The sequence below is a fragment of the Chenopodium album genome, chromosome 6 (genome assembly GCF_948465745.1).
Source record: "Chenopodium album chromosome 6, dcCheAlbu1.1, whole genome shotgun sequence".
NCBI classification, from domain to species: domain Eukaryota; kingdom Viridiplantae; phylum Streptophyta; class Magnoliopsida; order Caryophyllales; family Amaranthaceae; genus Chenopodium; species Chenopodium album.
In genome coordinates, this window is record NC_137839.1 from 15,744,008 (window position 1) to 15,816,096 (window position 72,089).

General features: G+C 38.0%; 1 protein-coding gene and 1 long non-coding RNA gene across 4 annotated transcripts in view; both read left to right on the forward strand.

The window, feature by feature from the left end:
* The first annotated feature begins 35,372 nt into the window (after window positions 1-35,372).
* On the forward strand, window positions 35,373-36,519 carry LOC145634653 (uncharacterized). The gene is made up of 3 exons (XR_014113465.1): window positions 35,373-35,761; window positions 35,888-35,994; window positions 36,328-36,519. It is a non-coding gene; the product is annotated as an uncharacterized LOC145634653 (long non-coding RNA).
* Window positions 36,520-48,345: 11,826 nt separating this feature from the next.
* The window catches only part of LOC145635910 (calcium-transporting ATPase 10, plasma membrane-type-like), a 23,935-nt gene continuing 191 nt past the window's right edge, over window positions 48,346-72,089 (forward strand). Inside the window, exons 1-35 of one of the 3 annotated variants that reach the window (XM_081687285.1) lie at window positions 48,346-48,484; window positions 48,760-49,032; window positions 53,502-53,618; window positions 53,701-53,740; window positions 53,978-54,087; window positions 54,872-55,003; window positions 55,101-55,190; window positions 58,104-58,173; window positions 59,261-59,331; window positions 59,515-59,598; window positions 59,680-59,757; window positions 59,843-59,914; window positions 61,056-61,139; window positions 61,260-61,342; window positions 61,428-61,536; window positions 61,631-61,686; window positions 62,775-62,817; window positions 62,941-63,024; window positions 63,183-63,320; window positions 63,868-63,933; window positions 64,008-64,106; window positions 64,740-64,850; window positions 65,389-65,559; window positions 66,185-66,244; window positions 68,360-68,524; window positions 68,685-68,801; window positions 68,963-69,061; window positions 69,343-69,480; window positions 69,602-69,702; window positions 70,401-70,446; window positions 70,587-70,721; window positions 71,062-71,169; window positions 71,271-71,362; window positions 71,611-71,714; window positions 71,903-72,089. The exon at window positions 71,903-72,089 is cut by the window's right edge and continues 191 nt beyond it. In XM_081687285.1, coding sequence (XP_081543411.1) covers window positions 48,874-49,032; window positions 53,502-53,618; window positions 53,701-53,740; window positions 53,978-54,087; window positions 54,872-55,003; window positions 55,101-55,190; window positions 58,104-58,173; window positions 59,261-59,331; window positions 59,515-59,598; window positions 59,680-59,757; window positions 59,843-59,914; window positions 61,056-61,139; window positions 61,260-61,342; window positions 61,428-61,536; window positions 61,631-61,686; window positions 62,775-62,817; window positions 62,941-63,024; window positions 63,183-63,320; window positions 63,868-63,933; window positions 64,008-64,106; window positions 64,740-64,850; window positions 65,389-65,559; window positions 66,185-66,244; window positions 68,360-68,524; window positions 68,685-68,801; window positions 68,963-69,061; window positions 69,343-69,480; window positions 69,602-69,702; window positions 70,401-70,446; window positions 70,587-70,721; window positions 71,062-71,169; window positions 71,271-71,362; window positions 71,611-71,710 — 3,228 coding nt within the window. In that variant the 5' untranslated portion in view covers window positions 48,346-48,484; window positions 48,760-48,873 and the 3' untranslated portion in view covers window positions 71,711-71,714; window positions 71,903-72,089. The remainder of the gene's footprint in view (window positions 48,485-48,759; window positions 49,033-53,501; window positions 53,619-53,700; window positions 53,741-53,977; window positions 54,088-54,871; window positions 55,004-55,100; window positions 55,191-58,103; window positions 58,174-59,260; window positions 59,332-59,514; window positions 59,599-59,679; window positions 59,758-59,842; window positions 59,915-61,055; window positions 61,140-61,259; window positions 61,343-61,427; window positions 61,537-61,630; window positions 61,687-62,774; window positions 62,818-62,940; window positions 63,025-63,182; window positions 63,321-63,867; window positions 63,934-64,007; window positions 64,107-64,739; window positions 64,851-65,388; window positions 65,560-66,184; window positions 66,245-68,359; window positions 68,525-68,684; window positions 68,802-68,962; window positions 69,062-69,342; window positions 69,481-69,601; window positions 69,703-70,400; window positions 70,447-70,586; window positions 70,722-71,061; window positions 71,170-71,270; window positions 71,363-71,610; window positions 71,715-71,902) is intronic. The other 2 variants (XM_081687287.1, XM_081687286.1) reach the window with 2 other exon arrangements.

The following is a 72,089-nucleotide window of genomic DNA, read 5'->3' on the forward strand; positions in this document are numbered from 1 at the left end:
CAAACAAAGCTCATTATTTTTTTCTTATAATTTTTTTAAAATTTAAAATAGCAAAATTAACTCAATATTTTGTCAAAAGGTATCAACTTTAAATCTTTAATACTTTAACAAAGTCAAGATAAATTATCTTTTTGTTTTTATTGAAGCAAGATAAATTATCTATAATCACTCTGTTTGGGGTCCAATTAAGCCTAAATTGGGCCCAGTCATAAAATGATTTAGTCCAAGGTCAAGGCCCAAGCCTCCAAATTGCCAAGTCAATATCAAGCCAATGGCCCAAGTCACCACGGTCAGCCCATGTGAGGTCCAGCCCGTCTATTTTCCTTGTCATGCTAAGGTATAAAAGCCTTCAATTGCATCATTTGTCATTCATTCACATACAAGCCTCAAGCATTAACTCTCTTGCATAGCTTTCTCTCTCTAAACACTATTTGACTTCGGCATCGGAGGGGTCTTCCTCGGATCCACCCCCGAGGCCAGTTTTACGTGTGTTTGCTGTGCAGGAAACCTTCGGCCCAGCATCATTTGGACCGGACTAGTCTTCATCCACTTCATTGGACTTTCGGCAAGGTCCCATTGTTTTCACCAGAAACAATTTGGCGCCGTCTGTGGGGAAGACTTTCAAAAAATCTTTAAGCTAATCAAATTCGTTCTACAAAAATCTTAGTATCAATGGCTAAGAACCGCAAGAACAAGCGAGTGAGTCAAGGAGCATGCGAAAGGCCCTCGGACCCTCCTACTCCTACTCCTACTCCATCACCTTCTCCGGACCGGAACTCTTCTAAGGGTGCCAGCTCGGGAGAAGCATACCGAGAGGATTCCCTTTCTCCCGTAATTCATCAATCTCATCATAGGCCGAGTCCACCTTGGTCTAACAACAAAAGTCGGTCCGATCGTAGGACTCAATCCGTGCCTCAAAGCAGACCTTTGAGCAACCACTCTCGCTCTCACACTCAGCCGAGGACCCCTTTAACGGGACCCAGCTCAGAGGAGGTAGCGAGAGCGCTGGCGGTGCTCATGGAAGCAATGAAGGCACAAAACATGCCTCCTCCTCGTGACCGAACTCCTCCGCATACCAGGCATCAGCGGAGGAAGCTCGACCAGGATGGGGAGAAACCTCCCTCCTTCAGGGAGCTGGAAGAGTGAGAAGAGGACACCTGGAGAACTAAAAGAGAGAGGAAAAAGAACCCCCACTTTTTCAAAGGATCCTCTACTTCTCGGCCAGAAACTCATAAAAGCAACAACTCTGCCTCTCGGCCAGAGACTATTAGCCGAGGGCGGCCAGAGACTGTTCGCCGGAGCGCCCTCGACCGGCTCGGCAGTAGGGAGCCGAGTGTGCATAGCCGCATCTCATTCCATGTAGCCGAGGCCCGAACTCCAGGGACGAAAACCACTCTTACCTCTCTAAGAGGGCAGAGCGCGGTCCCTTCGGCCAGGAACAAGGGCAAGGCCGTGATGCTTCCTACCAGTTCTCCATTCGAGCAATGGATTCTGGAAGAGCATGTGCCGACAGTTAAAATCCCGTCGCACATTACATACGATGGGACTTCGGATCCGAAGGACCACATTGCCTCTTACGAGGGGCACATGCATCTTTGCCCCAGGTCCGAAGCGACCTGGTGCAAATATTTTCCCACTACTCTCAAGGGGGTCGCGCAAGCGTGGACCTCCAAGAGAGTGAAGGAAGGCTCTATAACGGGGTGGGACGACCTGTCCACCAAGTTCAAGAGCAAATTCTCCACGGCAAATCGCCGAGAGAAGACCACTACAGAGCTCATGGGCCTGCAGCAAGGGGAGACCGAGAGTCTCCGGGAATACCTGACTCGTTTCAGCAACGAGTCATCCAGCGTTTCCCAGCGGGACCAAGGGCTGGCCGTCTTTGCAATGCAGAACGGACTTCAGCCAGGAAAGTTCCTTGACTTCATGGTCATGCATTCTCCGCAGACCTTGGAGGAAGCTTTGAACGCTTCGGATAAATTCATCCGAGCTGAAGAGTGGAACAAAACAAAATCCCAACCCCAATCTGGGGGTGGGAAGCAAAAACAATTGTCTGAAGGCCAAGGCTAGAAGACGAAGGGTAAGGCGAAAGCCTCGGAACAATCTGCGGCCAACGAGCCGAAGAAAGAAAAATCTGCTCCTTTCACGGGTAGATACGAATCCTACACTCCGCTGGCCCTTCCGCGCGCTAAATTTTACAGCGTAACGAAGGAAGAGCAGAGTTACAGGAAGCCGAGACCGCTCCCGGAGTGGTATCAGCGCAAAAATAAAAATCAGTGGTGTGAGTTCCACGAATCACCGGGACACAACACTGAAGAATGTATCCAGCTGAAGGACCAAATCGAGGATATGGTCCGGAAGGGATACTTGAAAAAATACATCACGGATCACCGCGAGAAAAAAGAGGCCAAAAAGTCTAAGAGGGACTCTCGGCAAGAGCTCGATTTCCCCACGAAAGAACAGCAAAAATGCGGAGGGAAAATTTCCTCCAATCAACGTTATCTCGGGAGGAATATGATCTCGGAGGGAGCACAAACGTCACCTCAGGGCTCTGACCCATCAGATGAACAATGCTAGTATTCAGCCGCCCTAGTCGCCGGTGCCGAACATGACGTTATCATCCGCCGACTGTCGGGGGGTGACGTAACCTCATGAGGATCCGTTGGTGATTATCGCCACGGTGGCCAACCACGACGTCAGCAAGGTTCTTGTTGATGGTGGCAGCGGAGCAAACATTTTGTTCCGTAAGGCCTACAACAAAATCAAGCTGAAGCCCAAGCACCTCACGCCGGTACCCTACCTGGTATCCAGATTTAACGGGGCTTCAACTTATCCAGATGGGAAGGTAACACTTCCTGTCACCATCGGCTGTGACGAAGCAGCCAGGAACGTCATGACCGAATTTCTGGTCATTGATGCTCCTTCAGTGTACAACGTGATCATGGGGAGACCCATAATTCACGAGATCCAAGGGGTAGTCTCGACATACCACCAGCTGATGATCTATGTCTCGGATGCTGGCTACCCCGAAAGGATCGAGGGCCGCCAAAAGGAGGCCCGAAGGTGCAACTACCTCAAGCCATCCACCAGTCGTACAAAAGATGACGACGAGGATGAGGAGGAAAAAGATAGGCAGCCGAGCGCGAAGAAGCCGAAAGGCCTAAGTGCTTCGGCTCATGGAGAACTGGCCAAAGAAAAAGGGCCAGGAAAAGAAAGGGCTAGCTCATCATCTGAGCCGAAAGACTCAGAGAGCCAGCCGAAAAAGAAAAAATCTGGAACCCCTGCTGACATAGACAGCAGGCCAGAAAGCGAAGAGTCCGGCCCCACGGCAATGGAGCTGGACCAGCAGACCGAAACGGTCGAGTTGACTGAAGGAGACATCGAAAAATGCGTTACAATCGAGCTGGATCTTGATCCGAAAGTCCGCGTTGAGCTCATCCAACTCCTTCGGGACAACCGAGATGTGTTTGCTTTCTTGGCAGCTGACATGCCCAGGATAAGTCCAGACCTCATCCCTCATAATCTTAACGTCGACCCAACGTGTCAGCCAGTTAAGCAAAAGAAGCGAAATTACTCCGTAAATAAGAACCGAGACATCGCAGCCGAGGTCAAAAAGTTGCTGGATGCAGGCTTCATCGAACCCTGTCAGTATCCAGAATGGCTAGCCAATGTGGTGATGGTTCAGAAGGCAAATGGCACTTGGAGAATGTGCGTTGACTTCACGGACCTAAATAAAGCATGTCCGAAGGATTTCTATCCCTTGCCGAGGATCGATCAGCTAGTCGATTCGACAAGCGGTCATGCTTTGCTTAGTTTCATGGACGCATTTTCAGGGTATCATCAGATCTTCATGCACCCCGACGACCGAGCAAAGACGGCATTCGTCACGAACGCTGGGGTGTACAATTACAAAATGATGCCCTTCAGATTGAAAAATGCGGGGGCAACATATCAAAGGCTGGTGGACCAAGTTTTCGCCGATCAAAAAGGCCGAAACATGGAAGTCTATGTCAACGATTCCATCGTCAAAAGCAAAAAAGACGAAGACCATGTTAAGGACCTGGCGGAAACTTTCGCCACTTTAAGAAATCACCAAATGAAGCTGAATCCGAAGAAGTGTGTCTTCGGCGTGAAGTCAGGGAAATTCCTTGGGTTCATGGTCAGCAAAAGAGGGATTGATGCCAATCCCGCCAAGGTGCAGGCAGCACTCGACCTTCCCGAGCCGAAAACAAAAAGGGACGTTCAGCGGCTCACCGGAAGAATGGCATCCCTCTCGAGGTTCATTTCCTGGGCCTCGGATAAGGGGTTACCTTTCTTCAAAGCCCTGAAACTCCCGAAAACAAAAGAGCTCGTTTGGGAGGACGAGCAGAGGGAAGCCTTCAAGCAGCTTCGGGAGCATCTGGCTCAACTTCCAACACTGGCTAGACCAGTAGAGGGAGAGTCCCTGTACTTATACATGGCTGTCAGCCCAGCCACCATCAGTGCAGTGCTGCTGAGGGAAGAAAATAAAATTCAGCAACCGATCTACTTCGTCAGCAACACTCTGACGGATGCCAAGACCCGCTACCCCTTACTCGAAAAAGTTGCTTATGTAGTGGTGGTAGCCGCTCGGAAGTTGAGACCCTATTTTGATTGTCATCAGATAGTGGTCTTGACTGATTAGCCGCTGGAAAAGGTTCTCGGCAAAGTTGAAAAATCTGGTAGGCTGGCCAAATAGGCTTTCGAGCTCACAAAATTCAGCATCAGCTACCAGCCGAGAGCGGCCATAAAGGCTCAAGCTCTGGCGGACTTCCTGGTCGAATGCTCGTACCAGAAGACGCTAAACGATGAGAAGAAAACCTGGATCGTTTTCACGGATGGATCCTCCACCGTAAATGGTTTGGGGGCAGGGGTGGTTATAACCTCTCCTGAAGGCAAGTCCTTTGAATATGCACTAAAATTTTCATTCAAAGCTTCGAACAACAAGGCCGAATATGAGGCGGCAATCGCCGGCCTAGAATTGTGCATCTCGTTGGAAGCTGAACATGTTTGTCTGAAGACAGACTCCCAGCTAGTTGCATATCAGATTGGTGGCAGTTACGAGGCCAAAGAGCCCTCGATGATATCCTATCTTGCCAAGATCAAGTCAGTTATTGCAAAGCTGATCCCAAGGGGTCAGAATGCACAAGCCGACGCACTCTCCAAACTTGCTAGTTCAACTCTTACTAAGCTGAACCGATCTGTTTATGTGGAGGTGCGCCTAGAAAGAAGTGTCGACGAAGCACCTGAAGTGTGTTGCGTCGACCAAGAGCCAAGCTGGATGGATCCCATCTTAGCTTTCAAGCTTCGGGGAGAAATTCCCGAAGACAAAATTTTGGCCTCCAAGTTGAAGCGAACCGGACCAAGGTTCATTGTCTTCAAGGGGGAACTGCTGAAAAAATCCTTCTCGGCCCCGTTGCTGAAATGCGTGGGTCCAACAGACGCAGACTATATCCTTCGGGAAATCCACCTCGACATCTGCGGGAACCACATTGGGGGAAGGACCCTAGCCCACAAAGAATTAAGGGCGGGGTACTATTGGCCCACCATGATCTCAGACGCTAAGGAGCTGGTCAGAAAGTGCGAAAAATGTCAAAAATTTGCACCAGTCATCCATCAGCCAGCCCAGGAGCTTCAGCCCGTGATGAGCCCGCTTCTATTTGCCCAATGGGGGTTAGATATCCTGGGCCTATTTCCGGATGCCGCATACCAGAAAAAGTGGCTGGTAGTCGGTGTCGACTATTTCAGTAAATGGGTTGAGGACGAAGCAGCCTTGAACATTACAGAGCAAACTGTCAGGAAATTTATCTGGCAGAATATCATCACTCGTTTCGGCATCCCGAAAGTATTTGTCTTTGATCATGGAAGGCAATTTGATAATCTGCCGCTGAAGTGGTATACAGATCAGTTCGGCATTAAACTGGCATATTCAGCGGTATGCCACCCGCAAATTAATGGACAAGCCGAAGCTGCAAATAAGCAGATTCTGAATGCCCTCAAAAAGAGGGTGGAGGATCAAAAGTCCAAATGGCCAGAGGAGCTCCCAGGAACTCTCTGGTCCCTTCGGACAACTGAAAAAGAAGCAACGGACCATTCACCCTTTGAATTGGTGTATGGCGCCGAAGCCGTTCTCCCAGTGGAAATTGGCTCTGAAAGCCTGCGAGTGCAACACTTCTCGGCCGAGAATGAGCAACTTCTGAAGGAATCTCTCGATTTCCTCGATGAAGTAAGAGACTCGGCCCGAGTCAGAATGGCTGCGTACAAGCAGAGAATCAGCAAATTTTATAACCGAAGAGTTCAGGCAAGGCCTCTCAAAATTGGAGACCTCGTCCTTCGGAATGCTGCTGCGGTCCAGAAAAGCCGAATTCATGGGAAGCTCTCAGCTGCTTGGGAGGGACCCTATGAAATCTATGATGAGCTTCAGTCGGGAACATACCGACTTCGGCAGTTGGATGGAACTGAGCTGAAAAATCATTGGAATGCGGATGTACTTAAGAAATATCATGTGTAAACCCTTCGGGGCAGAACAATCCTTGTAAGTACATTTTGAATTATTAATGAAAGGCCTCCGAGCCACTATTTTCTACAAACATTTGCAACCTTTACTCTTTCATTTTTTTTCTCTTTATTCTATCTACTCTTCAAAGGTTTCCTTCGGCCCTGTCCGAAACCTTCGCCCTCAGAGCATCAGGTTTCGGATTGCCGATAAACTCGCCTTTTTAAAGAACACCGGTCTTTCAGCTGAGGCAAAAACCTCAGTAAGACTTGTTCTGTAAGGCAGTGAGTCCATGGACAAATCTGGGATATTGCCTTAACTGAGCCCTGTATCCCAGAAAGCCATTATTTGAAACACTGCCTTCAGCTGGCCTTGTGTTTGAAATATCACTTTTTCAGATAGATAGAAAATCAAGAGCAATAGCATAACTGATAAAAAATAAACAAGGAAAAGAAAAATGATCTCAGAAATCTGAAGATCAAGCCTTCAAATCTCTGGGGGGGCAAGAGGCACCACAAGTGCAGACTGCCTCAGCTGAGACCTCGAAGCCAAAGCTTTGTACTTAGCAATTTACAAATAAATGGATTCTCGTTCAAAGCAATTCAAATATGCAAGTTCAAAGCAAGGCAATAGGAGGAAAATGTCAGATTCATAAATGGAAATTATGCTCGGACAACGAGCTACAAGCATAAGTGGTTTAATAACGAGAAAGAAAATATCGGCAGCCGCCCACAAGTGGAAAATAACAGCTGCCGAAATACGTACAAAAACAAAAAGTAAACTGTTTGTACATCAAGGCAAGCTGAAGCAAAAAATAAGGCAAAAAGAGATATTCAGAAAGCGGCAAGTTTAAAGTTAAGCACATGTCGATCCGCAAGATTCTGAAGACGACTGCTCGATTTCCTATGCTTCAGCCGGAGGGTCAGGTTGGTCAGCAGTGCCTGGTCCCTGGGCAGTCTCAGTTCCTGCAGCAGAAGAGGCAGGTTGGGCTCTCGTCTGGGCATCAGCGGCTCTCTGTTCAGCCTCCAGCTCCCTTCGTTCGGCTTCCTCCTCGGCTACTTCAGCCTTTAGAATCTCGAACTCAACGGGAGTAGGGTACTTCATGTGTGGATCTTCGGGATCCTGAACCCCAAGTGCGCACTTAGCCCAATACAGCGATGGCTCAGCATGGAGAGCCAACCTCCGGGCCACCTTAAACCCATTCGTGTAGCCCATCTCATACTCTTCTTGGGTGTAGAGATGAACCCGGAGCTGGGCTTCAGCATCAGCCAGCTTCTTTTGACTCTCCTCCAAATCTTTTTTAGATTTTTCTAACTCTTCGGAGAGTTTGGAGGTGGAAATTTTCTGCTCATCAAGCTCTGATTGGACCTTTGAAGTTTCGGCCTTGGCTCGGGTCAGATCATCTTCCTTAGCCTTCAGCTGATCCTCCAGACCTTTCAGCTTCTGGTCCTGGTCCTCAGCAACGCTTGAACAACAAACAGTTGAGTGTCCCTGGCCTAATGAGCCTCTTCAGCAGCCATCCTGCTAGACTCAAGGGCTTCCAGCCTCTGCTCCACCTCCTGGACCTGCTCAGCCGCTTCGGCAGCCACTCAGCGTGAAATGGCTGCCCTGAAGCTAGGAATGTCGAAGGCCCCAAGCTCGTTGATGACTTTCTCCCCTGCCATTAGAGTGGGGAAAACTTCAGTCTCCATGGCGTGGAAGAAGGTCTGAAGGGCTTGGGCAGCCTACCTCTCATACTCTTCGGCAACGGCTTGTTTCTCTTCAGCAGCCTGCTGCTTCAGCGCCGCCAACTTTGTCTCTTCCTGGGCGATCTTGATGTCTTCCCAGGCATGCTCCAGCTTGTCCTGGAGGATGTCTATCAGCTCTACAGTGAGAGTCTGATTTTGCACAACCTGATGAGCACGTCAGTAAAAAACACACACAAACAGAAACAACTCTGAACTGAAGAGCTAAATTAAGGGAGGAGGAAAATTAATGGCTAAGTACCTATATCAGCAGTCGCTGGTTGTCTCTTGCAGGGTCAGGGACCCTTTGGCTGGACTCACCCATTCCAGCAGTGGCCTTCAGTGACCACACCCTAGCTCGATCTACCTCGGACATACCAATAAGGTCGCCGAAGTAGCCCGCAACTCCTTCTCGGTTCTGGCCCCAAATGCGTTCCCAAACTGATTCGGGGATTATGATGCGGGGGGCCGAGAAACCCATGTCTCCAGAATTCAGCGTCTGGAATGAAGGAAAGGAAGACGAGGGAACCTCTTGAGCCTTATCCAGCTCAGCATCCTTTCCCCCTTCGGTGGAACCCATCTGGCCTCTACCCAGGTCAACGACGGTGACCTCCTCCTCCTCCCCTAGCTCGGGTTGACGGATCAAGGCGTCAACCTCCCTCTCTATATCGCCTGAGAAACCTTCAGCAGTGGGTTTCTCAGCGGCTTCAGCAGAGTGCCCTACAGCACTCCCTTGATTTGGATCTTCTCCTTGAACCCCTGTAACACCCTAGAAATTCCTTTCTTTCAAAATACATGTTTTTCCCTGTTTAAAAATTTAAATAGGAATATCTAAGATATTACCGCCACCGTGAAAACGGCTAAGGCAACCATCAAAGACACACAGCGAAAGACTAACTTCAAAACCGTTCAAAACAAGTCAACTTGAAAAGTCAACCAACGAAAGTAAAGTCAAAACCAAAGTCAAACGAAGTAAAATAAAACCATCCGACAACTTGGAACCATTGTAGGCCCTTATTAAACCAAACCGACTTTAAAACTTTTGCGTTAGTCATGCATGATAATAATATCATAAATAATTAAAGCGTTAAACCCATCATATACTTATAGAAACTAGCATGATTCGCTCTTCACCCATGCCCATTCATGAATATGCTTCATCACCTGAAAACCTCCTCTCTACTTGTCCCCACTACTCGCCATTAGAAAATGGGTCGTCGTAGGGCCAAAGTAAAGACATGGCCAAACACACAAACACACACAATCAGCAAGGCTGAGTACGTAAGCGTAATTAAACACACTAACATGCTTTCACTTATCAACACACACTTACCTCATTGCACCTGTTCACAAGCACACACACACCAATCAACAAGACACAATGACTAGACACTAATTAATTCATTTAGCGTTGATTACGCATCAAACGGGTTTCCTCCTCCTAACCTCCCCCAAATAAATTGAGGTTAACTGACACGGGAGCTAACCGTGCCAGCGACAAAACCACTCAAAGGTGGCGGAATTCCTGCGCATAATAATAAATAAAAAGGAATGTACAACGTCCTTTACTCCATTAGAAGTTATGGTTAAATATAAAACCCCATAACTCCCCCCATTGTTCATACTCAAGGTATATACGTTCCAAGAGTTTTGGTGCGTAATCTCTTTCACTTTACGTTATTTACATTTTATTGGACTTGGTGACGACTCTCAAAGCATCATAAAACAATCAACAATAATTATTCAATCAACCAAACATACCAAATTAATTCTTGAATAATTAGTGACCACATATTATTTAATGTTGAACCCTTTTTAATTCTACCTCAGTGTCAAAGACACCTTAAACGCATAATGCGCCAAAAATCCTATCCCTCGGTGTTAAAAACACCTTAAGTGCACAAAAGCACCAACATACAATTTATTCCTTGTGTACATAGACACTTATATAGCTCCTTCCTCATGCTTAAAGCATCAATAAAAATTATTTGAACCATAATAAAATTCCTTTTCAATATTCCAAACATAATTAAACATGTAGTTTAATTAATCATGCCTTCTAACATGCCATAAATAAAAATGTGGTTCAAACACAACATGCCCAAAATATAAAAATCCTATCCATAACCATCACAAATAATTCATGCTTCACAATTCAATCACAAACACCATAAATTCACAATTCCACACATAAACCTTAGCATGATACTGCTTGTAATTGATTGAAATCAAACCTAGCATGATTCTACATCATCAAAATATGCTAAGTACGCGTACGTACCTCAAATAAGCTCTTAAAATAACCGAGTACTCTACAACAATTCTCGAACCAAGTCTCCTACATAAAGGGACAATAATACTATATTAATTACCCTTGTATACACAATTTCCAGCAACTTAAACTCACTTTAAATAACTTATAATAATCTGAAAATTATTTTAAAACCCCTAATTAAACTTCTTTTTAATGGATAATCACACCCTTTTATTAAAAATCACAATTATACTACTTTAAATAAAATTCCAACATTTTAAACTAATAAAAAATCCTTTAAAACATCATCAAAATACATCTTTATACTTAAATTATCCATAGAAACATTAAATTATCTCTTACCCCTTTTAAACTCAAAGATAAAATTTAAAGCATAAAAAAAAACTTCGTTAAAAATCAAAAACTGCTCGAAAATCATATTTAGAGTCTTTCTTAAAACGTTGTTTCCACTCGAAAAACACTACTTTTTTATCAAAATCGGAGGAGTTTAGAACCTGATCGGGATTAAAACGGGATTAATATTAACGAACGGAAATCTAATAATTAAAACATGAATTTACGTGTTCAAAATAATCTGGAATTAAGTTAAACTAATAAGTAGTTATAATCACCAAAATTTCAAAACATCATTACTATAAAAGCCCTAAATCAATTATTCATTAAAACCCTAAAATCATGATTTTCAATAATTAAAAACCCTAGGTTATAAAATTTACAAAATCTGAAATTATAAAGTTTAATCATCAAAATACAATTTGATACTAATTAAATTAATTTCAAACAATAAAATTAAAACCCATAAATCGATAATTATAATTACACAAATTATTAAAACAAAGGAGAGAGAAAATAAGACTAACCTTTTTTTGTGTGGGAAATTTTTGGGGATTCATGGGGTATTTATAGAGTAGAGAGTGTAGGGTTAAACTTGGGCTTATAAAAATGTGGGTTTGAGTTATGGGGTAGGGCTTAAGTTATGGGTTTTGGAATGGGTTATTCCAATAAGAGTATGTAGGAATAATTTACATTGCCCAATAATTAATAAACGTTTGGCCCAAACATATTTTACTTTTATAAAACTTTATATTTAAAATACTTTAACCCTTTAAAATATTTAATTAAAATACTTGAGCCCTTGACAATACATTTTATTAATACTTAAATATTTTATAAAAATACATAAAAATACGGGGTATTACAACCCCCCCCCCCTTTCGGATCAGGAGTTCTCTAGTCCACCTCCATTTCTCGAGTTTCAGGAGGTGGAGGAGGGGTTCGAGGAGGCGGGTTTTCTGGCGGAGGGGGAGCCCTCGGCGAGCCTCTGCCTTCATCAAGCTCCCTTATATGTATGCCTCCGGTAGGCATCAACCCCGTCTGAAACTGACGAGGACCCAGCACTGCTATCCTTCTCCTCTTATTGGCTAAGGGTTGTTCGTCCATTTCTTCAGATTCAGACGAAGGTGAATCTTCAGGACAAGCAGGAGCTTTCCCTTCTCTCCTTCCGCTTCCTTCCTTAGACTGCAGAAATGGGGGGCAGTAAAGGCTTGAGTAAAAAAAAAAAAAAAAAAAACAACAACAACAACAACAAAACAAAGGCTAAGGAGCTCACCGAAACCCTCGGCTGAGCTTCGGCTGCAGAAGTACCCTGCTCGGCAGCACCAGACGTTCCTTCACCTCCTTCCAAGGAGTTAATCGCCCTGGTCACGTCTTCGGCTGTCTGAGCAGCCTGTGCTTCTTCGGGTAATAGGGGCCTCAAAGGATCCCGCTTCTCCCACCAAGGCTTCTGCTTCAGATAATCTGCAGCAGCCTCGATCTGAAGGCCCGTTGAGTGTAAATGCAACGGACGGTCCTTCGGAGCAGTTATCGCCGGAGCTCGGTCTAAGATGACCCTTTCAGCGTTCACCCCCAACCGATTGTAGTCGATACCCGAGGTGGCCTCGCTCAGCTCTAAAAGGACGAAACGAAGGTTAGACTGAGGGAATGAACATCAAAAGTAAGCAATAAGAAAATAAATAATACAAGTCCTCGGCCCCAGCCGAAGGTACTTACCGCCTCTGTGCTTTCGACTGAGGCCGACAACCGCCAACATCTTCTCTTGGAAGACGTAATGGTTATCCGGAATCCATCTCGTTGGGATGAACTTCATTCGGCCGGTTCCCCCAGGATTTTCCTGCTTCCCGAAGAAACTCATCTGCTCGTAGCTGGGATGACGAGCGGCATCAGGGTCTTCAGGACCCAAATCCTGCATGTTCGGATCGGGCCTAGAGAGATAACGGGGAGCCCCGAAAAAATGGGGGTGCTCCGGATCGGCGGGAACCCTTACCCAGATCCACTGGCCTCTCCAATCCTTATCCGAAGAATCGTTCGGCCACATAGTCAAATATTGTGGATGGCTCTCAATTCGCCACCAGCCGGGCCCATGATGACCATATATGCTCTGGGTGTTCTGCACCAGCTTGTGCATCTTTCGGAAACAGTGCAAGTTTGGTTCAACGGCGAAAAACCGACATACCCAGGGATAGGTCATCACTCGCCGAATGCTGACAGGCGTTAACTGACACATGGAAATCCTGTACTTAATCAGAATATCCCTGACGAAGGGATCTAGAGGGAACCGAAGCCCGTACTGCAGGTGCCGAGTGTACACCCCCACATACCCAGGGGGTGGACGATGAATTCTGTCGGTTGGTGTGGGCTTTCGGCACCAGTACCCGTCCTCCTAAAAAATGTCGTAATGCAATTCTATCTGTTCGGCAAACCGATAGGCCTCGGCATGCCGAACCCACCGGGAGTAAGGGGCATTTTTTATCATAGCTCGCTGGGCTTCGGCATTTCGCCACTCAGCATGCCCAGGGAGCAAGTTCCAGAGCACAACGGGCAAATCCTCTACCTGCTCTGCGTCATCAGCCCCGGCATCTTGCAGGGGTGCCGCGGCGTTCAGAGGAACGGTCGGAATACCCCTTTCCGGGTCTTCCTCGACTCGTTCCCCATTCCAAACATCGGCGCGGTCCCTGGGGTCCCTAGCCTGACCCCGCCGTCCAGGTTGACGCCCTCTTCCTCGAGCCATAGTTTAATTCGAAGGGAAGAAGTTGGGAAAAGGGGAATTCTTTCAAAAAATTAAGAAAATCAAGGGAAATTCGAAGAAATTTACCTTTAAATGGGTCGAAATGTGCCAATTAAGTTAGTCGGAGCAACGGATTCGAGTGCCAACCTTTGGTTCTGGGGTATTGAGCGAAGTTTTCAAAGCGAAATATGGCGTTTCTGTGGAAATTCGAGTGTGAATTGGTGAAGAAATGAGGAGAGGAAGAACAAATCCGGCCTTATATTTCCAGAAAGAGGAAGTTTGACGGTCGAAATGTTTAATCCCTCTTAAATGCCTCCTTAAGTAACCGTTAAACACACTTCTTTCCAGTTAACCGCCCATTATCCGTTCAACTTCCCACTAATTATCCTAATTACAGTTATTTCGTTAATGACTGTTTAAAATTTAAATCTTTTGATTTAATTAAATCATTTACTTCCCTCCATTTTTATTAAATTCAAACCCGACCCGTCATCCTTCCAAACCGGGTCTGAGGGCAAGTTGTTTGGGGTCTAATTAAGCCTAAATTGGGCCCAGTCATAAAATGATTTAGTCCAAGGGCTAGGCCCAAGCCTCCAAATTACCAAGTCAATATCAAGCCAATGGCCCAAGTCACCACGGTCAGCCCATGTGAGGTCCAGCCCGTCCATTTTCCTTGTCATGCTAAGGTATAAAAGACTTCAATTGCATCATTTGTCATTCATTCACATACAAGCCTCAAGCATTAACTCTCTTGCATAGCTTTCTCTCTCTAAACACTGTTTGACTTCGGCATCGGAGGGGTCTTCCTCGGATCCACCCCCGAGGCCAGTTTTACGTGTGTTTGCTGTGTAGGAAACCTTCGGCCCATCATCATTTGGACCGGACTAGTCTTCATCCACTTTATTGGACCTTCGGCAAGGTCCCATTGTTTTCACCCGAAACACACTCTATTTTACTGTTACTACTAGATTCTCAAGTAATAACTTTACAAAAATTAGACAAAATAAATTGTTGCTCCTAATTATTAGGCCCTCATTTGGACATTACTATTTTTGCTTTTAGGAAATGTAGACCTTTTGTCTTACTTTGTTTGTACTTCACTACTTCTAAAGTTTCTAACAACTACTTTTGTGTGTGTCACAAAAAAAAATAATAATAAAAAAAAATGAAAATGAAAATGAAAATTGTCATGTGACTCATGACTCTTTGAATGGGGCCTTGTTGTTGGGCTCCTTTGGTCTTCTCCACAGTACAATAGAGATGCTTACTTTCATTCTTAATTGTACTTAGCAATCTTACATTAACTCCCTAAAATCCCATAGTGATTGCTAAGTACACTTAATCAACATATAGAAGAATGTAAGCAATAGAGTTACCATGGCGAAAAATGAACAGGGAATTATCCGATTTGCTATGAAAAACCCCAATAGTAGCCACAAAATCTGCAAAACGCTGATACCAAGCCCGGGGTGCCTGTTTCAAACCATATAAGGACTTTCGGAGAAGACACACATGATCAGGACGAGCCGGATCTTTGAACCCCAAAGGTTGATACATGTAAACAGTTTCATTCAAGTTACCATGTAAGAAAGCATTCTTCACATCCAGTTGATGTATAGGCCAAGACTTAGATAAGGCAATGCTAAGAACCACCCGATAAAGCCAGTTTAACAACCGGAATAAATGTCTCATCACAATCGATGCCTTCTGTAGGGAATATTTCAAGCATTACCCCAAACTTGAACCCCACTGTGATCATACACTTAAGCATGGTGGCGTCAAAAAGGAATGAAGATAGAGCAAAAGAGTCACCAACAAGTTTTAGGAACTTGTAAACCGTTCACAGGGTGAAGGTTACACCCCTTAACGATCTAGGAGATCGTCAACTCCAATAGGTCTGGAACCAAGACTGGAAGTTCGAGGATGAAGATACAAATCCGATCTAAAAGAGAAAGAACTCGCCCTAATAATAGGCCTCTACTTTATTCTTCTCGTATTCATGTGTGCTTTCTGACTAACATGCAATCATTAGGTTAACCCTAAACCTGTTTAATCTATGTTGGTTGAATATTAATGCACAAATAAAACTATTATTGGCGATCACTTGAATTATAATCATATTAACCCTAAACAAGATTATTAATTATCTTATCAAGCGTGATTACAAGTACAAATTCCCTTTAACACATGCGTAAAAGGTGTGATCAAGCAATAACAATAAATATAATCAAGCAACATAACAATAATCATAATAATCATAACAATTAAAATCATAATTAAAATAATCATGTTAAAGCATAATAATAGCAAGATCCTAGGCATGATACTAACAAGATTAATAATAAACCCTAGCATGTTACTAAGCAATAAAAATCAAAGCTTTAACCCTAACATGATACTAACATGCTATTAAGAAAGAAAATAAGAAGCATCATAGATATCATAATTGATATTAGAAATATATTCATTACCCTAAACATGATACTAGGAAGCAATAAAACATCCTAACATGATACTAAGAATCAAAATAACAATCTAAACATGATTTCTATATCAATAGATCAATAAAACAATCAAAACACTTACTTGGATGCCTCGTACCTCTTTCTAATAATAAAATACACGCGGTAGTAGCTTGAAGGAAAATAATAAAATTAAATAATTGAAATATAGATTTGGGACCAAACCCTTAGAAATATCAAACCTTTCACATCTAGGGCGAAGGCAATTTCGAACTTGGCTAGGTGTGTCTAGTGCTAACGCATAAGGAATTGTGTTTGTAAAAGGCTAGGCTAGAAAGAGGGAGAGAGAGAATAAGCTTTAGCTTTGAGAGAGAGAAGAATTAGAGAATTCAGGTTATTGAAAAACGGAGGTCTAGGGACCCTATTTATAAGAAAATAGTCCGGAATCAATAAAAACGAATTAGAGTTTGAAAAGGAATAAAACTACCTTCTGTCGTTTGGCGATGCAGAAGGTTTTCCACGCGTTTTCAACGCGGAATCTACTTTTTGATAAAATCAAGTCGTAAAATCCGTAGGAAGGGTAAAATCGTAATTTTATATAAAACACTTCTTTTATTCCAAATAAAACTCATAAAACATAATTATCAATCCTAATCCCATTAGGATTTAAAAGAACCTTCTAAAAAACTATAATCAATCCTAATTTCATTAGGAATGATAATTCATAATAGGCCCTCCTCTAGATCATTGGGCCGCATATAAGAACCAAACCAGGCCCAGTTTAGTGTTTTGGCCATAACTTCCTCATTATTTATCGGAATCGGGCTTATAATATATCGTTGGAAAGCTCTTTTCGAGACCAATCCAACTACACCATTATTGTAGCCTTGTCATGGACCAAACTAAACTGGATTGGATACTTTCATAAAATAGAGTAGGTTTTCAAAAAACAGAAAGAAAGATTTTTAATAAAAACTAACCGCACCATTAAACTTTCCACACTTTCACTTCATTCGATTATGATTCGACGCGAAAGGTATTCATCACCGGGTTTGGTTTTGGGGAGACACAAATGGGTGTCTACACCTTCCCTTTGAGTTTTACCATCACCAACCAAACGAGCTTTATGTCGCTCAAAGGGGCCATCAAATTTCGTTTTATGCCGAAAAATCCACAAAGAACGAATAATATTCACACTATTCGGTCGCGGTACCAAATCCCAAGTACCATTATCAATTAGAGCATCATACTCTTCCTGCATTGCAATTTTCCAATTATGGTCACGTAAGGCATGAACCGGGTTCTTTCGAATAGGCGAGATAGAAGTGGAAGTGTAGTGTGCTTGATTTTGATACTTAGGAGATTTGGCTTAATTATTCCTTGTTGACAACGTGTAGTCATGGAATGAGAAGGCTACTAAGGTGGGGTTGGTATATGGGAGGGACAAGAGACATGAGAAGGCGAGTGGATGCCTTGCTTGGCCACGCCTGCACCAGCACCGCTGGAAAGCGAGTGGGCTGGGCAAAAAGTTCAGTGGGCGAGACACCCCTCGCACCAGCGCCCACTAGTGACCTGGCGGGGGTGGCAGTTAGTGGTGCGAAACCGCGCTGCGGGACACTGCTGGGAGAGGCATCAACAGCTGAAATGTGTGTGGGAAGATGGGAGTATGCGGTTGGTGCAGAGGAGATGTGGGGGGAGGCAGAGTATGCCGCAACATATCTGTGGCTGGGGGGAGATCACCGCAGCTAGGCTACGGATCATGTTGCTCAATGAAGGGAGTAAGAGGTGGAGGCTGACCCGTAGCTCTAGGAAGAGTGGGATACCGTAAAATATGTTGCCTCACTATGGGATTTTCAAGAGGTGTTGAAATATCACCTAAAAATCGTATGTGTGAGGACTAGGGGTGTGTACCTTAGAAAAATGGAAAATCGACTCATCGAACTACACATTGCATGTTTAGCAACAACAATTTTCCGACTAGACATATCAAAGAATTTATAGCCCCTATGGTTGGAAGGATACCCAAGAAACACACAAGGAGTGGACCGAGAGTTCAATTGGTGTATTGTAGAAGAAAGGAAAAGAGGGTAACACAAACAACCGAACACACGAAGGTGAGAATAATCAGGATGCTTTTGATATAGAATTTGAGTAGGAGATTGATTGCTAAGAATTTTTGTTGGTAAGATGTTGTGAAGGTAAGTTGCCATTTCTAAGGCATGATGCCAAAAAGATGGTGTCATAGAAGCATGACAAAGGAGCGTTCGAACAATGTTATTGGTTGTTTTAATTTTACGTTCCGCTTTTCCATTTTGGGGAGAAGAGTATGGACAAGAGAAGCGAAAAGTCATTCCATTGGCAACACAAATTTTTTTAAATGGATCATTATCAAATTCGCGACCATTGTCACATTGGAAAGCTTTAACTTCATGTTCAAATTGAGTCTTAATATATGTTCTAACACGAACGAATAACTCATAAACTTGAGATTTGGATGACATAGGAAAGGTCCACAGAAAATTCATGTAATTATCATAATATTTATGACCAAGAGAACTAAGAACAGGAGAAATCCATAAATCACTGTGAATTATATCGGAAGGCATAGTAGTATGAGACATAGAATCGTAAAAAGGTGTCTTTATTAATTTTCCCAAAGGACATGAATGACAAATATGTTTTGAAACCTTATTACAATTAACGAGTTTGCTACTACATAGAGAACTAAGAATCGTATTTCCTAGATGGCCTAGTCGGGAATGCCACACACTAGGAGAAACAACTGAAAAAGCGGACGGAATGGATGACTCATAGACTTGACGATCCGTGAAGAAGGGATATAGATCGCCACTGCTACTACATCTCACTAGCTTGCTCCCCGTCTGCAAGTCCTTCACCGAAAACCTAAAAGGATCAAACTCAATTGACACAAATTATCAATAGTGAACTTTTGAACAGAAATGAGATTTTTGATTAATTTTGAAACATGAAGAACTTTTTTGAGTTGGAGTGTGGTTTGGGGAAAAGATGTGTGACCATAACCAGAAATTGGAATTTTGCTACCATCACCAACAACAATTGCATTATGACTATTCTTGCGTAATTGACAGTATGAAGATAAATTACCTTGGGAAGTAGTCATATGTGAAGTAGCACTGGTGTCCATGCAGTAGTTAGGGTCGGGCAAAGACATAGTGTCCATTGCTTGGTTGATGTTGGTGGGTACATATCCCGAAGTAGGAGGAGCATTAAACATAAAAAAACGCTTGTTGAGGACGCGACCCAAGAACACCGGCCTGAGGAGCTGAGTGTTGTGGCCTAGGAGACCACCAATTTGGTCCAGGGCCTTGACTTGGGTACGGACAAGGAGGGGTTGCCCAAGGGGGCTGATTCCATTAACCCCAATTAGCCGCCGGAAACATCCAGCCCTGAAAATGCCTCGTGAGGGTACTATTGCTGTTGTGCCGCACCACCCTACTGTTGCTGCTGGTTGGTTCAGCCACCACTCCCGGCGACGAATTTGTTCTTTTTGCCACTGCCCTTGTTCTTGCGACCACCAGAACGTGAATTTGCACCACGAGAATGAGCAGAATTGGGTGCAGTCTCCCCGGTTTGATTTTGAATAGCGGAAGAAATGTGAGCCTCCGCAAGAGACTCGGCAAAGCATCGGCTGCGTTGCCCTGCTCTTTTAGTTCGAGCATCGATCACAACGTATCAAACAAAGGCAGAGGGGTTAAATGCCGTAAGAAGTCTAAAAGGGTTTATAATCCTCCGTAAGCCCTTTTAATAATTGACACTACTACAAAATCTGGAAAAAGGATTGTTTTGGGTGTTTTTGTCCCTCGGGAGAGTTACAGCACGAAGACTGATCCGGCGGGAGCTGTATCTGCAAGACAAACGGAGACACCGGTTGGTTGGTGCTCCGCCTCCGACGAACAAGTTAGTAACTTGAAGGGAGAGAAAAAGGTGAGGAAATTTAGGTGGGTATCTGCTCGGATTCCAAGCTCAGATGTCTCTATCACAGGGACTCTATGTAATCAAATGGTAAAAACGTGCCCTCAAAAAGAGGGACATCTCCCTATTTACAGGGTCTTTGGGATTTGTGCCCCTGATTAGGTCACTGAACCCTAATCATTGGTGGGTTGCGCCGCTTTGCGGCTTTCTCGGGATTTGGGCGTGAAGGCCGCCTTTTTCCCTTAATTTCTGGAGTGACACGTGTCAGGCAGAGATTGGTCCACTGTGGGCCAACCTGAAGCTGACACGTGTCGTCCTCTGGTTGGACCACGTGGTGGGGTAAAATTACGCTAAACATTTGTCCCTCACAGATGTGACGTGGCACGCCACGTGGCATCTGTGACATGTGTCACGCTCCGATTGGTGGTAATTTTACCATAAAGAAGTAATTGTTCACCTTCCGAGTAAATTACGGGAATGCCCCCGTATTTACCCTCTATAAATAGTCGTTCACCCTCATCATTTTGTACGTTTACAAAAAAATTTCTAGAGGAAGAACTTTGAGAGAGCAGAAGTCGTCCGTTTGAGTCAGGCGCAAGCAAGGAAGCTCGTACTCCATCAACCCAGCCGGACCCGTCCGTTTTCAGATATCAAATCCAAAGGTACCGTCTCTGCCTCTCTCAGCTCTTTTTCTTGTTTCACCGCTTGTACATATTTCTTCCAATAAATGGATGCATCACCAACACACACGGCACAGCCTAGGTTAGAGTCCAGCCGGTCACCTGGGACGGCTGAGTCTAGGACTGGGAGTGACGTCTCGGGGTGTTGGGACCACCCTTTGCCTTGGATTCTGACCATTTATGTGTCTGTGCAGGACACAATGGCTCGGACTATGCAGACGGCCACCGATCCGAACTACAAAAGCGAAGGCTCAGGCTGCCAAACGCCTAAGGGAGAAACGTCTGGTCAGGGAGGCCAGACGGCTCTGGAGAGATCCCCTCCGCGCGCCCCTTCAACTCCCGCAAATTCCTTTCTGGAAGAGTGCGACCAAGGCGGCGATGAGGCCGCCTCAACCCCTTTGACCCAAAATGAGGAGGAGACGGAGAGCGACAGCTCCGTCTCCACCTCCTAGAGCAGCGACGATTTAACCCCGCTTGAGGATAGCGAGGAAGAGGAGAGGAAGAAGTGGAATGAGAAGGACGATCCCTTCAACATCCACGTCTCCGCCAAGGACCGGATCCAAATGGAGGAGAGCTTAAAAAACTTTACACAGATGCACCCGTTAGGAGACGGGTATAGAATAAGAGTGCCGCCTGAGAACAGCACCATCGCCTGGGAGGATGATCAGGAGAACGCCAACATCTACTTTGGCTGTTATAAGGCGGCGTTCAAGGCTGGTCTTCGCTTTCCCCTTCACCAGGCGGTGAAGGCAATATTGAGAGGCTACGGCCTCGGAGTCTGGCAACTTACCCCCAACTCTTGGACAAACATTTTGGGGTATGTTGCCGCCTGCGAGTTCCAGGGGCTCAACCCCGGCTGGGAGGCTTTTGCTAGTATGCACTATCTTAGCCGAAGCCCAGGCGGCTGGAGGGCGTGGTACACTCTAACCACGCATCCCCAATACATGATGACCTTGGACAAGGTCTCCAAATTCGACGGCTGGAAGCACAGGTTCTTCCTGATGTCCACTCCCAGCAGGCGGGAGAATTATGAATTCCGCCAGTACAATAAGAAGCCCGACTTGATGGGCCGGAAGTGCGCTCTTCCCCGGATCCTAGAGGAGGATTTTGACAAGATCATTGAGGCAGACTTTTTTGGCCTCACAGACGCGACCTTGTCAACCGGAGAAACAATAAAAGTCCCCAAGAACTGGATCCCCAAGAGCGCCTGGTTCAGGGACGAGTGTTTCCTAGCCGCCTGCGGGCTAGGACACATGTTTACCAAATGTATGCACCTGAGTTTATATCCGTCTGTAGTGTTTTTGTATCAGAATTGATTTATGATATTAATCAATCTCTTTCTTTTTGCAGAAGAAGCTTTAGACATGCTTCAGACGGAAAAGACTCCCAAGTGGTCCTCTACAGTCATCCGCAAGGAGCTTGCAGAAAAAGCGGCGGCCGCACTCAAGGCCAAGGTAAAAAACGCCTGACCCTTTCTTAGATTGTCCACAAAGATTATTTTCTCCGGATGCTAACTTTAACTTGGTTATTTTCACAAGGAGGAGAGGTAGGGAAGACGTTTAAGAAAAATCTCAAACGGGCTAGGGAGGAAACCCCCACCGTTCTCAACAAAACCAAAAAATCCACCTCCGCCTCAACTCCTAGCGCCTCAGCCGGGAATCAACATATGCGGATAGCGGGGCGAAACGAGAGGATAGGCGGCAGCCTATGCCTTGATATCGTCAACCCCTTATCAGCAACCGGGGGGTTCACCACGCCTGCAAGCGGTTCCCGCTTGGCCGGCTCTGAAGGTAAGAACCCTTTTGAATCCCCTCTTGAGCTGGGATGGCCTTTGCGGGTGAAATCCCACTCCCAAAAGACGTCATCCTCAGACGGTCGGCAACAGATAGGTGCTGCCTTAGTTTCGCACTCATCCTGTATTGATTATGGTGCAGATCAATCTCCCCGCTGGCCAGACGTCCAGAAGCATGCCAAGGCCATGCTTGACGCCGTCCGCAAGAGGGATAAAGACAACATCCCTGGGATAAAGACGTTCAATCTGGAACGCATTCTATCCCTTCTGGCTGAGGTAAGAGACTTGACAATTTTATTTTTTCCAAGTGTTTTACCCCGCCTGCAATACTCATACCGCTTGCTTTTTTGCAGGCTATGCTGCGGGTAGACGGGCTCAAGCGTCCTTATTCCCGCAAACAGGAAGAGGTAAAAAGGGCCAAGAAGTCCGCCACAGACGCTGATAATGTTGCTTTATACTCAACTATCGCAAATGAACTTGAAACTAAAGCAATCATAATGACACAGGCGTCAAAAATCCAGCAGCTGGAGGCAGATCTGAAGACGGCCAACCAACGGGCGGGCGATGCTGAGACGGCCTAGAAGAAGGCGGAGGAGGCCCAGAAAAAGGCCGATGAGAGCCTCAAGAAGGCTAATGAGGAGCTCAAGAAGGCCCAGGCGGACCTTGGCACACTTCAAGGTGTTTCTGAAGAGAATACCAAAATGAAGACCAAGGTTGAGAGGCTGGAGAAGGAGGCTGCTCAGGCTCAGACAAACTTTGCAGCAACCCTGGAGGCGGAGCAAAACCGCCTGGTTGCTGAGAGTGACGCTGACAATGACACCCGTATGAAGATCGCCTGGGCTGCCTTGTACCCAGACGCGGATTAAAGCATCCAGGCAATGGCTCACAGTTATGCCGAGTACGTGGTGTACTTGAGAGACAGAGGTGAGCCAGAGCCTGAGTCCTTTGATGCCTGGGTCAACTCCAACAATGAGCTCCCCGCGCCTGAGCAACCTGGTCCAGGTGTAGCACAAGAGATTCCCTCAGATGGTGAGGAAGAGGACCAGGAGGCACCGCCTGCAGGCCAGAAGTGATCTTTCAGCGGTAGTATGCCAATCTCTGTTTTTATTTTTTCTTTTCTGCGGCAGTATGCAAAAACATACTTTTCCGGCCTGCGTGCCGAGTATCTTTGTATTTATCGGCTATGGAGCCGGGTTAATTAACAATTTCTCTTTTCTCCCGGATGGGGTCCGGTTAACATTTGATCCACTACAACCGTTTGGTTGGGTGGACTTTTATGGAATGCACCAACTGAGTCGGTTTTGATCATTTTGCGTTTGCGTTTGAATTTCAATTTTTGCGAATTTCAATTTTTGCATTTTTGCCTAACTTATCAAAAGCGTGCGGCGATTCTTTGCCAAACTTATCAAAAGTCTGGCTGTCCTTGCCCCTGGACGGCTGTGTGGTTGGTTTCAAATGGAGTTGGTTGATTGACTTAGGAACGTCTGATGCTGCAAAGAGCATGATACGTTCGTAAGTCAATCAATCACAATAGTGATTGCCCCAAACCAAGTGCACAGCCGTACACCAACAGGCGTTCCAGTCACTAACCAGACGGAGTTTGTTCGTCTTGGTGGAGATTTCATAGCCACTGCACAATTCTTTTGCCTAATTGGGATAGCAAGTGCAACTTTGGAATAAATAACCTAAGTGAGAACTTCAGCCGGTGACCGACTGATGCCCCAGGGCATCCGGTATTCGGTAACTTGATCGTACTTCACAGATCATTCTGGTCAGACGGCTATGAGACCAATTTGTTCATGCAATCTTTGTCGTCTGCATAGATACGTAGAACCGACAGATAGTCTGTTCTCTGCGACGATTGCACCCGGAGGGGTGTCGCCGGACGCCTTTTTCCATGTTGGGACAGGCGATTTTATAAAATGAGCAACTGTAGACACCCATTTGTGTCTCCCCAAAACCAAACCCAGTGATGAATACCTTTCACGTCGAACCATAATCGAATGAGGTAAAAGTGTGAAAAGTCTAGTGTTGCGGTTAGTTTTTGTTAAAATTCTTTCTTTCTGTTTTCGAAAATCCACTCTATTTTATGAAAACGTCCATTCCAGTTTAGTTTGGTCCATGATATGGGTCCAATAATGGTGTAGTTGGATGGGGCTTGCAAAGACCTTTCCAACGATATATTATAAGCTCAATTCCGATGAATATTGAGGAAATTATGGCCAATTTACTAAACTGGGCCCAAACCGGATTTTACCTACGACCCAATGATCATGAGGAGGGTCCAAAGGTTTAATCCTATTCCTAAACTAATTAGGATTGATTAGAATCTTTTATAAGTTTTTAAAATATCTTAATTATCCTTTTTTGAAAAGATAAGATTAAGGAATTTGATTTAAATATAAACTTTCCTTTTTTATAAAACTTTCCTTTTTTAAAGTCCTAATTCTATTCGGATTTAAACATGTTCAAAGACAGTCAGATATTATTTTCTTGCCTCATATTTTTTATCCAAATTTTATATGGTTGGATAGATCTTTAAATTATCTTTCCAATGATATATTATAATATTAAATCCGAGCTATAACGAAAAAGATATGAATGAGACATGAAACTTTATCCAAAACTGACACCGTCTCACTATTTCGTTCATATCTTTTATTCTACAACATATTTTGATCTGATTCCAATTGGGTTAGAAAGTAGACTTCAAGATCTTTCCAACGACATCTTATTCATCTTATTCCGATTCCTGGATCAAAAGATATGATAAAAACAAAATCCGTAAAAACTGCTGTCTACGAGTTTTATTTCGATTCGAATTTGGATTCTTTTCTTAATTCTTCGACCCTCTTTTTTTCTTATAAATAGAGGTCATATCTCCCCTTTTTCGATAACCAACTCTCATCAAGATTTTCTTGATTATTCTCTCTCTCTCTTTTTCTAAAACTAGCCTTTTCTCAAATAAATAATTCCGCATTCATTAGATCTTGATACACCTAGCCATATTCGAAGTTGCCTTCGCCCTAGACGTGAAAGGTTTTAATTTCTGAGGGTTTGGTCCCAAATATCTCTTTCAATTATTTAATTTAATTGTTTTGTTTATTATTTTCCTTGAAGTTACTAACGTGTGTATTTTGTTATTAGAAAGAGGTACGAAGCATCAAAGTAAGTACTTTATTGGTTTTAATTGATATTATGATGTAGAAATCATGCTTAGGTTGTTATTATGATTCCTAATGTTATGTTAGGGCGTTTTGATCTTCCTAGTATCATGTCTAGGGTAACTCTAACATCAAGTATGATTAAAAGTATGATGTCTTTTATTTTCTTCCTAATATTTATTCATGTTAGTATCATGTTAGGGTTAAAGATTTGATTTTTAATGCTTAGTGACATGCTAGGGTTTGTTATTAATCTTGTTAGTATCATGCCTAGGATCTTGCTATGCTTTAACATGATTATGATTATTATGATTATGATTGATATTATTATTATTATAATTATTATTCATGATATTGATTATTTATTATGTTGCTTGATATGTATCATATTTTATATTGTTATTGCTTGATCACCTTTATTGTATGTTAAAGGGAATTGGTATTTGCAATCACGCTTAATAAGATAATTAATAATCTTGTTTAGGGTTAACTGTGATTATAATTCAAGTGATCGCCAATAATAGTTTATTTGTGCATTAAATTCAACCAACATAGATTAAACAGGTTTAGGGTTAATCCTATTGATTGCATGTTAGTCAGAAAGCGCACATGAATACGAGCAGAATAAAGTAGAGGCCTATTATTAGGGCAGGTTCAATCTCTTTTAGGTTGGATTTGTACCTTCATCCCCGAACCCTTATTTGGTTCATGACCTTATGGAGTTGACGATCTCTTGGATCGTTAAGGGGTGTAACCTTCACCTCGTGATGGTTTACAAGTTCCTTAAAAACTTGTTGGCGACTCTTTGCTCTATCTTCTTCCCTTTTGGACGCCACCGTACTTTAGTGTATGATCACAGTGGGGTTCAAGCTAGTGGGATTTTAAAGGCTTGAAATTATTCCCCACAGCAACCATCCGGCCATTTTAGCCTTTGGTCTTGTTTGAGACCGGTAGTATAGCCACTAAGCGTTTTTGTGCTTAATTTTTAAACGGAGCATGGGCCGAACGTTATTGAATTACACTAAGTGTCGAACTTAGTTGGTTAAACAAAAAATCCGTCTAGGTCATTACCCAGGCGAACAGACAATTATTAAGTCAAACTTAGTAAAATAAATAAAGAATCCATCTGAGTACTACCCAGGCGGTTAAGCAGCTGAAATCTTTACTAAGTGTCAAACTTAGTTAATTAAATAAAGAATCCGTCTGGGTATTACTCAGGCGGGAAAACAAAACCAGTTTGCAAACAAAGTACAAATTCTCATTAATTGACTCATTGTTTACAAAAAATTTACATTCTCAGAAGTAGTACTTTTTCAAATTGTCTACATTCCAAGTTCTAGGCAGGCGCCTGCCGTCTGGAGTTTCCAGGCAGTATGTGTCGTTCCTTACTTCTTCATAGATCCGGTAGGGGCCTTCCCAATTTGGAGTTAGCTTCCCCAGCTCATTGGCCCTACCGGTTGCCTCCATTTTACGTAACACTAAGTCGTCAACTTTCAAGGGACGCTTGTGTACTTTCTTGTTGTAGGCTCTAGTCATTCTCAGACGGTAAATCTCATGACGCAAGGCGGCATTGCCCCTGCGTTCTGGGAGTGAATCCAATGTCAAGCGCATTGCTTCCCAGTTTGCCTCTTCATCATATAGCATGACTCTGAGAGTCGGCTCGTAATGTTCGATGGGCAAGACGGCTTCAGCACCGTAAACCATGAGAAATGGGGTTTCACCAGTTGCCCCCTTTGCTGTTGTCCGGATGGCCCATAGGACATGGATTAACTCTTCTTCCCATAAGCCACCGGCTCTTTCTATTTTCTTCTTAATGCCGTCTGAGATGAGTTTGTTGAAGGCTTCAACTTGGCCGTTTGCTTGGGGTCGGCCGACAGATTCAAAATAGCTTGAGATCCCCTGATCTCCCAACCAAGTTTTTAGCTGAGGCGTCTCAAATTGAGGACTATTATCAAACACCATAGACATAGGTACCCCATACCGGGTGATAATGTTTTTCCAGATGAAGGAAATCACGTCTGAGGTCTTGATGTTTTTAACCGCCTCAGCCTCCACCCACTTGGTGAAATAATCCACAGCCACCAAGATGTAGCGCTTTCCGCCTGGAGCAGGCGTATAAGGACCTAGAATGTCCATGCCCCATTTTGCAAACGGGATGGGGCTGTGGATGGCCGTCAGATCAATAGTCGGACGGTGAATAAGTCTGCCAAATTTTTGGCACTTGTCACATTTCTTCACCAACTCCTTGGCGTCTGCCTCAAGAGTAGGCCAAAAATAATGTCGTCTGGCTCTGACGGCTAGGGACCTGCCGCCTATGTGGGAGGCGCAGAATCCCGAGTGCAGGTCTTCGAGAACTTCCTTCCCCTTTTCTAGGGTGACACACTTCAACAGGGGCTTAAGAAATCCCGCCTTGAAGAGTTCTCCATTTTTCAACTCGAAGCTTGCAACTCGCTTCTTCAGGACGGCTGCCTCCTGTGGCGAATCAGGAAGTGTACCGTCTGAAAGATAGGCCTGGATGCCATCCATCCAGGTAGAGCTTCGGTCTAGAATTCCAATGGGATCTTCATAGATGCTTCTCTTTTCAAGAACTTCCCAAAAGACTGACCGAGGCGTATCATGGCAGGCGGAAGACGCCAATTTTGACAATGCATCCGCCTGGTTGTTTTCCGACCTAGGCACTTGATTCAGCCGGAATTCCTCAAGTGCCCCGGCCTCTTCTTTGACTGCCTGAAGATATTTGATCATAGCCGGATGAGTAGCCTCTTAGCTTCCCTCATACTGGCTAACAACCAATTGGGAATCAGAGTAGGCGTCAATTTTCATGGCCCCTGCCGCCTTACACATGCGAATGCCGGCTAGCAGGGCTTCATATTCCGCCTCATTGTTAGAGGCCTGAAACTTGAAACGTAGTGCATACTCAAATCTGTCCCCTTCAGGAGACTCGTAGATTACGCCTGCACCACAACCACTCTTTGTAGAGCTCCCGTCTACGTACACTTTCCAAACCTGGTCAAGATTATCCGGGCCACCGGACGAGTCATTTCAATAATGAAGTCGGCAAACGCCTGACCTTTCATTATCTTTCTTGGTTCGTAAGTGATTTCAAGGCTTTGCATTTCAATAGCCCATTTCAACATTCTCCCGGATGACTCCAAGGTAGACATTGGCCGCTTGAGTGGCTGGTCGGTGTAAATCACCACCGGATTTGCCAAAAAGTAAGGCTTCAGTTTTTTGAATGCCATATACAAAGCAAGGCCAAATTTTTCAACCATGGGGTACCGGAGTTCAGCATTTTTGAGAACATGGCTAATGAAGTAGACCGGGAGCTGCACGCCGTCTCGCTCAGCAAGGAGAACGACACTCAGAGCATGATCTGAGACGGCTAAATACATGTACAACGTCTCCCTAGGCAAAGGACTGACCAACCTAGGTAGAGAATGCAAATGTTCTTTCAACTTCTGGAATGTCGCCTCAGCATCATCCCCCCATTCAAACCTGGTCTTCTTCCTGATTGCTTGGAAGAAATAAAGGCATTTGTCGCCTGACCGGCTGAGGAACCTCCCCAAGGCGGCCAGGAAACCGGTGAGTCTCTAAACTTCCTTGACAGAACGGGGTGACTTCATGTCAATCACCGCCTGTATCTTTTCGGGGTTAGCCTCTATCCCCCTTTGATCAATCAGGAATCCGAGAAACTTACCAGACTCAACACCAAAGACGCATTTCTTTGGATTCAACATGACCTTATGCCGCCTGAGGGTGGTGAATGTTTCTCGGAGATCAGCAAGGTGATCCGTCTGTAGCTTGGATTTGACTATCATATCATCAATGTACGCCTCCACATTCCTCCCAATTTGATTAATGAAGACCGTATTAATCATTCGTTGGAAAGTGGCAAGCGCGTTTTTCAAGCCAAACGGCATCACAGTATAACAGAACAACCCCTGATCAGTGACGAAGGCCGTCTTCTCTTGATCCTTTTTCCACAGGGGTATCTGATGGAAGCCGGAGTAGGAATCCATAAATCTTATCAAGGCGTGGCCGGCTATAGAGTCGACCAGACTGTTGATCTTTGGGAGCGGGTAACTGTCCTTTGGACACGCCTTGTTGAGGTCTGTGTAATCAACACACATGCGCCAGGTCCCATTCGGCTTCTTAACAAGGACCACGTTGGCCACCCAGTCGGGAAAATTACAAGGCCGAATGAACCTGGCGTCTAGCAGCTTTTTGACTTCGGCAGCTGCCGCCTGACTTCTTTCCTCGCCGTGGTTTCTTTTCTTTTGCCGGATGGGCTTCTTTTTGGGGTCCACGGCGAGTTTGTGGACAGCGAGATCCGGGCTGACGCCTGGCATCTCTTCCATTTCAAAGGCAAAGATGTCTTTGAATTCCTTCAGCAGGAGGTGCAAGCTTGCACCCAAGGTAGCATGAGCAACCGTCCCAACCTTTATAGTACGTTCTGGAAGGCTGTCATCCAGAACGAGATCAATGTTTTTACCAGTCGGTTGGGGACGGAGCTCATCTGACCGTTCACCGGTCAGTGATTGCTATTTTTTCTCTTTCTTTACCTCCACCAGCAGAGGTGCCTTTCTTTTCTTCCCGGCTGCTGGTGGGACAGGTGCTGGGTTGGCATCCTTGACATTGTCAAGGTCTATTGGTTCCTGGCCGCCTGGGGCAACAGTGTCTTTGACGGCTGAGAGATAGCACTCTCGGGCCGTCTTTTGATCCCCATTAAGGGAACCAATAGTGCCGTCATCCCTCTCATACTTGATAAGCATGAGAGACGGGATGATTACTGCCTTGGCTGCGTTGAGGGTTGGCCAGCCAAGGATAATGTTGTAGGCGGTCAACTCCTCAACGACCAAGAATCTGACAACAATATGTCGTCCTTGGCCTTTCTCTCCCAGTCGAATGGGTAAGTCAATTCTTCCGAATGGGTAGACCATCCCACCCCCAAAACCAACCAAGGGGTGGGTGACCGGATGCATGCTACTAACGTTGTATTTCAGCTTTTGCAGGCACCGGAGGCTGATGATGTCTGAGGAGCTGCCGGTGTCAATAAGGATCCGTTCAACCAGCTGGTTGGCCACCTTACACTCAATGACAATCGGTTCATCATGCGGACGGCGGACGCTGCCCGTGTCCTTCTCAGTGATCAAGACGTCTGGGAAGGAGGAGCTTGCAGACGCCTGCTCATTATCATCTTTGTCCATCTTTCGAAGATGGCTCTTGGTGCCCCGGATGGTAGGACCACCACATTAGAACCCGCCTGCTATTGTGTAGACCGGCTCCTTGTCAGTATCCGAGCTACTAGCAGGCTGGGGGGTAGTCTTGGAGGACTGACCCATGTTTTTCTTTTTTGCCCCGGCTAGGGACTTAGAAATGTAGGACTTCAACAGCCCTTTGTCAGCCAGACGGTCCAACGCCCGCTGAAGACTGAAGCAGTCGTTGGTATCATGGCCGACCTCCTCGTGGAACTGACAGAATTTATTTTTCTTCCGTGACTGAACATAACTCTTCATTGGATTCGGCTTTTCAATGGACATCCGGTCCTTTACCTCCATGAGGATGGAGTTGCAGTCTTTATTAAACTCGTACTTGGGGACGTACGGTTTAAACTCTTTATTTTTCTTTTGGGACGGCTGGTCAGAATCATTAACCGCCCAGATTTCTTTTCTTTTCTTGCTCTCTTCTTTATTTTTGGCGGCTGAGCAGGCCGGCTGTCTTTCTGTTTGTCGGACTTCTTAGAGTCTGACTGGCTACCAGGCGAGCAGAGGTCGGTAGCTTGAATGTAGCTTTCCGCCTCCCTCAGGGCCGCCTGTAGGGTGAAAGCCCATTTTCTGACTAGGTTGAACTTAAAGGTCGACCCGTCTCTCAGACCCTTGAAAAAGTCTGTAAAAGCTACCTCATCAGACAGTCCTTGAATCTGAATTCTGATCAGATTGAACCGCCTGACATATGAGCACAGCCCTTCTCTCTCTCCCTGCTTAACAGTGCTCAAGTCAAGGCTTGTTTTCTTACCAGGGATGTTCATTGAGAAGTTGGAAGCAAATAGGAAGGCGAGCTTCCTAAAATTGTCAATGGACCCGGCTAGCAAGTTGCCAAACCATTGTTGGGCAATGCCCTTCAATGTAGCCGGGAAGCATCGACACCAAGTGGCATCATCCAACCCCTGTAAATACATGAGGTTGGTGTATGCCATAAGGTGATCTTCCGGGTTGGTAGTACCATCATAGGTACCCACCAACACATTCTTAACCTTGGTCGGTTGTGCCGCCTCGGTTATCTCCCGGGTGAACGCAGAAGGTTGTTCACCCAGACGTAGCAGACGGAGCTGCCAGTCCAGTGGTTGGACATTTTGATATGCCGCCTGACCTCCGAAGAGAGCCGGCTGCATGAAGTAAGGGGGATATTGACCGTAAACCTGGGTAGGCACATACGGTACAACCCCAATCATCTGAGGGCCATAATGGACGGTTTTACCGCCTGTTTGGCTCTCATGCAGAGAGAGTGCATTCCCTGCAGAAGTTTTGTTGAAGCTGTCTAGAAAGTTCGACGTTGAAGCCGACTCAGACAGCTGTTGGTTTCTCTTCCGGTTGATAATTTCCCGGGCATCAAGAGTTGATTTCTTACTTCCCACCGGCTGCTGAGTCCGGCAAGTGTTGTTGTTGTTCCTCTTAGGGAGAAGAATTTTTTACCAATCAATGGTCCCGGCTGCCTTCTCCTTTGGATGAGGAGTGGGCTGCCGTTCTCTGACTGACTTCCCCTTCTCCAGAGGAGTCTTCCTGGCCGACTGACCTTTACTTGGGCCAGCCTGGCTTTGGGTGATCAGCTCTTTAATTTCACCCTTGAAACTTGTCATGAATCTCATGAATTCGTCTCGGGTGACAGGGGCTGATCCAGCGGCCGTATGGGTTTCCCCTTCCGGCTGCCCAAGGGGTCGGCTTGTACCCGCCTGGGAGGCACCCCGCTCCAGAGTGTCTCTGTAATACCCGAGATTTTAAAACCTAATTTTTATACGCTAATATTTATTTTATTAGGTTAATTAAAGTTTTGTCTCTGTTTTAACAAGAACGAATGTTTTAATCTTGAATTTTATTTTAATATTATATTATTTCATAAGCTAATTTTAAGGAAAGTAAATTATTATTTTACAGCTTATTTCCGGTCAGTAAAATGTTTAAAGATTTGCATCAAAATTTGTATTTTTTTTACCCGAGAGAGTGAAATGACAAAATTGCCCATGCTCACACAAAAGGACAAAACTTGCCTCTTCATTCCTATTCTTCACGGTTAAGAAAGAAGTGGCTTAATGAAATTTGCCTCTTTACCATTTATTACTAAAAATCTATGATTATCTTTAGAAAAGTTTGATCTTTATCCTTTTTTTTTAAGCTCTAGCAACCATACCACTCCATATAAATAGAAAACGTTACCACCGTTCACCATTGTCACTACATACTTTCCTCTCTTTTTTTTAACTTCCTTGTTAAACTAATGAAAATGCTCTTCTAAGACCCATCACCTTATTACTTCGTATACAACTAAGCCCGAGGTAAAAGTAGTATTGTTTATGATGTTCATAAGTGTTCTTTGAAAAGAAATCTTGTTTTATTTCTTGTGATATAAAAATAACTAATTGGTTTTGAAAGTAATTCTTGTACTTTAGTTAATAATTTAGTAGAAAAACTATGACTTCTTTGAGTCATAAAGCTACGTATGGTATTACTTGTATTTAGAAATAAATTTATTGATTTATACTAATATAATTAAAGAGTATAATTTTAATCATTTTTCCTACTAATGCAATAATTTATATTTTCAAGAAGAATCGGACCTCGGAGCTCAGTGAGAACGATAGAATAAAGGCTAACAGGAAGGTTATCAGACTGTAAATCGAGGTAACGGCTATTGCTAGTACTCGCAATTTCCTTCGAAATGTGTTTATAAAAGCATGATGTCATTTTTGAAAGTTATTTATATCTCTGGATTTAATGACTTGCGGGATGATGAACGTGTTTATTAATGTACTTTAGTTTAATGATTTATATGAGTGATTTTATTGATATACGTTGTTTTATTGATCTTTGGATCTCACGAAAGTATGTTATGAGTCTATGAATGACCTATGTAAAAGTTACACAACATGATAAATAACAGTGAAAGACCTAGTCTGTCTGGCAGTATATGTTTACAGGTTACTTTTCGGTCATGCATGTACCCATGGGGCATTAGCCCAACTATGTCGAGCATCTGCTCTATGTTATGGGCACCGGCCCATCGCGGAAGACGTTCCGCCATGTCATACTTGCCAGCGACTAGCATGTTAATATGAACGTTATATGTATCATTATATGAATTTTATTAAATGTTTTAAGATATTCCATTCTCCCTGTTTTGTGAACTAAAATGAATTGAAATGATGTTACACTACTAGAGTAGTTCGTTACTGAGTCTTCGGCTCACCCGTTTTTATGTTTTTATGTTTTAGGTACTGTTGGGGATGATGGAGACGAGTAGTAGCGAGGATTTTATTTTAAATTATCACTAAATAGTAGTTATAGTTTTAAGTTGTTTAATTTGAATAGTAAGACTAAGCTACTTAGTAAGTTTGTGATAAGATAGGATTTGCTATTATAAAAAATAAAAATAAAAAATAAAAAATTAGAATAATGTTTGTAATAAATAGATTACTATGTTTTATAAATCAAGTTTGTTAATTAAGTATGATTGTTGCTTTGTAAATCTCGTAAGGGATTTACGGCAGTGACGTCCCGACCGTGTTAGGTAAATTCCGCTGCTAAGATTCTCTTAATAACTGAATTAGAGGTCGGGGTGTTACAGTCTCTGGGTCGGATGCGCTTGGTTCTGAGAGAGCCGTCATCGGCTGTAAAAGTTTCGACCTGAGGATCTTCATCCTCATGGTCTGTAAAGACTTCTGGGTCATCACCCAGACGGTTAGGGGGTGGTACAGACTCTTGAACCATCTTCGAGGTACTCTCCCCACATACGGCGCCAAATGTTTTGGGTGTTTTTGTCCCTCGGGAGAGTTACAGCACGAAGACTGATCCGGCGGGAGCTGTACCTGCAAGACAAACGGAGACACCGGTTGGTTGGTGCTCCGCCTCCGACGAACAAGTTAGTAACTTGAAGGGAGAGAAAAAGCTGCGGAAATTTAGGTGGGTATCTGCTCGGATTCCAAGCTCAGATGTCTTTATCACAGGGACTCTATGTAATAAAATGGTAAAAACGTGCCCTCAAAAAGAGGGACATCTCCCTATTTATAGGGTCTTTGGGATTTGTGCCCCTGATTAGGTCACTGAACCCTAATCATTGGTGGGTTGCGCCGCTTTGCGGCTTTCTCGGGATTTGGGCCTGAAGGCCGCCTTTTTCCCTTAATTTCTGGAGTGACACGTGTCAGGCAGAGATTGGTCCACTGTGGGCCAACCTGAAGCTGACACGTGTCGTCCTCTGGTTGGACCACGTGGCGGGGTAAAATTACCCTAAACAAGGACCACTAACAAAAGACCTGTCATCTTAATAATAGGTCTGTTTAATGTAGGAGATCCAATATTAGTGATAACGCGTATCTTAAGTGCAACAGGTCCCACCAATTTAATTATAGGAGAGATATGAAACCCGTTGTGAAACCTAACGGGCCTCTAAAATACAGTAGGGCCCACTAATTTTGGAATGGAAAAAACAATAGAAGTCTAGGAGACCCGTTGTGAGACTTAACGGGTTTCTTACCTTCTTAATATTCTGATATCATACCTTATCACCCGTGTCTTTATTTCCTCCACTCATATTATCCTATAGGATAGTTGACCCTTTATCTCTTTCCTTCTCTTTTTGATTTTGTTCTTAGTTATCAACGCCCCTTTCATTATAAAGCCAACTTATTGATATTATCTCTTTCATTCTATCTCTTTCCTCCGCTCTTAGTTATTGCAATTAACATCAAAAAAAGATATTATCAATAAATGGTGACGGAAGAAGATCTAATTGAACAAGCAGTAATTGAGAGAAGAGAGAAATTGAGATATCTAAAACAGCTTAAGAGCCTTTCAAACCCCAGATGGGGATTCGTCACAACTTAAAACAATTCTAAAGATGGAGATGCCGGTAACAACAAAAACAGGTTTTGATTCTATTTGTACTCTCAAATTTTTCTTTAAATTGATTATAATCCTTTTGTTGGATCTATTGAAAGATTATATGATTGGGTAATTCGCATCCTAATAATTTAGATCCGAATTTTTTTTAGTAAAGGTCCGAAGATCTGTAAAAGGGACGAAAGTGAGGGCAAAAGCAGAAGTTTTGGCTTTACCAAATTACTATTCAAGATCTACTAATGTTTCAGCACTGATTCAAGTATTATTGTTTTTTTTTTTAAAAAAAAAATTAATTGGTAAATTGTTCAATTCATTGGAATTCATATCGTTTTTTTGTTGTTAATTGCAATTGTTTTGTTTGAGTAAAATTTTAAATTTGGTTTTCAATTGTTGGTGTTTTGATGTTTATCTGTTTTTTTTTTATTATTTTTTTTTAGTTCGAATGTATGTTAACTTAGATTATTGCTCTTCATTTTACTAAATCTTGACTTTTTTATTGGCTCTTAATTTAGCAAGATGTATTTTAATTGTTCCTAATATTGTTATATTATTGGGCATAATTATTCCTAATATTATTTATATCATTGGACAGATTATGATGGTAATCATGGAAGGAATACGAAGCACAAAATGGAAGGAATACGGAGTACAAGATACACTATTAATGTATGCATGGTCGTATGGAGTATATACTTGTAAATTATTCAATAAGCTACCACTTGTAAATTCTAGTAATTATTTTGTAAATTTCAATAATTAATATATGTTGGTTTGTTTAATTACATATTTAAAGTTTGCATTTTCAGTCCAATTCAATAAACCAATGAAATTCAAATTTCAAAATAGTACCTATAATAAAAATAAAAAAAATCACGAGATTTTTTTTTAAAAAAAAGAAAAAGAAGAAAGAGACCAGTTATGTAGCATATGGGGTCTGTTTAAGACCCCATTGAAAAGACATGTTATGTCAAATGACGGGCCTCTTATCCTTCTAAATAATTTCTCAAAGTACTAGTCTGACAAACCTGACTTCGTAATTAACGGGTCTGTTATTTTTTACAACACACCCCTCCAAAGAGGCGGTTTGTTTATCTGACAGACCCCTTAGCTAGAGACCCGTTGCTTGGCGGTTTGTAAAGCGTTTTTCAACGGGTCTCTTTGCTGTTTTTTGTAGTAGTGTGAAGCGCCATTCTATTGTCCGAGATAGGGTCACCTACATCCCTCAAATTATCAGCCAACGATTTGAGGTAGAACAATATGGTTTAACACCCTCGAATTGATCGAGTTTGGTGTTGGTAAATTGCGCATCAAGGTGGAGCGTTTGGCAGACTTGTTATTGAGAAAAAAAATCTTCAAACGATTCCAAGCATCAATAGCCTTGCCATCGAGATCGGTTATGGAATTGAGTAGGTCATTGGAGATAGTATTATAAATCCATTGACGAACAATGTCATCAAGTCGCTGCCAAAGATCTTTATCAGAAGTTTTAGGAGCCTTTTCCTTCTCGTTTACAACCTTTGGTATGATGTGGTCGATTACTAAATCCGTGCGGCAATGGAGTTGGAATAAAGTAGACCAAGTGTTGTATTGAGTGCCATTGTAATCAAGAACAATCGAAATGCAAGTCTTGATGTTATTGATAAGGGTGGCTGGATGAATTTTCTGATCGACCATGGAGGATAAGATAGCCGAAAGTAACAGGGAAGAGAGGAAGAAGATAAATAAGAGAAAATGAGCGGAAGAAGAGAGTTAGGGTTCGGAGCGAAAACCTAGACTCGTGATACCATGACAGAATGTGAGAATATTTGTCGTGCCTTCTCATTGATTAAACACTAGTATATATATATACAAGATTATACTAGGGTTAGGGCTAGGGATATATCAGTAAATACAACTAATAATATACAGTAGATTATTTACATAATCTAACAGATCAAAATATCATAGCAGATTGCGAAGGTCTCAACTTGAAAAGATGCAAAGACATCGAAAATCATTGCTCGCGTCAAGCTTGAAACGGTGGAGTATGAGCTATGCCAAATATACAAATTAGTTATTGATTGTAAAAGTTACGATATTTTCTCTAAATCAATGGTTTACAGATCTTTATTATTATAGATGTCGTATAGCTATTATTTAATGATATTATTACTTCCCGTTCAAAAAAAAAAAAATATATATATATATATATATATATATATATATATATATATATATATATATATATATATATATATATATATATATATATATATATATATATATATATGATATTATTATTCCATTGGTATAATACTAGAAATTAAGCAATTGTCTAATATTTCATCATTTTCATCAATTCATGTACTGAAGTTTACAGTTTTCAAAAAAAAAAAAATGTACTGAAGTTTACAGTTTTTTTTTACGTCGACAACAATAAGTCTCCGAAAAATGTACGTAGTGCAACAATAAGACTCTAATTCCAGACATTCAATTGACAAAAATTAATGATTCCCTTTGTTGCCGACATTGCTAGGAAACAAACACACAAATAATATCACTCACACAGTAGCAAGTTCACAACACATACTCACAATATCTAACTCGTAAGTCATAGGGCTCATAGATAGTATCAACTTATTGATATTATTAATCTTTTTTAGCAACAATTTGTATGGTCAAATGATTATAAATATGTATATGTCTCATTTGGTAAGCGGTTATAAATGCTAAATAGGGCATAAAGTAATTGTTTGCATTGTTTGATGGTAATTATTTTTTAAGAAAAGTTTGTGTTCATTATGTACGTGCTAACAAATAAAATTACTCCAATCCATGCAAATATGTGTTATTATTGTTCTTATATTTTCATTTTACTCAATACTAGCTACCTTAGTTAATGGATGACAACGAAAGTTAAAGAGGAACAAAGATGGACTCACAAATTCACAATACCATGGATAATACTAATATTTACAAGTAGATTTATAAACAAATTTATTATAATTCCCTTGATTAATGGCTGTTAATCAAACGGGACAATAGCAATAGCAATAATGGAAGTGAGTTAAAATTTGTAATCAAGTTAAGGTAAATTCATGCATTGTCATGTCTCCTTTACAACTGCTTTATTTATTTGGGATAACTTAAACTTTTTTGAGGGATAACTTCAATTCTGATACAATTTTAATGTAATTAGGCTACATGATATTTTGTTCATAAAAGTGAAATTTTTACACTCACATACTGATTAAGATTTGATTTATACTCATGAAAAAAAGTAACTAAATCAATAAAAATATAGGTAACTTGTATGTATATGATGGTAACTTTTAATCATTTTTAATTTAACTGTGTATGTGATATTACCAGTGACGCACAATACTATTGTACACCAGGTTTTTTTTAAAAGTTTGTATTCTACAAATATTGACGTGGGTAAGATTCCCTCGAATGGCACCATGCCATATCTTATAGTTTAAAAATAAGTAAATAAATAAAATTTCCTTACAAAATATTGTTCAGGGTCATTACCAATAAATCAATAGTCAATAATCAATCATCAATGACTATATACTAAAAGACATACCAAATTAAAGTGACATGTGTTATTTTCTGGTGTGTTCCTTAGGGCCTGTTTACATTTACTTAATTTCAGTTCAATTTAGCTCCAATCAATTTAGTTTAGTTCAGTTCAGCTCTTAATTTTCCTCTCTCATAAAATATTCATTTCAGCCCAGTTCAGTTCAGTTCAGCTCCAATCATTTCAGTTCAGTATATATGAACATGCCCTTAGTTTTTTTTTTTTTTTAATAAAAAAAAAATCATATTTTACATAAATAAAAGAATAATAAAAAAAAAGATATAATGTATCATATCACAATATATATTGATACTGTAAACTTAAGTAAAAAAAATAAAATCAAATTCTTAACATAAATTGTTACACACATATTATTATGTACAACTCTACCATTTTTACAACGAGGCCGGGGTTTTTTTTTTAAAAAAAAAAAATTGTATATAATTATGTGTGAAAAGATTGCTAGGAAATATATGAAAAAAATATTTTTATGAGCTGATTATTGAAAAAATATATTGTATGAGAGAATGAATAAGTGGATTAAAAGGAGATCTATGTATGGGTCAAATACATATTGTTAATAACAAACTTTAAAAAAAATCAGGTGTACAACAATTATTGTACATCCATTATAAAGATAACCTAAAGTGATTAAAAGTTACCCTTGAAATGAATAAAAGTTACCCCAATATGAGTTAAAGTAACCAAATTCAAACAAAAATTATCTACGCTTTATTAGTAAAGAATCAAATTTTAAATGACTAAAAATCAATTATTAGTGATTGAATGTAATTAAATTACCTTTATAAAACTTTTCTTGTTGTTGATTTATATAAAAATTGTATTATGTTAAAAGTTACCCAAAAAAAGACAAAAAGTTACCCTAACATTAGCTAAAAGTTACCCTTATACTGCTCGATGTACACTAATATTAGTGTAAACCAGATGTATACAAAAGTTTTGCATTGTTAATATATTCATTTGGTTAACAAGAAGAAAATGATATAAATGTATGGGTGAAATATATTGTATATAAATATAAATACATGCATATTTTAAAATATTTATTCAGCTAATAATAGACTATTTTATAATAAATTTATTTTAAAAGCAATAATATAAAATAGCTATTGAATATTACCGTGCATGGCACGGGACTTAACCTACTAACCTAGTATATCTTAATTACTAGCTAGACAAACTTTGACCAGCTGTAATTATTTTATTTTTTCTTAGCTTAGTTGAACTAAAAATACATTTCCCCCGTTTTTAAATAAGGATAATGCTATATGTAGCCCTAAGGGCAATATATAAGCATTAAATACGGTCTTGAAGTTGTATAAAATTTGGAATTCATGACAAAAACACGCGTAAATCAGTGTAATTAGTGTTTATATTTTTATGATTTCCTAACTTTTTACGATTTTATGGTGTAAATTTAATGCATATATGTAGCCCTAAAGGATATGTATAATATTTTCCTTTAAATAATACAGCTTTGTATCACTTTGATTGGTAAAGATTATATAATGTAAACGACCAAAGTACTCAAAATAGTTTTTACACAGTGTGGTATTCAACTCTTCTCTAATTAATCCTAGCTTAGTGTTAATATTTAAAAAAAAAAAAAAAAAAAAAAAAAAAAAAAAAAAAAAAAAAAAAAAAAAACAATCATTCTTTTACCTTCACTAAGGACCTATACACTTAAACTTAATTTCAGTTCAGTTCAATTCAACTCCTAATTTCCTTCTCTAAATATTCAATTCAGCTTCAATCAGTTCAATTCAGCTTGGTTTAGTAAATGCGAACAGACCCTAATCACCGCCTAAAACTAAATGCCTAAAGGCTGGGGGAAGTATATATTTACCCAAAATAATGCAAGTTTGGTAAATCTCTTGTTAGACAAATTAAATCTTAAATTAACCTTTGAAATTTGATTGTAAAAGTGTAATTAAGTTGTATGAAATTTGGTATCCTATATGAGCTCTTAGCTCATTTATTTCTAAAAGAGACCTAAATCCACCCAAAACGTGTTTCGAAATATACAACCACCATTTGGATACAAAAATAAAGACATTTTTAATTTAAGTGGACATTTTATATACTAGTAATAGAGATGAAATGAACTCTAATAATTTAAAAAAATGATCGGATATTATTTCCAAATATAATGCTAATTTAAATGGAAAGATAATAAAATGGAGATATAACTATATCCATAATTAGAAGTTATAGAACTTGTTTGGTTGGAAGAATAATTAGTTGAGCCGACATAGCAATTAGCAAGTCATTGTTTTTTTAAAGTTAAATTTCTGATTTTCTGCCAATTTTATAGAATAAGTTATGATAATGTCTCCTCTACCAACTCTATCTAATTGCTTTCCAAAAGAAAGATTCTTGCATAACTTTGAAGGAGTAGATCGGATTAAAGATGAGACAAACTTATATTCCAATCGTGAATTACACAATCAACAACAAATATTAAACAAGCAATGTTGTTTTTAAGCTTTTAATATAGTGAAATGGGACTAAAGGAAGACATTTTAGGGGGAAAAGCTATTTTAAAAAGTTGAGAATCAAGAAATATAAATCACAAACGAATATAGGGCATTAATGGTAAATGCTTGTTTGGTATTGCTATCTGTCAAGATACAATTCACGTGTAAGTTGAAAAGATTGTTTCCACTATAATATTATTGTTTTATGAAGCATAATAACTCTCTTTAGTTTACTTTAATTCTTCTGATTATATATAATCCGATCTGATTTGATGTCTAATTTGATTTGATTTGAATTTTAAAATTTTTAAATTAAAATAATATACGCCAAGAGACAAATCGTGACATATATACTTGTATGTGTGTCTTGCATGCCTACTTTAAAACTAAAAATATTACACCCTAAGAATCTAATCTAATCTAATATGAGTTGACATAAATTCAAAAAATAAAAAATAAAAACCCATAAGGAAACCTTCTTAACTTTGTTTTAGAAGTTTGTCATGTCCATATCATCTCCCCTAATGCCCAAGCGTAGCTCATCAAGTTTATTTGATGCCTAATTAGCCTGTCGAAACCCTAATTTAACCCATTATTAATTATACTATCGTCATTTAAGTATTAATAATAAAGACTATATGCCTTTTAAAAATTATATTATAAAAATTATACTAGTGCTACATTGAGAGTCAAATTATGACACATAGCTTAGTTTATTTTATTCTTACCAAACTTTGATTTTCAATTCAAGTTTCAAATAATGTCACACGCCAGACAGCGCAAATTCAACAATGCAGCACCTGAATCCTCATGACTTGATCCAAACAAATATTCTCCATATATACATCAACTACTAAATAATGATACTCCCTCCGTTTCACTTTGTTAGTCTCATTTGGAATCAATCACTTAAAATAAGAAAATGAGGAATCTTAGTAATTTGAAATTTGATTGCAACTTTGTAATTAATGTTTTGTCTTTTCTTGTTTTATTTATGGTTATTAGCTATAATTAATTGCCTACTATAAATTTTGATTGGAAAATTTGTCATGTCAGCAATCCAGTAGCACATACATTAACCAATCAAAATTATTTGATTCTTTAAACACCCAATTAGATTAATTTTTCATGGATTATGAAAATTATTCACCTTATAATAATGTTAGGAAATATTCAATATGGGTACATCAATTTGAAACGCCCAAAATAGCATATGGGACTAACAAAATGAAACGGAGGGAGTACTAACCTACACTAAGACACAAATATTAATACAGGCGCACAAGCCATAAGGAGTTGTCGTACCTCATCATATATAGAACTTGTTGTGCCTGAAAATAAAGGAAACTGCTAGGCTACCAGCACTGCACATGACACCAAGTTATTTACAAAAGCAGGAGCTATTGTGATATTTGAAATTAGGTTGGCATTAGACATTCTAACTAACTAAAATAAAATATTCCCTCCGCCCCTAAATTACATTCCTATTTCTAGTATTTATTCCTCACATAATGGAGGAAAGTAGGAATGTAATTTAGGGATGGAAGGAGTATTTCAAATTTAAATCGTGAGAATTCAAAACAGATTTAATTAAGGCTTAGGGTTCCTCGAAAATCGATAAATAATCCAAAAATACAATCTAGAGGCCTATAATCTAGTCCATAGACCCATGGATTAAGTCATTAATCAAGGGGCTTCAGGTGATTATGGAATCCATCCAAGCTGTAAGGGTAGTGTAAAATTCCTAGAAATGTGGGATTAAGAAAAAAAAAAAAGGATTGACACATGTGAAGAAGTCATAGGAAATCACGTTGCAAAAACCCAATGCAAATGCAACCGACCAAACCGCCATTAGTTTGACGCAATTAACATTTAATGACGGCATGTTCTTACATACTGTTGCCACCCCCGAACTCGGCGCTACTAGCCTGTTGAAGAATGTCAATGTTTCACCAGTTTACCGTTATTCACTTTTCAATTATTCTCTGTATTTAGCCAACAATATCTACATATATGACCAGCTTATTATTCTATGTTAATGTAGACTAGTACTAGTTGGTTCATAGTGCTACTGGTAAAAATAACACTTATTTATGTTCATAGGAGTTATTTTACGAGTTGGTACACTCAATTGCACAAGTGTACCGTATAACTATGGTATATGGTAAAGATCTTTCTTACAACCGGTTACTATAAGTCTATTACTCTGTATTTTTTAAATAATACGGAGTACAAGTTATTGCTCCACGAAAATTAAAATTTATTACTTTGTATGTTTTCTCTCTTTTAACATACAAAGTTCTAATTAGTTTTTGACTGAGAGATACCTCGGGTTATAGGCGATCCTAAAGAAATTTAGGTTACAAGATTTGATCCCGCAATGTCAAGCTATTACCATATTACATGTCAATCAATAAAATTTAAATATTAATAATAGTTTGTATTATGAAAATAATGCGACAACCCGAGACATTACCCTGACCTAAAACTAGTTCATAGTGAAAATTAGCTAACAATTATATAGCGAAACTAATGAATGAATGAAGAAAACTAATAAACACTTCATTCTAATCAAATTTAGATGTAGTTGAGTTGCAAATGGAAGTATAACTAAAAGATAATTAAGACGGTAAGACTTCTACTTAATTGGTCATCAAGAATATAAGACGAAATAAAGTAAATTGCATATAATTTAACCTTAATTGGGATGAGCAAAAAAAATATAAAATGAGAAAAAGATGCCTAAGGCCTTGTTCTTTTAAGTTGTTTTGCTATGCCCTGCCCTGCTTTGCTCTGCTCTATCTTGCTCTTCTCTGCACTGCTCTACCCGGCCTGTCCTGCTTTGCATTGTGTGGAGTTTTACTCTACTTTACTCTGCTGAATTCTACTATGCTCTGCTAAAATCTGCTATAATCGGCTAAACTAAAAAAAAAAAAAAAAAAAAAAAAAGGTTCCAACTCTATGTACACCGTACACGGTATGTATAAAGTGTTGTTGGCTCCTGCCTTAGGAGAGATAGCAACTACTCTATCTCAATATAATATTATTATATACTTCACCTTTCAATTCATAAAATAATGCTTCGTATCAATTATTTATAATATGAGTAGTATAAAATACAAAAATGAAATCTACCACCTACACCACGTATTGAGCAGGTGATGTAGGAGATTAGCTTTTTTAAAAGAAAAAAAAAAAAAAAAAAAAAAAAAAAAAAAAAAAAAAAAGGTCCAACAAGATTTGAATTACAACTCATAAATCGAAGATAACACGATAGCAAATCCCTCTTGTGTGTGGAAACAGGTGGCAATTGCATATAGCTTATAAATCAATGAATCATCACTTTTTTAATACTTTGTAATGTTATAAACTTATAACAGTTTTAATCTTTACAGCAAAAATATTAGATAAATATATATTCATATTATTATGTTGCACTATATTCTTTCCTTTACGTAGTCCGCACGAAATGCCTAGTATCATTCTCTACTGCTCTGGAAGAAAAGGAGAAAAAAATAATAACTCAAGAGTGTGGGGCAAAAATTTCAAGTAGAGAAATCTTTGTTGTAATTAGCAAATATAGTATCCTTTAAAAAAAAATAGCAAATATTGTAAAGTTAATATCCTTCGATATACTTATAGCATGAATTAAATAAGATTTAACATTTCTTTCAAAAAGAAAAAAAAATAAAGAGACTTCACATTAGTTTTAATAGAATAATACGAACTTAAAAAAGAAAATGGAGAGTTCAATTGATGAATAATGTTCAAGAAGGTTCCACGTTAAATAAAAACCAATTGTTGATATTAGGAGTAACTTCTCAACCTTATAAAATGAAATCATCTCTTACTCCTTTTTCTCCAATATGGACATTAACAAATGAGACTATAATAGATTTTAATTGAGTATGTATAAAGTAAGGGTTTGTTCTCTTACGTTGAAATTAAATTAAATTCAGTTCAGTTCAGCTCAGCTCAGTTTAGTTCAGTTTAGCTCAGTTCAGTTCAGCTCCTAATTTCCTTTTCTTATAAAAATATTCATTTCAGTTCAGTTCAGTTGAGTTCAGTTCAGCTCAGTTCAGTTCAGTTCAGCCAATGAGAACAGGCCCTAAATAAGGATAATAAAAAGAATGACATTTAGACTAAGGTCTGTTCTCATTAGATTATTTTCAGTTCAGTTTAGTTCTTTATACTATATATATGCATTAGTCATTTTAGTCGATAGTCATGATACATATGACTGGTTCTCTTCAACTTATTTCAGATACTTAATCAGATCATTTCAACAAGATTCGAACCCATAACCTCCAATATATATAGGTAATACTTTTACCATCTCAACCAACTATTATTAATGCTTCAAGTTTCACATAATATAATAATATTCCTTTCATTTATTAAGTAAATTAGAGGTAATATAATTCATTTATTTTTCACAAGATTAAAATATAAATATATATGATGTAAAAAAAAAAAAAGGTGACATCCAAGACAATACCCGAACCACTACACACTAACTACACAAATAGTCCAACATAATTGTTAAATTAAAGCAAGAAGTACACAAGTTAGCAACCCTGAGCATCGCTCGGAATACACACTAGTTTTACTTTTAAAGGGAGAGATTACTATATCCATGGCTTTTTTTGCCATGTTGGCTCTTAATAGTATAATGATATCAAAAAAAAAAAAAAAGGCTAAAGGTTAGAGTCTCTTGTTGTTTATATATACTTAGGATCTGTTCTCATTGACTGAATTGAACTGAACTGAACTTATTAAAGATAAATTGAACTAAAATGAATATTTTATAAGAGAAGAAAATTAAGAGCTGAACTGAAACTCAACTGAAATAAATATTTTATAAGAGAAGGAAATTAGGAGCTGAACTGAATTGAAAGGAACTGAACTGAAAATAATCGTATGAGAACAGGCCCTTATTCTATCAATCATCTTCATCAATTAGCACCCAGTGTTTCATAAAAAATGCATCGATCTTATCACTTGTAACCTTCTAAAAAATTGTCAAAACACTTTGTAATTAGAGGAGACATTGCTTTTTATTTTCATATATCATATATTCTGAAGGAAAGTAGCAAGTAATAAGGACAATTAATTAAATAACAAACAAAAAGAAACAGATTGAATGTTGTATTTATAAATAATGACATATCACTAGTTAGAAATTTGATGATTTAATCATTTGATGAACCAACTACACTATAATGTAGTGTGTTGTATGTACGGTTAGAGTCACTACTCTAATGTTTTTAAATACATGAATCATGGACTCTTGGTAACATCACCTGGCTCTAATTCTAATGCTTAAAATAAATTTCAACTAATGATCTTGTTATGTCCTTTATCTTTATATTTTACGGTTACTTATGAAGATTCATGTTAATCGATTTCAAATTATATTGGAAATAAGGCTTTGTTATTGTTGTATTGATACAATTAATACAGAGTAACAATTAAATACATCTACATTTTTTTTTTCCATATATCAATGATAAAACAAATATTTCTAAATTAAATTTTTAAATAGTGTCATAAGTAAAAGTAAAACAACTACGTAGTATGTAATATAAACAAGGAAGATATTGTTTTTATGTCCCTATTTGCTTGTACCATAAAAATGACTTGTTCACTTCTTCACCTGAAACAAGGAGGTTTGATATAATTTTAACAAGGTCTAATATGGTCTAATTGATTTAGTAATTTGACTAAATTTTGACCACATTTTAAAACTAATCTATAAATAAAAACATAATCAATATGGATTTTGTTAGATTCATCTCATTATTAAATTTTCAAATATGTAATTTTCATTATTTTTTTTAATATGTAATTAATGATTTATAATAAGTAAATGATAATTAAAATTTATGATATGATCTAAAGGCCTGTTTACATTTACTGAACTAAGCTGAACTAACTGAACTGAACTGATTGGAGATGAACTGAACTGATTTGAAATGATTGGAGCTAAACTGAACAGAACTGAAATGAATATTTTATGAGAGAGGAAAATTAAGAGCTGAACTGGTCTAAACTTATTGGAGCTGAAGTGACTGAACTGATTAGAGCTGAAGTGAACTAACTGATTGGAGCTGAAATGAACAAAACTGAAATTAAGCTGAAGTGAACCTGCCCTGCCCTAAATGTTTCTGATTTGATCTAAATTTATTAAGCAATAAGTAATAAGTATATGAAACAAGCTGAAGAGAACAAGTCCAAAATGTGTATTACTTCGTATTAAAGAATGAACCAAGATTTGCACATGTGCGCAAGGTGCACATATCTCCGATACACCCGGGTGTGTATAAAGGTGTTAGTATATTATGGGACACATTATGAATCTTATGATAAAAGAACAACATTTTACTGCATTTAAAACCTACTTCGTATATCAAACAATAAAGGACGAAGAGAGTACCATATAAGACGAGTATCCCAGTCGGTAACGGGCCTTTTTTTTTTTTTATTACTCCGTACTTAAAACAGAAAAACTGTTGAAAAAGGAAGGAAAAGGAAATCAACAACAATAAATATGAAATATTAACACTCATTTGAACTTTGAACCTTCCTCGAAACTTCTTGAGTTCTAGTCGTCACCCCACAAAGAGTGTGAACATTTGCCAGAGAAAAAGCCAGGAAGAAAAAAAAGTAAAGAAACATACAGATTTCTGGTATTCTTCTCTCCTTTGATTAATTATTTATACAATTATTTTTCCAACTTTTTTTCCCTTTTGCTTCTTGAAGTAATCAACAAGGAATTTCCCAAAAAAACAAAAATTAAAGTAATAAGGAATTTATTCCAAAGATTTTGATTTAAAATCTTCCTACCATATTAAATTAATATACCTAAACTTTATACTTCATTATTATTTCAAATCTTATATGTTTAAATTGCAAAATCTTTGCTTAAAAATTTGCTAATACAATCTCCTTCTTGTTCTGAAAGTTGGGTAGGAGAGAAAATTGAGTATAATTGTAAGAAATGCAGTAAAAAGTTGGTTCGAAATCTTAGAAAAATTGAGTGTCATCTCTCCTGCGAAGGTAAACTAAAAAGATATCAATGGAAGTTGAGTTCAAAGGTTCGCCGTATCGCCGGCAAAAGGATTTGGAGAGAGATGGAAGCAGTCGAGGTGATTTCTCTGATGATGACGGCGGTTTTAGTCCCTTTGATATTACAACTACTAAGAATGCTCCTATTGAACGCCTCAAAAGATGGAGGGTAAATTTTTAATTTTTTTTTTTTGTTATTATTTGAATTTTGTATTTTGGGTTTTTGATTATTTGTTGTAATTTTTGTATTTGTTTAGTGATTTTTTGATGTTAATTTGATGATGGGTTTAATTTTTTTTTTGGAGGTATTTTGATGGGTTTTTTGTAATTTGGGGAATGTGATTTTTTTAGGGTGTTTGATATAGATGAGATTTAGGGTGTTTGAAATCTAAATTGGGATTTAGAGTGGACTGCATTGTGATTTTTTGATTATAAAATCTGGGTAGGCTAGTAATTTGTGTTCAGATTGATTGAAAAGGGAAAATAGTGGATGAAATTTTAGGTTTTACTTGTATTTTTTTTTTTTTTAATATTTTTGTTTATTATTAATTTTTGTATTTTGGGTTCTTGTTACTTTGTTAGTGATACTTGACGATTTTAAAAAGTGGGGGATTCCTTTACCTTCCTTGTCCTCTCTAATTGAAGCTGGACACACTGACTTGTGAGAGTTGTCCGTCAATAGGGTCGTCTTTTTACCGAAATAAAAATAAAATACGAGGGTGTCTTACAACATAATTGTTACAGATGGGCAAAGGTATATCATGTGGTATTTTGATAAATTTGATGAATATATAAGGATGTTTTGGTAAGTTGGGGCTTCTCATGAAGATAAATGTTGCATTATAATAAAATCACAAGCAGTGGTATACCTAAAAATAAATATTCTGTACTAACAAAAACAACATTGTGATTTTTTACGAGTATACCACTGCTTTATTCAACTATGCTTATTTATTCCCTACAATACCAATGTCATGTGCTTAATTAATGAATGATCCTGGCACCCTGGTGCCAGGGGCGGAGCCAAGGGGGGCTGGCGGGGGCCTTGGCCTTCTGTAGCTAACAAAATATGTTTTTTTTTTTTAAGTAAATGTAATTAATTCAATAGTTGGGAAATTATAAATACGTAGGTATAATCTTGCCCCCCTCACTTAGAAATTCTGGCTCCGTCATTGTGGTGCACCCGGTTAAATAAAAAAAAAAGGCGGAAAGAACATTCAGTTATTTGAAAAAGAACATTAAAGTTTTTGAAAAAGAACATATTTACGTTTAAATAAAAAGAAAAAAAAAAAAACTTCCAAAATTTACAAGCCATGGGCACTAATTTATTACTTCAGCTAGATATGTGCTAGATATGTTATACTGAGGGCCACCTTAATTTCACTTCAGTTCATATTCAATCACTTCAGTTCAGTTCCTAATTTTCTTCTCTCATAAACAATTCATTTCAGCTCTATTTTGTTTAGTTTAGCTCCAATCAGTTAAGTTCACCTTAGTTCAGAGTAAATCAGAATATGCTCTGAGTACTTGACTACTTGTAGTTTGTAATGTTGATTTAGCTATAAGTTGTGGATTAGTGCTTAATTCCTTTAATCAAATTTGGGTTGCCCGCTGCATTCATTTTCATTACTTCATTTGATTATTGTGTCTTGGTGGCTAGAGCTTACATCTTGTAGGGAAGAGCTATCATACCAAAACAAATTTCATTGTATACTAAAAATGTTGAGTAGTGTAGCTAGCAGCATTCGGAGTTGAACAAAGTATTTTGAGGGTGGTAGGTTATTGCCATCCATTCCTTACGAACAATGGTTTTCTCTTTGTCTCTAAATGAAAACCCCATTTCATTTGAATTGCTTGTCCTCAAAATAAAAGTCCTATCCCTCAATTGGGCGGGAGTTCATCATCCTAACTTTTTATTTTTTTTACACTTATATTCAATAAAGCCTCAATAACCTTATTATATTTCCTGTAACATCCCTTAAAAACAATAAAGTATTCTCATTTTCATCATTTTTCTATTCAACGATATTCAACTCAACTATGATTAGGATAAATGGTGCTTTTATTAGGGATGGATCGAGAGTACTATAGGTGTATCATAAAGTTTGTTTATTAAACAAAATTCAAATTTTAAAAGTACACTGTTCTATTAAATCTTTAGCTGCTAAAGTTTAATTAAATTTGTTAGAGATATTGTAATGAGTGCACATTGTTTGGTGCTCCCAAAACAAGACTTCAAATGCTATATATTTTATTAAAAAAAAAACTCAATGTAGTCTCCATGCTATTCAACATTTTTAAACAATTTAATTAAAATTTCAGTAACTTCAAACTTATGCCAATGGTTTGAATAGAATTGTGCATTGAGGGATGCTTGCTATCAAAGTTAGACAATTATTCTTTATATATATATTATATATATAAAGTTAAACTTTTAGCTAGGTCACAAAATAGTGACACTTGACATTCTAACTTTTTGCCAAGTATTGCCAAGTGTCGCGCCACCTTGGATAGATTTAAATAGATTCATAAGATTAAAAAAGTTAGTTAAAAATTCTTTTTTCAATCAAATTAGGATAGAATTTTAGAATAAGATGGTTAGTTTAGAGTTTTATTTTCGATAAAATACCAAATAATCTAATATATATATATATAAAGGGGAGTTTTTTACCGAGTTTTTAGAGAGCCATGTAGGATTTAATTTTCTTAGAGCACCACGTAGGTTTATAATTTTTTGTTGTAGCCAATCAAATAAGAGATTATTAAATTCTTTTATAATTAAATAATTCAAATGCCACGTAAACAAAATTGGCGAATGAAATTTTTAAGTTTAAACTAATTAAATATTAAATATTATTTTTAGATATTAAGAATTTTATCCAGATATATAACAAATTTTAGCACATTAATACAAAAAAAAAAAATTAAAAAAAAATAAAACAAACCGTGCATCGCACGGGCTTCATCTAGTAAACTTATAATTAGGCCACAAGACAACACCGTATAACATTTTAACTTTTCGCCAAGTGTCGTACCACATTGGATAAATATAGATAGACTTTGTAGAAAAAAAAAAGTTAATTTAGAATTCTATTTTCAATCAATTAAATTGAACTATAATATAATTTTATCTTAAAATTCCATAAACAACCCGGGCATCGCACGAGGCACAAAACTAGTATATATATATATATATATATATATATATATATATCATATAACTAATATATAAAGCTAAACTTTTAGCCAGGTCACGAGGCAGTGACACTTGGCGTTCTAACTTTTCGCCAAGTGTCGCGCCACGTAGGATAGACTTTACCAGATAAAAAAGTTAGTTTAGAATTATATTTGGATATAATTTTAAGATAAAATTGTTAGTTTTGAGTTTTATTTTCGATAAAATATCAATATTTCAGATGTTCAAATTATAATTAAAATTTGTATCAATGATAAATTTTAAAATTTGATATATATGTTAAATTTTATGTTACAATTCAATAAACAATCCGGGCATTGCACAGGGCATTCCAAGTTTTCGCCAAGTATCGCACCACCTTGGATAGATTAAAATAGACTTCATTTGATAAAAAAAACCGTCAAAGTGTCGCGCCACCTTAGATAGATTTCATAAGATAAAAAAATTAGGTAAGAATTCTATTTTCAATCAGATTAGGATAGAATTTTAGAATAAGATTATTAGTTTAGAGATATATTTTCGATAAAATATCAAATAATTAATTTGTAATTAGGCCACAAGACAACATCATTCAGTGTTTTAATTTTTCGCCAAATATCGTACCACGTTGGATAAATATAGATTGACTTTGTAGCAAAAAAAGTTAATTTAGAATTCTATTTTCAATCAAATTGAATTATAATACTACCTTCGTTAAATGTTAAGTGCAATTTTGGGGTATTATTTGAGAGATATAAAATATGTCAATGTTACACATAACATTTAACGGAGGTAGTATAATTTTATCTTAAAAGTCTATAAACTACCCGGGCATCGCCGGGGCACAAAACTAGTATATATATATATTCATTCTATTTTTTACACTGTAGAAACAACTTCTATCATGAGTGGAATGTAGCATGAATATCAAATTGGCAAGTTAAATTGTTGAGCAAGATTGTTTCATGCACAATCGGGTGTGCTATGATGCTTTAGATTTTAACTTAATACTCTAAATTGGCGTAGGTACTCCACTTCAATAATGGGCAAAAAAGGATAATTAAGCAATTGCCTACATAATACGGGGCAAGTAGCTGTATATCATAGGACAATTATTTTTCTCATGTCCCTAAAACAATGTTGTATGCTCGTAACCATGTGTAGTATCTTCTAGTAAGCATTTTCCATATTTCCTTATTCTTGGGATTTGATTTATGTTCATGTGTGAGTCTTATACGTCCAAATCTATATATCATAGCTTGATTTTATCCCATTTGAACTTGCTGGGTATGTCTAGTTGAGCTGATTAGTGGAAGGTGTTTTAGAGGCTTAAGAAGGGCATGTAATAGTTACATGTGAACAGAATCTATTGGTCCCAGCTGCTACAATTATAACTGCATTTAATTTTTGACCATGGTAAATATTTTGAGCTGAATAGCTGATTAAATATTTATTTCCCTCAGCAAGCAGCACTTGTTCTAAATGCTTCCAGAAGATTCCGTTATACATTGGACTTAAAGAAGGAAGAAGAGAAAAAAGAAATAATAAGGAAGATCAGAACGCATGCTCAAGTTGTACGGGTATGTTTTTGAACTCTGGGGACTTTTCATTTCTATTATGCCATTTATAGTTGTTTATTCATTTTATTTGTTACTGTCTTAGGCTGCCAATCTGTTTAAAGAAGCTGCGGAGAGAGCAAAGGGTAATTTTTAATTTTTTACTTTCATATAATTGCATTGGCAACTATGTCAAGGTTTACTTTGCTTGTCATGTACGATGCATTTTATGTGGCTTTATATGTCTATTTTTCCTTATCATGCTGAGTTTTGCTCATCTCCTACGTAGCATTTTGGCTAATTGGCTTGTGGTGCCATTTATCATTTATGGACAGCACACTTTGTTTTGTTTATTATCTCACCCTACTTTTTGCTTTTCTCAGTAACCCAGGAGTATCCTGATGTTCCACATGGTGATTATGGAATTAAGCCAGATGAACTTGCTGCTATGTCAAAAGAACATGATTTGTCTGTTCTACAGCAGTTGGGTGGGGTAAGTTTATTAGTATTCAAATCTTATATCTGATTGATTTAAACCATTGTTAAATATCATTTATTGCAGGCTATGCTTTATATGCTGCAACCTGCAAGTGATCTATGTATATTTAATATTATGATCAGAACTCTTGACAGATTTAGAACTACCCTTTGAATTCATCTTAAAGAAACAGTGCTTGGAAAATATTCTAAAAGGAAAAGGCTTCTTTGCCACCCAATGAAACTCAACAACTAATGATGGCTTGAGGTTGGTTTCCAGTGCCAAATTGTACACCTCAGCCTAAGATTATAGCCTGTTACTCCCTCCAATCCTACATGTTTTTTCCATTTGGAATCTAAACACTATTCACTATTTAAGAGAGAATGATTTCCAATATATAAAGAAAAAACATGGTCAAGTGGGTTCTTGTTTGATTCGTCTCGATGAGTACTTTCAGAATATCAAACTTTATAAATTTGTAATTAGAGAGATATTAACAACTTAAAATTTGCATTAACATGTCAAAGGATTGTGGAAGGAATTCAAAGATCAGAGGGTGTAGTAATTATGGACGTTGAGGGCGTTTTGCATAAAGGTGCTGAGTAGGATACATGCTCATGCAGCTATAAAGAATTTTATCTTCAAATCATCAATCGGTTAATCAGTTGAAGAATTAAGCCTTTTTTTTTTTAAAAAAAATATCAATTATTTCTGTCGTCTGGTTGTGTATAAAGCTTTTAATTAATTTTCAATGCAGTAAATATTTATTTTGACATGCATTATATGTTTTAAACTTTAGGTAACTCAATTAGCTGAAAAGCTTAAAACAAATTTAGAGAAGGGGATTCCAGGGAGTGATGAAGATATTCTGCAAAGGAAAAATGTATATGGAACAAACACTTATCCTCGAAAGAAGGGGCGAAGTTTTTGGGTCAGTTTTGCTGTTTTGAGGAGCATTAATTTGATTTCTCTAATGATGGATGTATATGTAATTTGACTTATCCTCTTAAATTTCTTACTTGGTTTAGCGGTTCCTTTGGGAGGCTTGTCAAGATTTGACTTTAATAATATTGATGGTAGCTGCCGTGGCATCTTTGGCTCTCGGTATTACATCAGAGGTGAGTCTGAAGCCTTTGCATTTTGTCAGTTTATTGTTAATTAAATAGAGTTTATGAAAAGGAGTATTGATCTGTATTGTTCTGTTATTCTTAAGTAGTTAAGTGCATAAGGTATATTATATTTTTGCACTCCTTGAGCTTCTTTAAGGTAATATTGGGGTTATGAACCCTAAGAGCTATTATTTTAAATAAGCATGCCTATTGTTTTTATTTATTTATTTATTTATTTATTTTATTTTTTAAAATGAATTTTCCATTTAGGCAGCCCTGCAGTGTTTCTTTTAAGTGTTCAGGCTAAAGAGAAATGCTCTTTGGTTTTTAAAATTTTAATTGACAATCTTTTTGCTGTGGTTTCTTTGTCTTGTGGTTATAAACTTATCAATTAGAGGGAATAATGAATTTTGGGATTGATGTAAATTTCCATTTGCTCATAGCCACTATATATAGTCTCAAGATCAGGATTAAGTTTCTTTTAAAGCTTTGGTGTCTACCAAGTATTGACCAGTACCAAATGTTGTCTACAATTATCAAATTTAGTTAACGAGGCCTACTTATCTGCTAATAGGTAGTGCTATAATAACCAATAAAAACATGGTATTTCGTAGTTGATTTATAACTCAATGTATATTAGGAACTTTTCATTAAATTTTCATGCTGTCAAATAACTCTATCTCTTGAGTAAAGGGAAGGTTTGCTACGATGAATTGGTTGGTTCCGGTTCGCCTGTCCATTAGTGGATTAAGTGGTAAACTTAGAGGGTGCGTGCTTCTTATAGGTAATGAATTGAGGCCTAGGGAGGTTTTAATTTCTGTTTTATTCGTCTCTTACTATTGTTACTCAGCTTCGGATTAGAGCTTATAGTTTGGGGTAATGATTACTGATATAAACTCCCTCTTTCTTCTCTAAAGTTTGACTCACTTTCCATTTTGGGGAATTTGAGAAAGTTCGACTCACTTTTACTCTGTTCCTTTATTTGGCATACCTCTTTTATTACCTTGCCCTTCTCACCCCACTCTATTACCCCTTTCCACCCAATCTCTTGTATTTTATCTACCGTTTTTTACACTCACCCACCGTTTGCTCCTTCAAACTTTATCCACTGTAAAGAACTGTCTTAAGGGAAAAGTGTACAGGTAATTTAGTTTGTTAATAGTGATCAAATGTAGTACATAAGAAGGTTAAATAGGCAATGCACTAAGAGATGCCACCTGTGCACATGAGACAAAAGAACTCAGTCTAGAATCATCCTTTTATTTTTTTTTTGTTTTTTTTGAGGAACCATTCTAGAATCATCCTAGGTAGGGAGAATGTAAGTATAAGAAAGGAAGAGAGATATTGAGAAAGAGGGGGAGAATTTTGTATCAGGAAAACCCAGAGAAAGTTATGGCCTAAAGCCATTGTTAGAGAGTGATAGCCTAAAGCTATCTTGATAGTGATAGCCTAAAGCTATTAACCCTACCATTTTGTAACCCTTCCACCATTTACTATCAATATCAAAGCTTTTGATTTATTAGCTAGAAAAAAAAAAAAATCAGAAATTCTAGCTGATAAATTGGTTTTGTTGTGTGACTGATCTGAATCCATTACATCCATATTTTCCTTACACTCACTCATTTTTGTCACATACTATCCTACAAACAAGAGTCCATAGTAAGTGAGTTTAACTTTCAGGAATGAGAGAATATATATAATCGAACATTTATCCAAACTATTGTGGCCCCCCTAAATTATTAATTTGCTCTTTGAATGCTCAAAGATATTGGATTTTTAGTGACTAAATTTTGAAATTTCAATGGAATGTAAAGAAATTTTAAAGATAGGAAAAACTTGATTATGAGAATGAAATTTGATTTTTTATTTGAAGCAATGGAGTGAAATGTGTTGAGGGAAGGAAGTATTGAGTCTATCTGTGTATGTCTATCAAAAATTAGATTTTTTCTTAATTAGAAAATAATAAAGCTTAGTCAATCTACCCAACTGGGCTGAAAATAGATAGTTTTTCTAAAAGAAAAATTAAGTGAATATCAGGTAGTTAAAACTCAATAAATGCTGTTTATAAATATTTATCATATAGTGAAGGGGAAGGGAGAGTAAAAGGTTGTCTCCAAATTATGGACTGCCCCTAAATGCCCTAAATGCTAAGTAAAAAATTTAATAAATCACAATTTTGCGTAGTGTGTTTTTAATAAGAATATAGATATTTTGTCGCAACTTAAAATCTTCCAAATATCTATAAGCCCAAGGAAAACTCAAAAAGTAAAATAAAATAATAAAGTACCATAACTAAAGTCTCTATAATTGCATAACCGAGACTTTCCTAATTAAAACTTATCATTCCTTAAAAAATAATTTTGTTTAATTAGTTACCAATCTTGTAGAATAACAAAGGATATCATTGTTTGTCATACATCATGCTTATCATTAAATTAGAGTATGAAACCTTTCAAAAAATTGTGACAGAGATGGAAACTAAACCCGATACTATAGTGAAAGTTAAATAACAATCTTGCGCAATAGGAAAATATGTCAAGTGTCCCTCTGAATTACGTATGTTTCAATTATTATAATATGTTTCTCTCATTGTGTATGGGTGACGGTATTGAATAAATTGTTGAAGTAAATAATATAAGCCATATGCGTTGCTTGTATATAGGGCTAGTATTTCTTAGGCAATGCGGCGGTCATTTATTTTTTAATTTACCCTCTTATTATTCCGTATTTTCTAAGATGTAGAGCTTAGCTCACTTTTGAGATTTAAATTTATCCATGAATTTTTTATGCTAGTTATAGCTGATGATTATTATTATTATTTTATTTATTTTATTTTATTAATTTAAAGTTTCCTTCTTGATGTGGATATTTTTTATTTTATCTTTTATCATTTGGGTGATTACCGATTTTGTTGTGTTACAGGGTATCAAACAAGGATGGTATGATGGTGGTAGCATTCTCTTTGCAGTTTTCCTTGTTATTGTTGTTACAGGTATATTTGGTTTTCTTGTTAAGAAGGATGTCAATAATTTAATCAATTGCAATTGTTATTATTTTCTGTGAGATGGCAGTCTTGATGAAAGTGATGGCAAGTCTATGTTATATAAATATACATTGACAAGGTGTGAGCCATTATCAAGTCAGATGATTCAACCCCATACTTCCCTTATGATAGTGATCTTATCAATTAAACTGTTTTTTACAATGTACTTTTAGGAGGAACATGTTAATGTAATTAAGTGTCGATCAACGAGAGAAACATGTAATGTATAAGATGAAACTATGTTAGTAGCTTTAATGATACAAGGGATAGGTGATGGAGTTCTTGTGCTAAGAGTGCATAAATCATGGAGTAAAGTAACAGATTGCAAGAATATAAAATAATAATTGATGCGAAGTATAACCTACAAACATGGATGCATGTAAAGTAGCTCAGTTAGTTAAATTCCTGGGGGATGGTACCCACATTTGCCCTTTGTGGTTCTCAACACCAAAACAAACTTAGATGCATATAAAGTCTTTATAAAATAAATCTTTTTCCCGTATATTTTCGATGAACTTGTTTTTTTGACATCTATTTTCTGATGTGATGTTACCTTTCTCTACCCTAAGTATATGGTAAAGTATGGCAGTTAGTATATAAACTTAGACATAACAAAATTTGTACAAATCTGGATTGCACAACAAGGTTTATATGAATATTAAATGCTAGTGATGACATCATCAACAACATTACTCCAATAGTCCAATGCCTCAAAGAAACCTTTGCAAAGGGTGGGGGTAAAGAGGGTTGCATGCACGAGGTTATACCTTGTGATGAGTGAATATTGGAAATGGACATTGTGGAAATGCTAGGAAGTAGGAATGGTTTTCAAAATTGATGTTGAAGGGTTTTATTTTTTATTTTTTTTTTAATTGGCATCTGCTGAGAAGTTATGTACTATTTTTGGTTTTATGTCATTGGAGCTTGTATATATGCAATATAATTTATATATAGTTATTTTTCAATCCTATGTTGTGTTACTAAATCTAAGGAGCTTTGAGCTTTGAACATTGTGTTTTTATTTTTTATCTTGCAGCCGTCAGTGATTACAGACAATCTCTCCAGTTTCAGAATCTGAATGATGAAAAAAGGAATATACACCTGGAGGTATTTAAATACCTGAACATTTTCTTTCTACCACATTAATTACAAGTACCTCAAGTAGGAGTAGCCTCATTGGACTTTTTCCCCTTTCATGCATGCACCATTAAATTATTGTTGTATGCTTGAAACATAATTTCCTTAATGTTGCTGTTAAGTGTTAATCGTCTCTAATATATGTATGCACAGGTAATCAGAGGGGGTAGAAGGGTGGAGATTTCAATCTTTGACATTGTTGTGGGAGATGTCATACCTCTTAAAATTGGTGATCAGGTGAATATGTTTCTCCATTTTTTCTCTTTATTCTTGTTAGTTTGTTTCAAGTTTATGCTTATTGATTTGAATTATCTATAGGTGCCTGCTGATGGAGTGCTAATATCTGGTCAATCTCTTGCAATTGATGAGTCAAGTATGACTGGAGAGAGCAAGATTGTAAGCGACTTCCTATAAGTAGTCCTTGATACTATATACTAAGCCTTGTTCTAAATTTTGTACTGTTTGAACTGGACTTCTGCAGATTACCAAGGATACAAAATCACCCTTCTTAATGTCTGGCTGCAAAGTAGCTGATGGCTATGGAACTATGCTGGTATATTTTGAACCCGTAGTTGTATGTAGACCAGCGGTTATAATTTTATAACTGTATTGAGACTTATCTTGGACAACAGCCTTCTGTTAAAATAATGAATATATTTCATCCTTGTTGCTATTTTGATGATGCATTTTACTCTACATTCCTGACATTTGAATTATGTTGGAGTGGTGAAGTAAAAATTATACTCTTTTCCCAAGTGATTATTTTAGTTTCTATGAGTATTTGATTTGTCTTTAATGGGTTTCTCTGGTTTTTCTCTTTCGCTTTCCGTAATTAGTTTGACTTTGTAAGTTTCTTTATTTTTTTTTTTGTAAGAGCACTGGGAGGTCTGGGGCAGTTGATAGAGTATTTTTTTTTTTGTAAGTTGAATTTTATTGTGAGCTGAGATTACTGAAAGAGGTTGCTTATGATTGGGATACTTAGGAAATTTTACCAAAAATTTATGTGAGGTTGAGTATCTGACCATGATGTGTGCATTTAAATGCTTTCCAACATAAATTTCTCCTTGGATTAGTTGATGTGTTGTGCCCCTCCATGTCCTTGGTAATCTGCAAAAGTCTACTTCCTGGCAATACAGATAAATCATGAAGGTGCAAGATACAGAATCCAATCCAAGGAGAAATAAGGGATTTGAAGGTATTATGCGATCATATTGTTTGGAAAGCATCTGCAATGAATGGTGGTCAGTCCTGGCAATACTTGAGTAGTTGAGTGGTGGAATTCTTTACTAGTAATGATCTGAAATGTGGGAGAAGTCATAGGTTTTTCTGTTCAAAGATTGATATGAGGGTTTCTGACAACTGTTTGAAATTTTTACATGATTTGTAAATTGTCAGTGCACCTTCCATTATTGTAGCCTATCCTGACTTCTATATCATATCCAGGATTCATATGAATAGGCTGTTTATGCTTTTCCACTATAGCTTAAGTTTCTTGTTGTCTTTCCCAAAGCCTAATTCCACATGTGGATTATGCCCTGGATTAAGAGGGCTCATATGAGTTGTTGAGACATCTCAAATTGAATTTTAAAGGTCTTGTGGCTCACAACTGTTTTTATTGTGCTTCTAGTTGTAAATTATTTTAGATCCTTGGCATGGGATCTCGGTTTGAAAGGATAGTGTACAATTGGTTTCAGGTCACAAGTGTAGGTGTAAATACGGAATGGGGTATGCTTATGGCCAGTATCTCAGAAGACACCGGTGAAGAAACACCATTGCAGGTAAGATCTTTATAACATATGTGTTGCCATCAACAGATCTGTAGGTCTTTTTCTGGTTGTTCTTTTTTCTTTTCTTTCTTTCCTTCAATCCTTCTTTTGGTAAGAATGTATCTGTCACAGGTGCGTCTGAATGGCCTTGCGACTTTTATCGGTATTGCTGGTTTAACTGTGGCCTTTGTTGTTTTAGTTGTCCTTCTTGCTAGGTAAGATGATTCAGTTCTCAATTGTACATTCTATCCTCTGGCTAAAGCTACACAAATAGTTAAAGTAATACATGTCCTTGTTTAGGTACTTTACTGGTCATACAGAAGATGCTAATGGAACTCCACAGTTTCAGAAAGGAAAGACAAGTGCAAAACATGCTATAGAAGGAGTCGTCAAGATTGTCACTGTTGCTGTATGTACAACTTTCATGCATATATTTGTTTTTTTTTGGTTTTTGATACACATGTTATCAATTTTGTGGGTATTACAACTGCTTGACATTCCAGGTGACTATTGTGGTTGTTGCTGTTCCTGAAGGTCTTCCTTTAGCTGTCACCTTAACGTATGTCTACTATCCTCTTGAATTCTTCATTCATTTGGTTTTTCTTATGTGGACTCCAATATAAGGAATTGAACATCTCTGAAATCTTGTAATTGTTAGAGGTTCTTTTGGTGATATATACGGAGTACTTTTTTGCTTGCCTTCTTTTTACATTTATAACTGCTTTCATGGACCTTAATCATGTTGCCCCAAATCTTCTTTATATCTCATATATAGGTGTTGGATTCTATGACATGGGTATACACTCAATAGAGTCCTTCATTTTAAAGCAGAGCCACTGGGAGTCTTAACATAAAAAACCCAAAGTTTTACACATTTTGCACACCTGTATCCGACACAATATTTGAACTCAGAGTAACTTAAGTCTTATAATTCTGGATTATATGACAATCAGTGGATACAAGTGAGTCGGTTTTGACAGAGATCATCACTTAAGTCGTAGGCCTTTTCAATATTAAAAAATTTAGTGTGAAGAGATACCTTGGTCCCTTTTTTTTTTGCTATGAGTATTGAAATAGGCTATGCAAAAAGGGTTGGTTCCTATATGAGGGCACCTATCACCTATGTGTTAATTTGAGCTGGGTTGGGCTTGGGCCAAAAGCGCATTAATTTTAAATATGTGGCAGGATACTCTGTGCTAGAAGTGTGTGCATCCTGAGATTTATTCTGCATTGTAAGGCCACATCTGGGATTTCCATTATGGCAATGTTGTCCTTTTATCCACCCCTATCCCATAAGGTGGCAAAAGGAAATAGTTGATTATTAATGTGGTAAATAGGGAATTGACTTGATATAATTTGTCCAAGGGGAAAGATTGCTCTTTTTTTGCTCATCTTGTTTGGTTCAGTTTTGCACTTATTTTACAACTGTATTTCTGGACATTTATTCTTCTGGGCCCTGTTCTCTTCGCCTTCAAATACTAATATTCAGTAAAAATAATTTCAGTTCTATAAAAATAAGTATAGTTTAGTAAAAATTATTTCAGCTGAGTAAAAATAATTTCTATTTAGCAAAAATATGGTGAAGCGAACAATAGTTTATTTTTATATCCTTCTCATTGCTGATTCTTTTGATGATGTATTTTGCAGGCTTGCATACTCGATGAGAAAGATGATGAGGGACAAGGCTTTGGTATGTAATCAGGCTTTGTTTTTTTTTTTTTTTTTTTTTGGTGTTTTATGTAATCAGGCTTTATTAGGTATTATTTGTGGATTTAATGATCTTGTGATTTGATCAAGTCTTATTCTTCTACAGGTACGGAGGCTTTCGGCTTGTGAAACCATGGGTTCTGCGACTACAATATGTAGTGACAAAACTGGAACGTTGACCCTGAATCAGGCAAGGCTTTGACCATTCAAGTATCAGAAGTTGTAATTCTGTGCCTTGTGTTAAACTGTTAATTGTTTATGGCATGACTAAGCTTGTAGTGTTTTGTTGTAGTGTCTTATTGAAATGGGCTTTACCGTAAATCTCATATTCTGTCTACATCATTGCAGATGACTGTCGTGGAGGCTTATGCCAATGGGAAGAAAATTGATCAGCCAAATGATGGTTCATTGTTGTCTCCAATGTTGTCATCTTTACTTAAAGAGGGCATTGCGCAGAATACAACTGGCTGTGTTTTTCTTCCTGAGGTTAGCTAGATCAATCATAACACCTTCAACTGTCACTCTGAACCATTCTGTTAGCTATGAAAATTCCCTTTCACAACTGCTTAAAGTCCCTTGGGCGTTTACTGAATTTTAAATTATACTTATTCCAATTTTTTTTGTAAAAAAACTATTGGGTTTCAACATATATTCTGTCGGATATATATGTTTTCTTTTTTCATTAATTATCTATTATTGTGGAAACGGTTGCTTTGCTGGAAGTGTTTCTTTCCCTCTCTATATAATTTTTAATCTATGAGGCTTATTTTATGTTTTCTGGTGTTTGTAATAGTTGCAAAATCGGTATGCTAAATATGTGTACCTGCTATTGTTGATATCGTTGTATGTCTTATCCTCTTGTTTTCTATTCTGGGTCAACACTGCTGCTGAATCAGGAGTCTTACCTCTCTTACAATGGCTGAAAAGCTGTTTAGAAGTGCCCCTGGAAAAATATAATTTATGTTGGTAATAGTTATATCTTTAAAAATCGGAAGCACTAAGCTGTGGCCGTGTCCCTTTTCTGTTTATGCAGGGTGGGGGGGATATTGAAATTTCTGGATCACCAACAGAAAAGGCCATCCTTTCATGGGCAGTTAAGGTACATAAATTGAGATATTGGTATTGGAAGTTGATGATTTCTATTCTACAACATTATTAACCTGAAAATTTCAGCTCGGAATGAATTTTGATGCTATAAGAGCGGAATCTACGATTATCCATGCATTTCCATTCAACTCAGAGAAAAAACGAGGAGGTGTTGCAGTTAAAACAGTAAGTTTGTGACAGAATCTTATTTCAACCCAGTTCTTTTGCAATTTTCCTTTTCATGTTTGCTTACTGATTTTTCTGTTGTTAAAAATGATGGCAAGCATTTCTTAGTTAAGCTACACCAAAATACAACCCAATTGCTCAAAGTTGTGTCCTGATATGTTATGCAGTGTATGTTAGTGGTAAATGCTAGTAATTGTTGCCGACCGTTTCTTGGTTAAGTACACCACAATATTATTTAATTGCTTGAAGTTGTGATTAAATAGGTTAGATACTACACTTTAGTGGTAAGCTAGTTATTAGTTTACAAAAAGTAATTAAGTGTTAATATTGAGAATCTTAATCCTCTTAATTAAACGGCATGGGCTAATTATAAGTGTAACGGTCAGTAGACAGTAGGTCGAAGTAATTGTATTTGACATGCCCCAGCTTGCTTAATTTATATTTAGGTAATGTCCGAGTTAGTAAACTAAGAATGAACCTGGGCTCTGTCCTTCTGTTTGGCCTATTCTACAAAATTTACTAATCTATAGTGAGAGTGGGTACTTGATCATATTGCTATTTTCACCATTCTTTTATCATCCTTTTTCTTTTCTTTATTCTTTTTGTAATTTTTTCATTTAATGTTATTTGCAGCCTGGTTCTGAAGTCCATGTACATTGGAAGGGGGCTGCTGAAATTGTCCTTGCTTCGTGCACCAGATACTTGGATGAAAATGACTCCATGGCTTCGCTGGATGAGCAAAAGGTGAATAAGAAAATGTGGTGCCATAGTATATGTTTTGCTTTACGTTTAATCCTAATTAGTCATTTTGTGGATGACTATAAGGAATAATCACTTTTAGTTCATGTAGCCGACCCCACTTTTGGGATTATGGCTTTGATTGATTGAACTCTTTCAATCCTGAACACATAATTCCATTTTCCCTTCCCCCTCTGGCGTCTTCTGATCTTGTATGCTGGCTGAATCTATTGGGCTGAAGAGTTTTTACGTTCTTCCCTTCTTTTTTTCCCCTCTTTTCTTCCAACTTTCTAGTTTACACAGTAATGTGATTGGGCAAATGTTTATGTTATCTATGTTTGAATTGAAGCCATTAATAATTATTCTAGGTCCCCTTCTCAACTGTACAGGATTCTGGGCTTATTTTTAGGTGACTGAAATTCCTGCATAGTTTAGGGTAATATTTGAATGACAATAAATAAAATTGGCATTATGGTTGGTGTGCATGCACTCATATGTAGTCATTACATGATGTGCGGTTTTAACTGTCTACCTATTTTTGCAGTTGGCATTTTATAAGACGGCTATTGAACAGATGGCTGTTCAAAGTCTTCGTTGTGTTGCCATTGCATATAGACCAGTTGAGCTGGATAAAGTGCCATCTGATGAAGAGCACATATCTCAGTGGGCGTTGCCTGATGATGATTTGGTTTTGCTAGCAATTGTTGGTATAAAGGTATAAGATCTCTTGGACTTCTTCGATGTACTTTCCTTAAGTTATATGATTGTCGAAAGTTTTGTCAGTGTTGAATTATAGTTTGTTATCACAATTATTTTCACTATTAAAGGATATTTGTGTTCTATGTAAAACCACTATTTTTAGCTTTTGCTTAACTAGGATATTCTCAGTGCTAGCTATGACTAGTCCAAAAGGTCGATGCTGGAAATCAGATCCATGTCTTTGAAGTCTATCGTAATCTATATTGTTATAATGGGGCAAGCTAATAGATTTGGCCCTTGTCTGAACAATTGAATTACTGTTGCTAACGCTTGTATTAGCAGTGTCTGTTAATTAGTCAATTACTCTGCACTCTGTAACCTATGTCTTTTCAAAGTGGTTCCCAATTTGGGACAGTTTCTGAAGTAACAGTAATAAGGAGAGGTTAGCTTCATCGAATGCATATGTTTTGCTTCTTATTTACCTGTTAATTATTCTCTTTATGTTGCTTCCTTTTGTTTAAAAACTGCTGGTACTTGATTTGGTGCTTTCCATGTTTATGTTGACTTGTGCTGGTCATATGGAGTTGAATGTCATTAAAATGCTTCACCAGAATATAAGCAGTCTGATGGTTAATTTGTAGGATCCATGTCGCCCTGGAGTCAGAGATTCAGTTGAATTATGCAGGGCTGCTGGCGTTAAGGTATGTGTCTGAAGTTGCAATTTATTTTATAGTACTGCTAAAATGATCCCCCCCTTCTTTCTTTTTTTTTTTAATCCCCTCCTCTAAGTTTGCATTATCTAATTTATCTAGAATGACAAAGTTAACAATGACCCTGGCCCTATGCATCTGCATTAGCTTACTATGCCAAGGTTTTTGAACAGGTGAAACTAGCATTGTAAAAAAAAAAAAAAAATAATAAAAAAAAATAATAATAATAAATAGGAAAAATTGACAAAAATAATCCCAACTTTGCTCGATTCACCCAAAATAATCTACTCCCAACTTTGGATTATTTTAAATTATCCGAACTTTAATGTGAATTTTCTTCTAATGGTCCCAGGTGACCTATAACCGGTTTAATAGGTAAATTTTTTTTAACAAAAAATTAACTTACACATGTCACCACGTGATTGGTCAATAATACTAATGAACTATTATTAGTTACTAAACAACACTTAACTAAGTAAATATAACAAATTATTTAAAAATAATGAAAAAAAAACCACCACCACCAGCAAACCTCCCTGCCCCTACACCCTGCCCAGCCCTCCGCCCCCACTCCCGTCGAGCCCAGACCCACCGATTACCCTCGCCGGTGCTTCCCTTCCCCTACCGCCTGTGTCGACACTTAACCACCGCAACCCCAACACGAAATCCCCTTTTCCTCCCACGAAATCCACTAAATCATCATCAACGAACTCGAAATCATACTCAAAATCATCACCATAACCATCAACATGAAGCCCATTAACCACCAATATTAAGAAGCCCATTAACAATCATCCTCCTCTAAATCAGAACCAACCCTTGAAAAGTATCTTCTGGAACTTCACCAAAATCAATGGCTATTTGAGTTTTAAGCAGGGGTTTGTGCTATGGTGGTTTAGGGGTAACGGTAGGGGAAGCGCCGGCGAGGAGAATCGTGGGTCTGGAAGCAACGGGAAAGTAGGTACTGGAGCGAGAGAGTTGGGCAGGGACGGTGTTTGGGCTGGTGATGGTGGTGGGTTTTTTTAGTTAATTATTTTTAATTTTTTTGTGATTTAATTTATTTATCTTTTTGGCCAATTACACTAAACATGTGTCAGTTAACTTATTATTATAAGTTAAAAAACCGGTTGGGACCATTAGAAGAAAATTCACATTAAAGTTCGGATTATTAAATAATAATCCAAAGTTGGGAATTGGGATTATTTTGAGCGAATCGAGCAAAGTTGGGATTATTCCTATCAATTTTTCCTAATAAATAAATAAAGCAGGTGAAACTATCAGACTATTCAAGCATGAGGTCCTTTCAATTTTTACTGGAATGTTGAAGCAGAGATAATATTTCTAACATTCCATTTTTGTTGACGCATTTCTTTGGGCATGTTTGCCAAATGCCAATCAAATGTCATCAATTAAATAAGAAAATTATAAATTATATATTGAGGCGAATAAAAAAAGGCGGTAAGGCCCCACATGACTATTTTTAATTTTTTATTTATTATATTTCCTTGTGCATTAAACACATAAGGATGTCAAATTAACTTATGTGAGTACTATTATTGCCCTAAGCCACTTAATTAAACCATGTCAAAAAATGAAATGGTGGAAGTATATATATTTTGTGTATCAAGTTTGATTGAATTTTAATGAGTTTGACATTGTTTTAGGCCTTTTGGCCGCATCATAATCCACCTAAGTAACAAACTAAAGGTTATTTTCCTTTCTTAATTATAAAGGTCCACACAAGTCCATGAACATAACACAGTAAGTCCAAAACCCAAATTAACATGTGTAATAAATTAAGGATTGTTGTGTCGAAAAAGTATGAGAAAAACTAGGGTGTTTTTATAAATCCAGTGTGCGTTAAAAACTTTTTTGACTCACTTCCAATTATATTATTAACCATAAAATGATAATATTCGAGGATATTCATTTTTCAAAATTTTGGTGAGTTAGATCAGAATATAAGCAGTTGGGGGCACATATAGCTTGATTGGTGTGAATGGCAGGGACTTCTGATTTTTTTTGTTTTCCTTGAGCTGCAATTTTTTGGATTCAGAATCTTGTATCTTGCCTATAATAATAATTGTGTGGATCTCATTGCTTTAGGTGCGCATGGTCACTGGTGACAATCTTCAGACTGCTAAAGCAATAGCTCTGGAGTGTGGCATTCTAGCTTCAGATGCAGATGCTAATGAGCCAAACTTGATTGAGGGAAAGTCATTTCGTAGCATGTCGGAAACTCAGAGAGAAGAGATTGCAGAAAAGATATCTGTATGCACTTTTACTTCATTTACTGATGTCATATTTGTATTCTCTGCTTAATTTCCTTTGAAAGAATTGAACTATTAACTTTTGATTGAAGTTCTTAAAAAATAAAATTATAGGTAAGTTCGACTGACAGCAGCAACTAACTAAATTTGCTGATGTACAGGTTATGGGAAGGTCTTCACCTAATGACAAACTTTTGCTTGTCCAAGCTTTGAAGAGGAGGGGCCATGTTGTAGCTGTCACTGGTGATGGAACCAATGATGCTCCAGCATTACATGAGGTATTTCATAATCCTATATATGTGTATTAGGATCTCTTCTATCCTTATCTCTTTTTCTTGTTTGCAGACTAACCTTTTGTCATTTGTTTATTCTGGTAGCAAACTGCAAATCTTTTCTTATTTGGTATAACTGAAATTCTGCCTTTTTTTTTTCTCTCTAGGCAGACATTGGTCTTGCAATGGGTATTGCTGGTACTGAAGTGGCAAAAGAAAGCTCCGATATCATTATCTTGGATGATAATTTTGCTTCTGTTGTTAAGGTAGGTTTGTCCCTGTTAGTCTGTTGATCGAAAGAAGTAATTCTCATTACACTTAGTGGTCATGATGCATGTGGTCTCTGAAAATATAATGATGTTGCGGAGATGCCAATCAACTTAAACTTGCTGTATATATTTTCTGAAAGCTTAGGTCAAGACAAGATTATATTTATCAACTTTATGTTTGCTACTAGAGGCTTCTTTAACTGAATCTTTTATCTATCTTTTCATATTATTGTATGTTCTGTATGATTGGATTACATTAATGCTTTAAACTCTTTCAGGTTGTTAGATGGGGTAGATCTGTGTATGCAAACATTCAGAAATTCATTCAGTTCCAACTTACAGTCAACGTGGCTGCCCTCATTATAAATGTTGTTGCTGCATTTTCTTCTGGTGATGTCCCATTGAATGCTGTACAGGTAGCCTTCTCTCCTGTTCTTTCTATTCTTTGGAAGGATATGTGCATATCCTAGTCTTGCGTTGTGTAAAATCTGTTCAATGACTGTCTTCACTCTTCAGTAATATTATATTATTTTGCAGCTTCTCTGGGTCAATCTGATAATGGATACTCTAGGAGCACTTGCATTGGCTACAGAACCACCTACAGATCATCTTATGCACAGACCTCCTGTTGGTCGAAGGTTAGTACTGGAAGCTTAATTTTTGGACATACGTGTATTCTGCTCAATATGATTTGTTATAATACAGGAAATCTACTGTCCATCCATATACTTGCTTCTCTTGTTTGCAATCTTTGCATCATGAAGCTTCTCTGCAAATGAGTTTCAACTTGACTATATTCTGATGTATCAGCTGTTACCCATACATAACACAAGCCATATTGTAAGGTATGAGTGGGAGTGAAATCAATCTGTAAATGGATGAGTTTGGTTCAAGAGAGCTAGGTAGCGTGGGAATGGGAATAAGAGTGGAGACAAGGAAAGTGGAATTTCTCGAAATCCAAGAATCAGGGAAACATTTGACTATAAAAAGCTGTAAATTTTTATTTTTTAAAAAATAATACAATCCAAATTTTCTTGCATAATTAGATCTATGGAGATATGGAGAGGTTAAGCTAGTTTTTGTGTGAAATTATATGAGCTTGAGGAGCAGAATACACCTTCTATTGCTTATTTACTTAAATATTCAAATGTTTGTTGTCTTCTGATAGCATCATAATATATAGCTGTAAATTCTTTGGGATTGCTTCTATTCATTGGCCTTGTTGCTTTCTTTTCCTTAGTGTTAAAGACTTCGTGAACTGGTTATCAAGCAATTCATCTAAATTTGTTCTTTTTAGTATTCTGGAAAATAACAATCTTTAACACTATTTTTGTAGGGAGCCTCTTATAACAAATATTATGTGGAGGAATCTATTGATACAGGTCCAGTTCTCACTTTGTTCTATTGCATAAAGTTCAGATTATCCTTTTATAGTTGAACTGGTTTATGTTCAATGTTTTTGCATGTTATAAATTGTCTGATTTTATGATTTTTTTTTAAAAAAAAAAAAATGAAATCATAGGCTGTGTATCAAGTGATTGTTCTGCTTATACTCAACTTCCAAGGTCGAAATATCTTACATTTGCGGCATGATACCACTGAACTTGCTAACCAAGTAAAGAACACAGTGATCTTCAATGCATTTGTCCTTTGTCAGGTGAGTGCCAGTGGAAATTTCTTTTTTGTACTGCAATGCAGCTTGTGTGGCCAATTATTCAGAGTGTAGCCATATTCTAGTATCTACGATTTCAGCATTTTAGTGAATATGAAATGTCAGAGGACAAAAATTACTTGGGATACCATCACGAAATCCTTTCATAAATCAAATCCTCCTTTTGACGAAAAAAATTGTTGTTCAGTTAATAGCCAAAAACAGAGGGGGGTGGGGGGGGGGGGATCTGCTTAGATTTCTTATTGTTCTGTTTTGGTGTTTGGATAAATTCACTGACTTAGGTTGCCGAAGTACTGACACTTTGATGCAATTTGATGTTGCACAGATATTCAACGAGTTCAATGCTCGTAAGCCTGATCAAATCAATATATTTGATGGAGTTATTAAAAATCAATTGTTCATGGGAATAATAGCAGTAACTTTAGTACTTCAGGTAACGCTGGTGAAATTGTGTGTATGAACTAATTGTTATTTTAAGTTGGCAGTTCTAATTTTTCTTTTTGGGTTTGTTTCGTTGTGTCATGTATATTGCAGATTGTCATAGTCGAGTTCCTTGGCAAGTTTGCTAAAACTGTAAGGCTGAACTGGCAGATGTGGCTTGTCTGCGTTGTCATTGGTGCTATCAGGTACCTTTTTTTTTTTCCTTTGTCCACTCTTTTTGGGTTTGTATTCCTCCCTCCGCATAAGCTTTTTCTCTTTGTATGCTTTTATTTCACCTCTGTTTCTACTCAGCATAAACCATGTTTATGTCATGTATTGGCTAACTTGTTAATTCCGTATAGTTTCATTTTAGGGTTCACTACCTCTTTCTTTTGACAATGAGCTTTAAAATAATTTTTGACTGATGTTTTCTTCTGATATTTTCTTGAACTAGTTGGCCTCTTGCTGCCTTGGGAAAGTTGATTCCGGTACCGAAAACTCCTCTGAGCAATTTTTTAAAGTGCGGAAGGTCCCAACAGAGAAGTCGTCATTAGTAAGGTTACTCTCCCTCCCCCTTCCCCTCAAAATATTTTGGCCTGTGATTCTCTAAGTTTGAGAAGTTCTGGAACACGCTTGTAAGTGCCCCTGAGGGTGGTTCATCGCCAATATCGATCTCATGTCTCTGGATAGTTGAAATAGCATTTATCCAAACCTGCTGATTTGTGCCCTTTGTTATGCAATTTCAGGTAGAGAGAAGACAGGGCATCCAGATGACAGTATACTATACAACAAAATTAGATGATAGCTTCAGATTTTCTGCTCACTTTTGCTTTTGGCGACTAACAGACATACGCGCTGACTTGTGGATATAATTTTCTTGCTAATTTCTTGGGTGCCAAATCTTTTGTACACAGATTAAATGATGATTTTCAC